The sequence below is a fragment of the Papaver somniferum genome, chromosome 3 (genome assembly GCF_003573695.1).
Source record: "Papaver somniferum cultivar HN1 chromosome 3, ASM357369v1, whole genome shotgun sequence".
NCBI classification, from domain to species: Eukaryota; Viridiplantae; Streptophyta; class Magnoliopsida; order Ranunculales; family Papaveraceae; genus Papaver; species Papaver somniferum.
This window is the reverse complement of record NC_039360.1, coordinates 33,341,188-33,403,103: the sequence shown is the minus strand read 5'-3', so window position 1 is coordinate 33,403,103 and position 61,916 is coordinate 33,341,188. Positions and strand designations below refer to the sequence as shown.

Genomic DNA, 61,916 nt, shown 5'->3' with positions numbered 1-61,916 from the left:
AGGATCGACAAACCGAACTGCTTATTCTCTGTAATCGTTTTCCATTTCGTTTACCTGTAAAGTCATGTTTACACATCTCTTCATTTTTCATTTTCTAAGTTGCTTAGGCTTAGCTAGTTAGGATAACTTACATATTTTTCTACAAAATTAGATGTGAACTGATGAGGCTAACTTACATATTCTTTTTCCTCTTTATATTTATGGGTATCTATTCTAGTCTCTGTGTATGCATATGAGTATTACGTTCCAACTGGTCCAGCACATCTCGGCAGTCAAATAAGGCATCCAAAAAAAATTACCTATATGTGGGGCACCCCTATATGACAAACATCATGTAATCTGTAAATGCTGAAAATACAGAAAATAAAAGATCCATAATAAATACAGAAAATACTCACACACCAATCAGTATTCGCCATCATTTGGAGCGTACAAATAAATTCTCCGTGTAATGATCTGTACAAGAAGAAGATTGCATGGTCAATCGTTTTTGTATTAGTTTAATAGAAACGAGTAATTCTCGACAATACCATCGTCCCCTTGAATTGCAATCTTGTTTGGGTCTAAACTTCTCCAAATTTATAGTGTAATAAAGGTGTGAGAATATATATAATACGAGGGAGTTATATGATTATTGAGCTCTTATATTTGATAAGGGCAGATATGCTATAGTTTACTTTAGGGTGTGCCGCTCACTATAAATAAGATAGCTAGAGTAGATCTATGAGAGTGTTCCAATAAACTCGAGCATAGATTGAAATGTAATATTCTCAAATGACCAACTATATATGATATATTTAACGACATAAATGATATTATAAACCAACAATAAAAATAACCTTTTAAAAATTATATAATTAGCACATGAAAATCAACCCAAATTTCAATTGATCTTGTCCAACTATTTCTTAAAATTTCCTCGTCAAACTTTTAAAAGAAAACTATAACTTTCATCAACAAGCCTAAAACTATGTGACATTATTTATTTATTTGTGTAACAACAAAAATTGCATTTTTATACTAAAGTTATAGTATTATAGTCAAGAAATATATTAAGATATTATGACCACATTATCGGGTTGACATAATCTGTTTTTATAAAATATTTTTTTAATATATATATATAAAGAATATATATCATAGTTTAACTAACTTAAGCATGGATGGAGATTTTTACCCAATGGGCGTCAAGTGAGAAACCGAGTAATGAGTACCGTGTATATCGATGGTGTGGAGATAGAAAAAATCTCTCAAAAAGGACATTGCCTAGCAAACTTTCTTGTAGCTGCAACTTGTAGCAATAGGGGATCCAATATGGCTTTCAAAGGACGACTGGAAGATAAGATAGAAACATTTGTCTTGGCAGCTGGGGTAAGGCCATCTATTACAAGACTAACTAACATGTGTATAGATGAAATGGAATAATTGAGTCCACTGTATGAGAATCCATGGAGACCACTTACATCTCGGTTTTTGTTGGCTATGGTTGACATGGGATCTCTTAGGGCCAGAGAAGTAAGATTGGATGGTACCATAATTGATATAACTGTTGGTCAAACTAATTTCATAGGAGTGATCTCCTATGATCTTGAAAAGGATTTGAGGGGAATAATGATAGATGAGATATTTTCAATGAGAGTTTCCACTAGGCGAACCGAAATTGTGAAGATAACTGATGTGTTTGTCGGTGGATGGATGGAAATGATCATTGTCCAACGTTTTGATTCGCTGAGTAATGTTACACAAATAGACCAACATCCCTTTAAAGTGTTCGAAACATGATGGACCCTTCCGGACAGTCGAATTTTTAGGCACGGATTCATTCACCGAATAGATTATTCTGCATGTCTTCCTTAGCAATAGATTGGGTGATGTGAAGCGAACCGGGCTTTTATTTTCTAGCTCGCATTTGCATAATAATACATTTTGTATTTGTTCAATTTTAGCTTAAATTTGTAATGTTATCTTCATTTCTCAAATAAAAACGGAAACAGAAGCACAACATTACTTAAATAAAAAGAATAAAACTAACCTATTTAAAAATTCAAATTTAACCTCAATAATGAAAACTAACAAACTTTTAATTAGAACTGTTACGGGTTTTCTTGTAATGAAGATGATGATAGGGGAGGTTCATGCCTACCAATATGCTCAGCCAAAATGACTTTTTGTCTTAGATCAAAGTATAGTCTTTCATTTAGAGCCAACATACTGAGATCCATTTGCATTATTTTCCTTTCATCCGTGTCTTGAATATGTGCAATTTGTTATTGTGTTGTCTCTAGCAACCTTTTCATAATTTTATTTTATCATTGGTGATGAGGTGCGATTGTCAGTCGAGATTCTTTTAGATAATCAACAACATTAGTGCATGCATTACTCATTTTGGAACCTTGCTATGAGGGTGTAGCGGGTGTTCTTAGTTGATGGGCATTTTTACTGGATGTATTCTTTCTAAGGAAACCTTTTGGCTTGTGTTTATCAAGTCCGGTATTATCAATGCTAAATCCACCAAACACGATCCATGTATTGTAGTTTGGTTGTACTTGGAGGGTATATTTGTTGAAAAGTGATACCGTAAGGGACATAAAAGGGTTTAGAAATTGATTTTCAATTGGAGTTTCAGCAAATCGGCTTGAAGATGGATTTTAAGCAGTTGGGATTGACTAGAAAACATTTTTGGGGTATTACTAGGATATTTACTTAACAAAGGAAACGCATCATGATCCATATCTTCATCTTCATCATGTACTACATTTGTAATATCTTTAAGCATCTCAAATTCATCATTACGAGTAAAGGTTTTTTTGTATATATTGTAATATTATGTTCTCGCCATTATAACGTACGTCAATGTAAACGAAGCATACGATACTTTGATTATTTTACAAACAAAAAAATATAACAAGTGTTGTTAACATGTTTAAATAACATTACCGGTTATTAGAATCCAAGTCCCGATTATTTGCATTAAATCTTGCAACACATTCGGAAAAATTTATCCACTTATGTCTTGATTGTGCTAAACCTAATACAAATTACTTGTACGGTACGATAATATGGATTTCCACCACAAGCTTGTACAAATCTTTCGAAAAGTTTTTCATAAAATTTATTCTTATCCGGACAACTCCCTTCATTCTCTAGAGCACAATACATAGTAACAATATCCTTGTCTTTCAGAACAGTGAATCTCTTTCTCAGTTTAGATTTCTCCGTTTGAGATTACGACGTTGTAGTTTACAAACATAAGAGACGAACAAGAAAAAATAAAGAAACTTTTAAATTTAAGAAGATAATTTGAGAGATTTGAGTGGAACAATAAGTTTGTATTTATAGACATTTTTGACAAATTTTGGAAAAAATATCTGTTGGGATCCAACGGTAGAGAAAATAGAGTCATTGAGAATGATGAATGGTTACGATCAGGTGTGAGAGGAGTGTAACAAAATAAAAAGGCCAAACAAATATTATTTATGAAACGAAAACTGAATTTCCATGCAATTTTCAACGAAAAGTAAGTATATGTTTTACCTGAAAACATAAACTGAGTTTCCGTAAGGTGAGTTTTTCAACGGAAACTGATAAAGCCAACATCAGATCTGATCAACTTTTTAGAGTAACTAATGGATTTCACTACATTAAAGCGATACGGAATACCACATTAGTTGGATTCACTACAGTTAAGCTATAGCGAAGTGAAATCGCTTACAAATGTGCTTGGCCTTAAAGTTATTTCTCACCTATACAATTTTTAAGCTACCATTTGCTGGTGTTTATGATGAATTAGTAAACTTGGAAAAATTATAATCCTATGCTAAAGTTGAGAAAGTAAAGAACAATTGAAAATTTTGATTCCAATATCGAAGATGATGGTTTTTGTCTGAATTTTTATTTCCACCCATATTGACCAAAATTTGACATTGTTTGACCATAATTAGTTTCTCAAAAATTGTTTTGGCTTTCTCTATAGTTTTTTTTTTTTATTTCTCTACATTATCTTGGCTCTCTCTATAAAAATAATCAACTTGTTAGTGATCGCATTAAGCCTTTTAATTAGTTATTCCTCAAATACCAAAATTTAAAACCAATAAAAATACATTATTATATAAGTATTAATCCAAATAAATTAATTCAATTTGTAATAATTTGAACCGGATAAACCCTGATTGATAAAAAGATCGACAAAAACATCTGAATAGATTATATTGTTGGTTGGGAAAAACGAGTATGCTTTAATTGAGTTCTGAGAGAGCTTAATTTAGTCCCTAATACATAGGTGGAGAAGATGAAATCTCTTAGATTAAGGAATTATATGGTCTTTTATAAACTTCCATGTTTTTTCTGTTTTACCCTTTGTCTTAATCTCAATACAATCTCCATACAACATAAATAAGGGTATATATGTCAAAAAGTATCTTGGAATTAAAATTCCGCATATTTTTATGGGACTAAAAAAATCCAATATTCCGCCTATATAATAGGGATGGAGGGTGTATTAATGTTTCCCGCAATCCCATTGATATTAACATGTTTTTGCTTATAAATTCTACTTACACTGAGAAAATAGTAGTACTCCCAAACCCCTAATTTTATTCAAGTTTTACTTCGATAGAGCTCAAAGCTCAAAAGTCTTCACTGTATGACAAATAAAGTGTCGTATGCTTCTGGAAGGCGTTTTTTCTATGGGCTTCTAAGTGATTTACACTTATAATTTGCACTATACCAAGTGTCTGTCGGCGCCCAGATGATTCATATTTCTAATCCACACCAAGTAAAAGGAATATTATGTTCTATAGTCACTGCCCTTACAATTCGAGTTCATCTCTTGCCATGAAATTTATTTAGAAAAAAAATATTTTGATAATTTGAAAATCTAGTATCCATTGATTCGTACTTTTACAAGTTCGTGCAACACATCCCTTACTAATTTTCTACCGTGTCTTAAAAATATAAGCTTATTTACGTGTAATTTGTAAATGAAACAAACTTGTCTTTTTGAAACGGAGGTAGTATTTTTCTTTCTTTTCTTTTTTCTAATAGGAAAATATTAACCAACAAATATAGTACAAAAGATTTACAAAATCATTTTTATCAAAAACATTAGAATCTATGCTAGGTGTATGAACTTTCTGGTGCAGGCTATCCGACATGTACTGTAGCTTTTTAATCCTTGCCTCCTTGGCAATGTAGTTCGCTACTGAGTTATTCTTCCTCTTAATATATTTCACTTTAGCTTGAGGTAGATCGCTCAAGATTAACCTTATTTCTTGCAAGGTGTTTTCCGCTGTCCACGAAGAATTTGAGATTACCTTGTTTATATTGTCTGCCAGCGCTTTGCAGTCAGTTACTATGAAAACGCTTGATAAAATATTTTCTTTTAACCACGTAACTGCCTTTAGTAAAGCTTTTGCTTATGCGTGGAAAGCTGACGTAGCCCACTCCGAACCCGCCGATAGGTGCATGAAAGTCTCTTCATCTGCTGAATATAAAATGAAATTAAGCATATCCCATCGACAAATCCTCTTTCTTAAAGGAAACATCAATGAAAATTATACAATCTGAGTTTAGGTTGGACCAAGAGTAATTGGCTGAGATTTTCTTTTGAGTTTTCATATCACTTTGAAGGGTATTTGACGAGGAGGATTGTAAGAAACTATTGATTTTCCATATTAAGTTGATTGGGTCTGGGTTTATTTTCTCAAAGACTACCGAGCATCTATATTTCCAGATGAACCAGAATATGGTGGATATTTTTACTTGAAGACGACTCCAGTTAGTTTCTGTAATCCACCATTTAATCCGGGAAAAAATTGGCGTAGAATTGTAACTTGAGATTATATTATTGAGAGAGAGGCCAAACCAAACTGCTCTTGCAAACGGACACTCGCAGAAGAGATGAGATTCTGTTTCTTGCACTTGATTGTTACATAACTGGCACATCGAGTCGATATCTGGATTATGAGCACCTAGTCTAGCACATGTTGGAAGTACTTTTTGTGATAGTTTCCAGATGTAAAAGTCTTATTCTTGGAATTGCTTGAATTCTCCAAATCTTATTCCAGAGGAAATATACGCTGTCGTTATTGTCTTGATCCTGATTGGCTAGAAAGTTATAAATATTCTTGGCCGTGAATTTTCCTGAGTGATGATTCCTCCATCTAATGATGCTTTGCTCTTTCTTCCTTGGATTTATAGCTTGAATTTTTTCCCTATCTTCTGGATAAAAATATTGGTTTAGCTTTTCTTGATCCCACTTATTCTGATCTGTTATTAGCTCTTGAACTCTGGTTGGTGTCTGATCTTGAGAGTTGGGGACTTTATGGACTATATCCGCGTTAGGAATCCATCTGTCTTCCCAAATTTTTACCGACGCTCCGTTTTTGACTTGCCAAACAAAATTTCTTTTTATTAGCTCTAAACCTTTTTGTATGTTGGTCCAAATCCAAGACAAATTCGATGTTCTGGAGCCTTCTAGTGGGTGCGAGTTTGAGAAGTATTTTGCTTTTAGGAGTCTGACCCATAATTGGTCTTGTTCGGTTACCAATCTACTGGCCAGTTTAGTGAGAAGAGCTATATTGAAATGATGTGGGTTTTTAATTCCTAAACCACCCTGGGAAATGGGCTTGCATATAGTTTTCCAAGCTTTTATAAATCCTCATTTTCTTTTCTGCCCATTTTTTTCCACCAGAAATTTCTCTGAATCCGGTCGAGTTGATCAAGAGTATCTTTTGACGGAACAAGAACTTGCATTTGATAAATTGGGTAAGATTGAAGAATAGATTTAATCAAAACAATCCTACCCGCTTGAGATAACAGTTTTGATTTAAGATAGAATAATTAGGTACCAGTACTTTTGTTAGATCGTTACTATTCTACTACGGCCGATCCTTGGGTTCAATGAGAATGTTAATCCAGAAAAGCTTAAAGATTCGTGCATCAGAGATCGAAGTCTTTAGACAACGTGGCAAGCATGTAAACATGTGCCTCGGCTCAGATAAGTGTGTGGCTGCACAGGAAACCCATCTTGGGTAAGTACTCACAGAACACTAGGAGAATAACTGACGTGGGCCCACCATAAATCACCCAAAAGAGACTGCTTCATTCCCCCGTTTTCTCGGTATCTACATCCAGAACTTTCGCACTTTCCATAGATAGATAAGAAGCATCGACTTTTGAGCAGCCTCCCCGGTAATGTCAACAACGCCATCTCGCCGGCTCCATGGATAGAAGAAGAAGATATGAATCGCTTCTGCCGCAGTTTGCTATACGCCACTCCTAGTACCTCTTGCAGCAGAGACAATACCAACATATCGGACTCGGTGGCCAAAAAAAAAAAAAAAAAGACAGATTAAATTAAATGTAGAATGGCTTAAAAAATAAAATAAGAGACACGGACAAACAGTGTAAACAATTCTGATACGTCAGACAATCGGCTTAACTGTGAACAAGTACACAACCACAAAAACGATGCATCGCTTAGCCAACACCACACGATCGTCTCGAAATCCTTTCCTAGTAGGCCCGCTTTCTTTTTAAGCAATAAAATAAAGCCACCTAGACGCTGTAAAGGTAGCTGTAACAAAACAGCTTCATACCGAACATAATCTCAAGCACAAGAGTCTTCCTTAGAAATAATCCCTACTTCAGAAGAGGATAGAAAGAAGCAGAGTGAAGGCAACCCATTCCTACCTCTGAACCCTGAACACCATAACTTGTTCTTCTCTGTCTCTCAATTTTACTCTAATCTCTCTAGAATCTCTGTTGAATTTCTTGTATAATCATGGCTATTACAACACCATTATCACAATCGAATCTCTGTTCAACCAACAATACAATCATCAAAACACCAAGAATGATTCATCAAATTCAATCCAATTCAATTTCCTTGAATTTGAGGAACCCAAGTTTCCAAAACAAGTTATGGGGGAATAGGAATTGTTGTCTTGTTCAGAGGAGAGGAGAAGGGGGTTTGAGAACATCTGTAATTACAGCAACTGCTGCTGCTGAGAAACAGAAGAAGAGGTATCCTGGTGAAGGGAAAGGGTTTGTGGAAGAAATGAGATTTGTAGCTATGAAATTACATACAAAAGATCAAGCTAAAGAAGGTGAGAAAGAATCTCAAGCACAGCCTCTGGGGAGATGGGAACCTTCTATTGATGGGTATATTCAATTTCTGGTTGATAGCAAGTGTGTTTATGATACTCTTGAGAGTATTGTTGATAAAGCTGCTGTTCCTTCATGTAAGTTGTTAAACTTTTTTTTACTGCTATCTGTTGTTAATTTGTGTTTATTAGAATTAGGGGTTGTTTATTGTTTATAAAGGATGAGTTTTTCTATAGATTTTGCGAAGAACTATTGAGGTTCAGTGATTATAAAGCAATTTGTTTGAAATTTGATAGTTGTGATATATTGTAATTGTGATTGAATTTGGTTTTGTGGTTATCCAAAGCAGCATGCCTCTTGTGTGACATACACTGTTTTTTTGATATTTTGCAATTGGTTATGTAGTAGCTACTCTTGTGTACATTTAGAAATAGGCCTGTATTTTGTTCACGAGCATGCTACAGTTAATTGTAGTCTGCCTTGCACCTTTAAAATATAAGACGAAATGAGCATAAAATAATGTCGGTCATGTGGAGGAGAGGACTGCTAAGGTTCACTGCTCTGTTGGCTTGTGCCAGAATGCAAATTAGCGTCAAATATTAGCATAACTCCCATAAGTTAAGGCGTTTTTCTCTTTGGAATTGTGCAGATTTTCCACCTAGCACGGTAGAATGTAAGTAGTTAATGTTGAGAACCTAAAACACTCCTAAACAAGGTAATGGTGTTCACTCATGTGAGATACAGAAAGACCTATCCATTATGTGCCTAATTAACCTGAACTTTCTAGGAAACCTAATAGATTACTGTGATGTTTGTACATTTATGAGCTGTGTCAGCATGCCACATGTTTAGCTGATCTTCTTTATGTGGTGGGGTTCGAATTCTACAATGTGCAGGATTATTTGTATATCATGTTACCATTCACATGGAGTTTTCCTTTGAGTCTTCATTTTATTTTCTGCATCAGTTCTATTTGTTTCTGAATACGTAGACAGGTAGTAGCTTCTTGGAACATCTGGTGTATTGACTTATACATAGTATAACTTCATTTCTTCATCTTATTTCATCTAATTTCGCTGAACTTTATTTTGTTCAGTTATTCTGTCTTTGTTCAGTTATTCTTCCTTAGTTATTAATGATATCGAACGACTGGGAGTACTAACAATAGCTAGTCAACTTAGCCTACTTGAACCTTAATTACGAAGGAAGTTTCGTCTTCTTAAGACTTCTAGATTTGGTGCCTTTTGGATGTATTTTTGAGAACAGCTTATTTTCGTGTAGTGCACATATGGTGTTTCATGAGGAAAAAAAGTTCATTCAATTGTGCGAGGACTAAATGACCTTCTCTGAAGATAAAATTTCCCTATCGCTTAAATTGCTGTCATAACCAGTAAAGGATACTAACAACAGTTCTGGAAACAATTAAAATCAGAATTATAATGACCTTCAGCTAGAACCTAATTGGGTAAAGCATTTGTAAATAGATATGCCACACATCTTCTTCTTTTTTTCATTTGGTATGATCACTCTTGATCCTGCACGTTGAACTCCCATATGTCAAAGCTGTTATGAAGTCATAACCCTTGCTGGATTTCTTACTCTAATGTGGATCACTAGATACTGATGAATAAAGTAACCTATCTGTGCCCTAGATTATTTGAAGACTCTTGCAGGGAGATCCCATTTTTAGAATTTTCCAGCATAGGCAATCAAAGAAATGTTTTCGAAATTTCAATGTAAGAAATATTGGGCATATATTGAGTTGTGGAAAATAGTACCATAACCCACTAACTGTGTCATTAAGGTTTACCAGTACGTAGTGGATTTGATGTAATAGTTATTGCAGAATAGGATATTTTGAAAGTCTGTGACTGTTGTTACAGATTCACAGCAGGTTTTTGAGGTTTAACTAACTACGAGTCCGAAAAAGTACAGTTTAAAGCTTTGGATGTGTAAGAGTGACTGTTTTTCATGCGTGCTTTGAAGTCTCCCATGAGGGCTGATATTGTGCAGACTTACGATTTGTTCCGTTATAGTTGGTTTACATGTCGATCTGATCTTGATAATCTCTGGTTGCAGATGCTGAGTTCAGAAATACAGGATTGGAAAGGGCAGGAGCATTGGCTAAAGATTTGGAGTGGTTTAAAGAGAGAGGCCATGCTATTCCAGAACCCTCAAATTCTGGCCTATCTTATTCTCAGTACCTTGAAGACTTATCTGTGAAGGATCCTCAAGCCTTCCTCTGTCATTTCTACAATGTATACTTTGCTCACACTGCAGGGGGTCGGATGATTGGTAAAAAGGTAATTGACATTATTTTTCAGGTTGGAGTCGTTAACTATGGTACTAATCATGTACTCACGAGAACTGCTTATTACTTGGGAGAGTCTAAGTTTTAGTACATGATACATTATTATCACAACTTATTTCCTTAACTATCTTAACATGTCGTAGTTAGACTTTACATAATCTTTGTTGCGTCTCCTTTTCAGGTGGCTGAGATGATACTGGAAAAGAAGGAGCTGGAATTCTATAAATGGGATGGTGACCTTAAGCAACTGCTGCAGAATGTGAGAGATAAACTCAACGTAGTTGCTGAAGTAAGTTTCAGAATTGAGCTTTCCTATTCTCCCATTAATCTCTTCCTGATCCATGTGTTCGTTATTGAAAGTCCACAAGGTACCATTGATATCTTCTAAAATTCTTTGATAGTCTGATATGGTATTATTTTTTCGCAGAGCTGGTCTAGAGAAGAGAAAAATCACTGTTTGGAGGAAACTGAAAAATCATTCAAGTACTCAGGGGAGCTCTTGCGATTGATATTAACGTAAAGATATTGCAAACTATATCAGTTCTGTAAATATCTTTAAAACAACTGAACCAAGTACTTCATCTTTTCAGCTCAAGCTACTTTAATCACCATTTCGTCTGCTTTTCTGTAGCCATGTTTATATTTCCTGCAATAATAATCTGTTCTTGTTATTATTGAATGGATATTGGTGTAGACTTTTGAAAGAATTTCATTGCTTATTTTCATTCCTTTGTTTCTTTTTATCAACTTTAGTTTCCTGAATTTATAATGAGAATGTTTCTTTATGTAATGGGGAGCATTTACACAACAAGATCAGTCATTTGATCTTTCACAAGTGAGCTGCAGAGGAGACATGGAGAAGACACACTGATTCATGGAGGATACAGCTGATAGACCTAGCAATATATAGCATGTGATCATGTTTGCTACTTGCAGCATACAAAAATGAAAGAGAAATCCTGAGATTTAACATCTCCTGTGGCAATATCCGGCAGTTGGCTGTGAAAACCTGACTGTACTGAGATATGGTTTTCACATCCAACTTTTTCTTTTCGACTTGCAAGGTTAAAATTCATTGATCATGAAAAAGAAAAAAGAACAAGGAAAAGAACGCCTAAGCGAGTCCAAGAGGAAGGCAAATGCAGGGAGCCACAAAAAGGCAAACAACCCATACTCTTAGATACACAGGAAGTTATGAACGACTCTTCCTTCCTTGAGATCTATGACCTCTCCCCAAATTCTCTTGTTTATCATTCTTTCCCAGGTTTGTACAAAATCTGCAGAAACAAGCACCTCAAAGTTGCTAATATGATTACTTCAGATGGCAGCTGGGTGTTTGATTTCAAAAGAACTTTATCAAACAGCGAAACCATAGATTTTGCTTCTTACTGCTGGTAATTGGTGATACTCCGCCGGTGCTTGATTCTCTACCGGATACAAGACGTTGGATTCCTCACAACTCAGGTATTTTCACTGTAAAATCTCTCTATTCTAAGTTGATAGCAACTGATGGTTTAGATGAATTTCCGGCATCTTTCATCTGGAAAGCTGAAATACCACCAAAGGTTAAGTTTCTAGTTTGGTGTCTTATTCATGGGAAGTTAAATACGATTGATACTTTGAACAACAAGGGAATGATGCTCTATAATTCATGCATATTATGCGGCAATACTGAAGAGTCCCAGGAACATTTGTTTATCCTCCGCAAAATTGCACAGAAGATTTGGTACTCTCTTTTCCCTGGCGGCAGTTGGACTTGGGTTTTTCCAAACTCACTGTATTCTTTAGCTAATGGATGGAACCACAAGTTGTTCTCCAGTTCTGGTAACCTGGTTTGGGGTTTAATCCCAGCTGCAATCATCTGGGTGATTTGGCGAGAACGCAATTGTAGAACCTTTGAGAAAGACTACACCTTCAAAACAGATTTAGATTTGATCATTGGTGCTTAGTTGGACTGCAGCAGCAGGCAAAAGGGTTCATCTGAACTTTGCGGGTTTAGTTCATAACAACTGGGAAGAAATTTTTGTGTGATCTTCTTTGTTTGATCATCTGAACTTTGCAGGTTCAATACTTTTTCTTTTTTCAGCTACTACTGGTAGCTTTTCTGTATATTCTTCTTTCTAATAATATCTTCTCTTTCAATTAAAAAAAAAGCTGTCATTGTTTCCATTCCAGTTAAGCCTGCCAAGCTCTCTGTCTTTTCACATCCAACTTGAAGCCTAGTCCCAGGCTCCCAAAAACCAAAATTGAGACATGATTTTCAATCACAACTTGATGTCAAGTCCCATCTCCCGGAAAAAAAAACTCCAACTTCCTAGTTCAGCTGGTTTTTATGTAGTTCTAACCAGAAAGAACTTGCTGGAGAGGCCGGAGTTCCGATTTGGTTTTAAAATGGAACAAAAACCAACCAGTAATGGGGGAGGCCCGAGTTCATTTGGGGACAGCAAATTTTCTCTTTGGTTTGTTTGGCTGATAGCCCATGTCGGACTATTAGGTGGGCATCCAAACCACGACTGATTGGCGATTCATAAGGCAATCCTAATTGCATATACTGAAGATCCTTGGAATCTCTTGGTCCAATGTGGGACTATTTGTTAATATTTAAGATTAGCTTGTAACGGTCTACTGCAAATCCTTTTGTTTACTAATGAACACATAAGCATTCACAAAACGACCACCAGTTGCCTGGAAATCGTAAGACGGTGTGCAAACTACCTACCAAATTTGTGATATTATCAATTTACACGGTAATATATTTATGACCATCTCAAAAATATGAGTTTCGTTCTTCGCTCTTGCCGTAAAGATATTGCAAACTATATCAGTTATGTAAATATCTTTAAGATAACCGAGAGAAGTACTTCGTCATCTCTTCAGCTCGAGCAACTTTAATCACCATTTCGTTGTTGTAAGCCATGTTTATATTCCCTGCATATAAAATCTATTCTTGCTATTATGGAATGAATGTATGGTGTCGACTTTTGAGAGAATTCCATTGCTTATTTACATCTAGATGCATTCGAACTTCATTCTTTTGTTTCTGCTAATCATCTACTTTCCTGAGTCTATAAAGGAGGACACAGCTGATGGACCTAGCAAGATAAGCCATGTGGTCATGTTTCAGAGGTTTTTCTGATACACCGAAGGAAGTTGTTTATTATTGTGGTCTTAGGTTGTTCCAAGATATTTGCATTTTATGAGACACAACTGGTTGTCTTAACAGCATATACCATTTGAAGGCTATTTCTTCATAAGTTTTGGTCTTCAACATATAAATGAGAGCGAAATTATGTGGGAAATGTGGCAGATGCCTATGAATATCCGACATTATTAAGATATGGTTTTCACAACCAGAAGCTAAAATAATATTAAGACATGGGCTTTCACCACCAATTTGAAGCTCACGAGAAGGAAAAAGAAATACTGAAAATTCCTTCCCTAGTGAGTGTAGAAAACTATCGTGGCATAAGCTGCACGAAAAAGAACAACTGGAGTAGTTGCTGGCGCCACAGGCCCAATAGCCAGGGGCAGAGCTGACTTCTGAGGGTTGGCTAACCCTGGCTCTAGCCTCTCAAAAGTTTTAAAATCCAGATTTAGCCCCTGGGTTTTTAAATTTTTTATATTATCCTCTAATATTTAGAATTTAGTCCACAGTTTATAAATTCTTATAATTTAATTCTCATAATTTGTAAACATCGTTTTTAGACCCCCTCAAGCTTAATAGCCGGCTCTGACAGACTGATGCCCATAGTCGCCACAGCAAAGTAAAAAACATGGTCAGTGTTAAGAATCATGTTGTCATTCTAGAGTAATGTGCATATATTTGCACATTTACTCTAGGGTATACTGATGATATTCAGTATATATTAGTTTCTTAGTTTTCTTCATATTCTGTAATATACTTGTTTCCCATTTTAGTATCATAGAGCCTGTATATAAGAAGCAGTGCTTCATTGTAATTGATACACCATTAACACGTAGAAATCTCGATTCCATGACTACTCTTTTCATGGCATCAGAGCCAAACAAGATCCAACCTTCCGCTGCAAACAACCAATAGATCCAACCTCTCGTATCCTTGATCTTTTTTCTACCCGTAATATCCTTTTCATCTACTCTTGTCTTGAGAAGACTCTCAACCTATCACCACCAAGTTTGATGGACCAAACTATAATCTCCAGAAAAACTCATCAATATCACAAGTCGTGTCTCCGTATCAATGTAACTACTGCAAGGAGTTTGGACATACTGTGAACAACTGCACATCACCAACATCCAGAAACATGCGTGAAAAAAGGAGGAACTTCAATACAAATACACCAACAAGATTCACTACAGCACGTATCTCAGCTAAGATAAACAAGAAACATGAACCGTCTCTAGCTGATATTTAGGTGATGATCAAACAAGCTATATCAATTGGTATTAATCCCACAACAACTTCTACATTTGAAATTCCTATAGGTATCTTCTCAACTGCATGGTTTCTCGACTCAGGTGCTTCCAACCATATGACGTTTAATCCTCAATTCTTTGAGAGTTTGCATCCAATAATAACTCCTAAAATTCATATTGTTGATGGGTCTGAATTAACTGCAATTCATATTGGACTGGTTAAATCTTCCAAAAAATTGTGTATCCCTGATGTACTTCTAGTTCCTAAGATTACCATGAATCTTATCTCTATTGGTCAACTATGTGATCAAGGGTTTAAAATTAACTTCTTTCCTTCTGGCTGTGTTATACAGGATCCAAGGACGGAGAATCTAGTTAGGATAGGCCGTAGAGTGGGTCGATTATACCTCCTAGAGATGCTCATTATCCCTCCACAATCCAAAAACCAAGTTGCTGCTGTTTCAGCCTCTACACCACCATCCACCACTTCCCTATTTATGTCTTGGCATTCTAGGTTAGGTCATATTTCATTCCATCATCTTAGATATATGATTAATAAAGGTCTGTTAGGATCAACCCAACTAGATAAAGAACCTTGCTGCATTACTTATAAGCTAGCTAAACAACCGGCACTACCTTTTAATAGCAGTACAACTTTTTCCACTGCACCATTTGATCTTGTTCATTCCGATGTTTGGGGAAAAGCACCTATTGTTTCCAAAGGAGGGGCTTTATATTATGTGATATTTATCGATGACTACACAAGGTATACATGGATATATCTGTTCAGTTCAAGGTCAGATTTCTTGAAAATATATACTGAGTTCTCTAGCATGGTCAAAACCCAGTTTATAAAAACTATTGAAACCTTCCCCGCTGATCGGGGGGGGGGGGGGGATATATATCCATTTAAAGAATTTCTCAAGTCTGAGGGTACCCTTATTCAATTGTCTTGCACAGAAACCCCTGAACAAAACGGTGTTGCAGAATGTAAACATCGTCACATAGTAGAAACTGCTAGAACCAAGTTACTTTCTGCATCAATTCCCTCTAATTTTTAGGAGGAGTCTGTCCTTACTGTCGTATACACAATAAATCGTATCCCAACAACTGTTATAGGTGGTATATCTCCGTATGAACGTTTTTATGGAGAAATACCTAACTATTCAGAGCTTCGTGTTTTTGGTTCAACCTGTTTTTTTCTTCTTCCAGAACGAGAACGTAACAAACTCAGTAAAAAGAACTCAATATGTGTATTTCTAGGATATAGGATAGAACAGAAAGGGTATCGTTGTTATGATCCAGCAAGTCAAAGACTTCGTGTATTTCGTCATGTAACATTTTGGAGGAAATACCATACTTTTCCCTTCCAAGAAGTAAGTCATCTGAAATTTTTTCGTATCAAGATCTTTTTGATGTTGAGTCTCTTCCGTTAGAACCCATCTCTGACACCCATATTCCCGAGACCAGTATACAACCAGAAATTCACCAATCCTCCTCCCGATACTGTAGATGTGCCTGAATCTTCTTCGAATCACTCTATGCCTCATCCTAACATTCCTTCTCCAGAACAGGATCCTGCACCTGAAGATATTACTTTAGCTCCTCGAGAAAGGCGTCCACCAGCTAAGTATTCTGATTATCATCGCTATCTCTCAACTATTTTACCCTTGTATGAACCTAAGAGTTAAAGGGAAGCATCAACAATTCTAGAATGGCAACACTCAATGAAGGAAGAATTAATTACTCTTGACGAGGCTGGAATATTTGACATGGTAGATTTACCACCGGGAAAATCTGTAGTAGGATGCAGATGGGTTTATAATATTAAGACAAGAGCTGATGGATCAATCGAACGCTATTAATCTCGCCTTGCTGCTAAAGGTTATACTCAGGAACATGGTATTGATTATGAGGAAACATTTACACTAGTAGCTCGTATGATAACAGTTCGTACTCTTCTTGTTGTTGCTGTTGCTCGTGGATGGGATCTTCACCAAATGGATTTTACAAATGCCTTCCTCACGGAGACCTTGAAGAATAAGTATACATGCATCCACCTCCAGGATTGCCTCATTCCCTGAATCAAGTCTGTAATCTTCGTCGAGCGTTATATGGTCTCAAACAAGAACCTCGTGCTTGGTTTGAGAAGTTCGGCAGTGCTGTTACTCAATATGGATTTACTCAAAGTGCATATGACTCTGCCATGTTCCTTAAAAGGTCACATAAAGGGATTTTTCTTCTTCTTCTCTACGTTGATGACATGGTTATCACTGGGAGTGATTTGGAAGGAATCACTGCTCTGAAATCACAGTTAAGTATGTCTTTTCAAATGAAAGATCTTGGCCATCTAAGATATTTTCTCGGTATTGAAGTTGATCGATCATCTAAAGGATATTTTGTATCTCAAGTGAAGTATGCTACTGACATTACTCATCGTGCAGGATTGACTGATAATAAAACAATCGATACTTCTCTTGAGGTAAACGTGAAGTATAATCCTACATATAGGAAAATTTTATCTAATCCTACGTTGTATTCACAACTAGTGGGTAGTCTTAATTATTTGACTATCACACGTCCAGATATTAGCCATGCAATACATGTCGTGAGTCAATTTATGTCAGCTCCATGTTCGACACATTATGCAGCTGTTCTTCGAATCCTGCTTTATCTCAAAGGTACGTTAGATCAAGGACTACATTTTTCTTCAACGTCCGATTTAAAACTGAAGGCATATTTCGATTCTGATTGGGATGGTGATGTAACTGATCGTGGATCAACTACTGGATATTTTATGTTCGTTGGTAATTCTCTAATTTCCTGGCGTAGTAAGAAACAATCTGTTGTTTCTCGTTCAAGTGCTGAGGCAGAATATCGAGCTTTAGCTCATACTACATCAGAGATTGTCTGGCTATGTTGGCTTCTTGGTGACATAGGAGTTCATCTTTCAGGGCCTACTCCATTATTTTGTGATAACAAGGCTGTTATTCATATAACATACAATGATGTCTTTCATGAACGAACAAAACGCATTGAAATTGATTGTCACTTTGTTAGACATCATTACAAGACACAGACTATTGGGTTGCATTATGCTACTTCAGAATTACAGATTTTTTGATTTGTTCAGGAAAACACATCCCTCTAAACGACTTCAGTTTCTAAGTTCCAAACTCAATATGTGATCTATTGTTTAGTCTCCAAGCAGCTACTTTTTTTTTTTTTTTTGAAGCATACAAACAGTTACTATTATGGGGCAATAAGAGTGGGAGCTACCTGCAGCATGACTATTTTTAACATTATGGGGTCTTATAACCTTTACATTCTTCAACCTGTAAGCTTCCTATATATCAAAGATCTGCAGCCTCCTATATTGCTGAGTACCTGCCATTCTAGGAGGGCCTGTAATCACAAACAATATCATTTACCAATTGCCCGGAAATCATAAGGTGGTGTGCAAACTTGTTATATTATGATTTCCTGTAATCTCTCACGAGTAGTTAAATTATTACAGACCTAATTTGTGCAAACTACCTACCGAATTTGTGGCATTAGCAATTTAAACTGTAATTTGTTCATGACCATCTCACAAATATGGGTTTCCTTCTTGCTCTTGCAATCGGTATTATATCAGTTGTATAAGAACAACCGAACCAAATACTTCGTCGTCTCTTCAACTTGAGCAACGTTAATCACCATCTCGTTGCTGCATGTAACCCTTGTTTATATTTCCTGCATGAAAATCTGTTCTTGCTATTATTGAATGGATGGATGGTGTAGACTTTTGAAAGAGTTTCATTGCTTTTCTGATGCCTAGATGGATTCGAAGTTCATGCTTTTGTTTCTGTTAATCATCTACTTTCCTGAGTGCATAATATGACATGACTTTCACAACCAATTTGAAGCTCCCGAGAAGAACAAAAAAAATGAAACTTCTCTTGACGAGTGTAGGAATTTTTTGCGGCATATGGTACCTGAAAAAGAACAAGTGGAGTTGGTGGCGCCACAGGGCGCCCCATAGTTGCCACAACTAAGTCAAAAACTTGTTCAGCTGGTAATACTAACCAGAAAAATTTTCGCCTAGAGTTAATTAGCGACGTTATGCCCATACGTCTTTAATACAAAGGTCACATTCTCAATTCTCAAAAGAACTTTCTTTGTCCCTCAACTTAATATTCAAATTTCCCCAACGTTACGTTCAAAGTTGGACGAAGTCGTATAATTGGTTTTCTTCTGGACCAAGTCGGGAGGGTTGTTTTCAGGTTAAAAGAACTTCGGTCGTGAATGAAGTCATCATGTCGCATTCCCCATCTAATATATATTCCTCCTCATCTCTCAGTAGTCTTATGCCATCACAAATATTTTACAACCCAATAACATTTAACAAAATATATAACCAATGGTTGTTAGGTAACCAGATAAACCTCCACTTTGACCTTTTAAGGCATCTTCTTAGTCTTATTTTGACCAGTCCTAGGAAACATTTTCTAATGGAGATGCAGATTTGTCTCAAGAAATGTGGAATCAAGTACATGTCTAAATAGATATGCCTCTTGCAAAGTTTGGATGGACTTGCACCATGGGGTATCCATATATGCACACTATAACATCGCTACTGAATCAAAAGCGAAATCAGACTGCAAGCACTAAAAACTGAATCGTCCACACGAAAATCATGGCACCACCATAAAAGCGTCTCATTTGAATGGCAGTTTCGAAAAGTCTTTTTTTTGGCGGTTCAACAAGATTTTTTTTGCTGCTTGCTTCAAGAAAAAAAAATTGTTGAAAAAGTTAAAGATTGATCAAGAGAGAGAAGAGCATAAACGCAGAAGCATAAAACGTCTACATTGATAATAATTTTGTGTATTAATTCTCATGGCTTAACAGCCTATTTATATTGTTCACAAACTTGAAGATCACTCAAAGTACTAACCTAATAAAATCAAACTCTAAATAAAGACACTTTCCTAACATAACACAAAGTACTAACCTAATAAAATCAAACTCTAAATAAAGACACTTTCCTAACATAACACAAAGTACTAACCTAATAAAATCAAACTCTAAATAAAGATACTTTCCTAACATAACACAAACTCTAAAGGGAAACCGTGTGCTATGTGTCACGCGGTTTGTATGCCTTAACACCCTCCCTCAATCTCATAGGGATTGGAAAAACCGCATGAGATTGGCCATGAAAGTTGTTGATGAAGTGCGGTGCCAATAAACGCCCGAGAAGTATAAGAAGAAGCGCGCCTGTGCGTGAGTTGTAAGGCTGAGACGATGCTGGGCCGAGAAGAGAGGACTAGAAGCATCTGGACGAGCTGGGCTTGACAGGGAAATTGCTGGGCTAAAGATGGACTGGACCGAGTAGAAGGACGTGAAAAATTGGAAGCAGCTGGACGAGAGAAGCTGGAAGCAGCTGAACAAGTTGGGCTTGGTGGTCTTGGTGGGTAATGGGCTTAGACTAATGGTGATGAAGAGAGATAAGTGGGCTTAGGAAACAAAGATGAGAAGAAGCTCGATGATGAGATGGGAAGAACATGGATGAGTTTATGGAAAGTGGAACATAGAGATAAGGATGACGTCCAAATTAAAGATCGATCATGTGGTAAGTTGATTATGACAGAGATGGAGGACTGTGTTGGAGTTGTCGAATGAGAACAGAGAACGGAAAGCTAAGCAATAGTGAGAGACGAATACGACCGCAGAGAAAATGAGTATACTGGTATGAGGGACGTGGCAAAGCCATTATTGATCATTGAGCCTGGCAGGGATAATGATGCTGCTGCTTTTGATTGATGGAGAATAATTTGAGAACATAACAGAGAAGTTAAGAAGAAGAGATGTGACGATGGAACTTGGAAACTAAAGAGAACGCGAGGGGCATATGTTTGTTGTGAACTGATGGAGACCAGAAGAATAATATTTGCACGATGGGACAAGTTGTCGAGGAGATGAGAAAAGAGAACCAAAAGTCAAGGAGGAGTTCGAGTAGAGTTGAGTGCATGGAGATATAGAAGATAAAGATCGATGAAGATTGGCTGTGGATTTAATGGGATGGTGGGCTTACAATGTTGTTGACGACTAATGAAGAGAATGAAGGTTTGTTGCTGATCAAAATATGGTGATGGACTTGAGCTCGAGTTGGACAGCAAAGGGACAATGGAGCTGACTGTTGTTCACGATGAGAAGAACACGAGCAGGCAAGAATGGGAGGAGATGGAACCTTATCGAGATGGAGGATTCTGGTGATTATTGACGTTCTTTTTTTTTTTTTTTTGAAGAACGAGAAGGAAGTGTCACTGTTGAAAAGAAAACGAGGTTGAGAGAAAATGGAGGAAAGAATAGAGGATGTAAAGATAGCGGAAGACATGAGGATCAACCGCTCTGATACCAAGTTAAAGATCGATCAAGAGAGAGAGAGAGAAGAGCATAAACGCAGAAGCATAAAACGTCTACATTGATAATAATTTTGTGTATTAATTCTCATGGCTTAACAGCCTATTTATATTGTTCACAAACTTGAAGATCACTCAAAGTACTAACCTAATAAAATCAAACTCTAAATAAAGACACTTTCCTAACATAACACAAAGTACTAACCTAATAAAATCAAACTCTAAATAAAGACACTTTCCTAACATAACACAAAGTACTAACCTAATAAAATCAAACTCTAAATAAAGATACTTTCCTAACATAACACAAATTCTAAAGAGAAACCGTGTGCTATGTGTCACACGGTTTGTATGCCTTAACAGAAAAATCATAATACGTGCATGCAATACCATTATGGTTTGGTTTTGAATTATAGACGCAAGAAAGAAAGGCCGAAAGGAGACGTATAAGTTTATAACAACCATAGGTTTAGTAGGTTAACAAAACACGCTATTGCGACCATATAATTGACCCAAACTCACTTTTTTTCCTGGTGATTGAATAAATAAAAAAAATACTTACCTCTCTCTGCCACGTCAGCATCGCAATCAGATATCAAGAAGCTGTTCAAGTAGCAAAATCGTTCCAGATCATTGGGAATTACTCAGGACCGTTCTTAAAAGAGAAATCTTAATGCAACCGAAGATTCCAATCCTAAGGTTCTTACCACGTTTGTTGTAGTGGCTTTATTAAACAAAACATATAACCAAAAGTTACTACTTTTCAACAACAAAGAAGAAAGAAACAGAAACCCTCGAGTCATCCCCCCACATCGCACTCCAAAGCATAGTCTTTCAACCTGCGCTTCTTCTTAGAAACAAATAATCTCCGGCCTTTACTAAAAGTCAATAAGAAAGAACTCTTTCGAATTCCAAGTATATATTTAAGACAAACTTATAAAAACCACTCAAAACCTCTCTGAATTCTCAATCAACTTTTCATTTCAGAAAAAAGAGAAAGAAAGAAGATAAACTCTCGATCAGAGACTATGAGAACTTGTATTCTTCTGTTTGTATTACTAATATCTCTTTCAACAAATCCAATCAGTGGTTTTAGATTTCCAGACCCTGATCATGATGTGTCAAACCATCTTCCGAATTTCACTTCTTATACTTCTCCTTGGGATTACTTCAAGAACTTTACTGGGTGTCAGATGGGTGAAGAAAGAAATGGATTAGCTAAACTAAAACAATATTTTCATCATTTTGGTTATATTCAGGATATACCAATATCAAACTTCACTGATAATTTTGATGATTCATTTGAGAAAGCTCTCAAAACTTATCAAAAGAATTTTAATTTAAATCAAACAGGAATTCTTGATGATCAAACCTTACAGCAGATTCAACGCCCAAGGTGTGGTGTTGCTGATATAATCAACGGTGCAAGTTCGATGAATTCCGGTAAAACAACTTCCGATTCTCATGTTCATGGTGATGGTACTCTTAAATTCCATTCAGTTGCTCATTACACGTTTTTTCCTGGAAAACCAAGATGGAGAAACCGGAGACTCACTTACGCTTTTCTACCGAATAATAACTTGCCGGATAATGTGAAGTTAATCTTTGCAAATGCTTTCAAACGTTGGGCAGAAGTAATCCCACTAAGTTTCGTTGAAATAGATTCTTATCGTGCTGCCAATATCAGAATAGCTTTTGCCACCGGTGATCATGGTGATGGAGAACCGTTTGATGGGACTTTAGGCACGTTAGCACATGCATTTTCACCACCAAATGGTAGATTCCATTTAGATGGTGCTGAAGATTGGATTATTGATGGTGATGCGAGTACAGAAACTATAAAATCAGCTGTTGATTTAGAATCAGTTGCTGTTCATGAGATTGGTCATTTACTTGGATTAGGACATTCATCGGTTGAAGAATCAATTATGTATCCTACGATTTCATCTAGGAAGAAAAAAGTTGTTCTTCGTGATGATGATATTCAAGGGATTCAAGTGTTATACGGTGGTAATCCTAATTATAATGGGACGTCGTTGATTCCTTCTTCAACGACGACAGAATCTCATCAAGAAAGGGAGGAAAGTAGTAACGGAGGAGTTCAAAATTTGAATATAAGAAGTTATTGGTGGGCTTACTCTGTTTTTGTGGTCCTCAGTTACAGTAGATTACTCATGTAGAGCTAGATAGAGAACCAAAAAGAAAGGACACAGAAAAATTACTTTTTTTTTTAGCTTCTTTGTATAGATTTTAAATTATTTTAATCCAAATATTAGGAATTTGGGTTTTTAATTTTTGTTGAACAGTGGCTATAGAGTTACGGTGTAAATACTATTTTTATAAAATCTTAATACTATGTGATTTTATTTATTTTTTTAAGCAGTGAAGCCTTCCGTTGATGGGTATTTAAGTTGATTTTTATGTTTTAGTCTATAAAGAATTTTTAACTGACAATTTTTTTTATTTTTTTGTGAACTCGGAAAGAGTTGAGGTTATAAAAAAAGTAGAGCCATCTAATATGAGATTCAAGGGATTTTCAATATTAAATTTATCTACTAAGAGTTGTTTAGTATTACAAGCAGGAGGGAATATTCCCCATTCAACAGGTGAGTTCACATTTCTAATAAACTTAGCTAAGTTATCCGCCACTTGATTTCCTAGTCTAGGAACAAAAACAAAACCCAAAAAATTGGTACAGAGTTGCGCTAATCTGTATGCTTCCTTCGTATATGCTTTAGCTTGCCAATAGATGTCTGCATTGTGACCATTGATGTAACCGAAAAGGCTTTCACAATCTCCTTCAATACTTAAATTTTGAATCTATTTCTCCTTGTCCCAAACAGTTGTCTGCAAGATTCCTATAGCCTCTGCATCTTGTGGGTCGAGACCTGCTGCATTGTCTTGCTCTTCCTCCTTCACAATCTCCTGTTTCATTTCTCAAGATAAAAGCATAAGTAGATGGTAAAGATTCTGATATCCAAGAAGCATCCACATCAAACTTTAGAGTACCAGAACTTGGAGCTTTCCATTTATATTGGTTTTCTTTTTTTGTTTAAGTCTAGTAGGTTTGCCTATTTTGTAGACTAGAATTCAGTATGTTTCTGAATTTCCAGTGTTAAAACAGTGTTATCCTTAGTTTTGTTTTTAAAGATTCTATCACATCTTTCCTTCAAAATGAACCAAATTTTGGTAAGTAAGAGTTCTAATGAAATGTCATTCCTAGGATTGGTCATCCAAACTTTACAAAGATCTAGAATTGTGCTTGAGATGTCTAGGTTTAAAGAGACGGGATTAGGAGCAGAGTTCCAAATAGATAGAGCATAAGAGCAATGAAAAAGAAGATGTTTTGTTGTTTCAATTTCACTCCTACACATTGTACAGAGAGGTGATACATCCTTAACTTTACCATAGAGTTTAGCATTAGTGAGAAGAGCATTTTGTAAACATTTCCATAAGAAGAGTTTAATTCTTTCAAAGATATTTAGTCTCCATAAGGATTTCCAACAAGACTCTGGTAATGATAAACTGACAATATCTAGACCATTTTCATTCAATTTTTCATACGTAGACTTAACAGTGAAATCACCTGATTTGATAAGATTCCATCTCAGTTGGTCTTTCCTAAGGTTTTGGTTATTATCTTTAAATAGGTATATTTGACTAATTTTGTTAGCAATGTCAATTGGGAAAACTGAGGAAAGTAGGGGATAGGTCCATATGCCAGTTTCAGTGTTGATCAAATCTGATACCCAAACTAAATTGTTGTTACCAGAATTATTTAGGTGTTGAATGTTTTGAGTTAATCCAGGAATCCAATTATCTTTCCAAATATTGATATCCTGACCATTTCCTACTTCCCATATACTATATTTTTGCACTAAATCTAGCCCTTGCTTTATACATTTCCATGTGCAGGAGCCTTTCACAGAAGTTTTGGTCCTAAAAGGGGATTTGTTTCTAAAGTATTTGGAACCCATTGTTTTAACCCATAAAGCATTATGTTCTCCAAGAAACTTTCGCTAACTTAGCAAGGTTGAACTTGCGAGCATGTCTAAAGCCTAAACCTGATCTAAGGATTGGTTTACAAAGATTTGACCAGGATTTATGGTAAAAACCTCTACCTCCAGCATCCTTACACCACCAAAAATCTCTTTGTATGAAATTTATTTTACTTGTTATTTTCTTTGGTAAAAGAAAGCATCCCATTAGATAAGTTGGTATACTAGAGAGAACATCTCTGTTTAGAACAGATCTACAAGTTTGAGCAAATATTAAGCTTTTCCATCCTTTAGATTTGGATTTCGTTCTTTCCAGAATGGGAGTAAAGGTCTTTATTTTTGATCTCTCTATAAAAAAAGGTGCTCCTAAATATGTGTCTTTAAGGTTTATATGCTTAATTTTTAATAATTTGGACATCATCCTTTGATGTTTTGGTTCAACTTTCTTACTAAAGAATACACCTGATTTTTCAAAGTTTATTAATTGTCCAGAAGCCTTGCTAAAGGTTGTCATTGTGTCTAATATATATCTACATTCTAAAAGGTCAGCTTTCACAAAAAGCAAGCAATCATCAGCAAAAAATAGATGAGAAATAGGTTCACTTTTAGGAGTTATCTTAACTCCACGAAGGATCTTATTTTGTTCCTGCATAAGAAGAAGTATGGAAAAGATTTCCATACTAATGATGAAAAGAATAGTAGAAAGTGGGTCTCCTTGACATATCCTCTAGTAGGTTTAAAGATTTTTCCAGGTCTTCCATTTAGTAATAAAGCTACGGATGTGGTTGAAATGTATTATTCTATAAGTTTGCAAACACTATCATTGAAGTCAAATGTTTTTAAGGCATTTAAAAGAAAGCTCCAATTAACTCTATAAAAGGCTTTGGACATGTCTATTTTGATTCCTAAGCCTCATGTCCTAACTTTTTTCTTCGTAAAAGAATGGATGATCTCATGAGCCACAATAATGTAATCAGAAATTTTTCTAGAAGATAAAAAAAAGCTGATTGAAAAGGAGATATGAGTTTTTCTAAAGTTGGTTTAATTCTGTTTGCTAAAAGTTTAGCAATGGATTTGTGAACAGTATTACAAAGTCCTATAGTTCTGAAGTGACCAGGATTTTTGGAGTGTTTTAGCTTAGGAATTAGGAAAAGATGAGTTGTGTTTAAGTCTGGGTTCAAAAATTTTTCTTTAAAAAAATTATGAATTGTATCAGTTACCTCAGTTCCTATGAAATTCCAGTTATGGATAAAAAAACTAACTGGGAAGCCATCCGGTCCTGGGAATTTATTCGGTTTCATATTCTTTAGAACCAGAAAGATTTCTTCCATAGAGGGGATATCTAGAATCCTAGAGTTATCAGAATTAGAAATGATAGATGGAATGTCTTTAAAAACAGGATTAGATAGATCAGTTTCAAGGGAAGTTTCAGAAAAAAGAGATTTAAAGTAAGATGTTAGGATAGTATGAATTTCCTTTCTATCCTTAGTTATAAGATTTTGTTCATTGGTTATACTTTGTATTGTATTCCATTTTCTTCTTCTCAAGGTAATAGTATGGAAGTACTTAGTATTCATTTCTCCTAAGTTTATTATGTTATCTCTTGATTGTTGTTTAGTTATAGCTTCTTGTATATCATAAAGGGTTTCTAATTCTTTTAGCTTTTCCTTTATTTTGTTCTGTTGGTGTATAGTTACTCTTTGGGATTGTAATCTTTCTATATATTTCTTTAAGAAGTCTATTAATCTTTTTGACAGGAAGGCCAAAAATATTCTTTTTCCAGCCAAATAACTTCACACCAACCTGTTTAAGGTTTTGGACAAAACTAGTTGATGCTTCCATCTCAGAGGAAGTATTCCAAGATCCTTGAATTACTTGAATACAAGAGAGATCTTTCAACCAGGTGTCATAGAATTTAAAAATACATTCAGATTTAGATAGTTGAGTATCTAAAGTCAGCAGAATTGGACTGTGGTCAGAGCCTACTGCAACTAAGTGGGAAAGAGAAGCATTTGGAAATTGTATGTTCCACTCAGCATTTATCACTGCTTTATCTAGTCTTTCCTGAATATTTTGTTTTCCTTCTCTATGATTGTACCAAGTATAATCATTACCTATATAGCCTAAGTCATATAAGCCTGATCTTTCTAGAATATTTGCATATATAGCAATCACTATTGGCTTTGTTGAAAGGTAGTCCTCCTAATTTTTCTGATTGGTTGAAAACCATATTAAAGTCTCCTATAACTATCCATGCATAAGTCTTTGGGATACTTGTTGGCTGATTTCTTCTAAGAAATCTCAGGCCACATTTCTGTTAGTTGGGTAAGGACTACCATAGAAACATGTTAAAACCCACTGTTTGGTATCAAAAGAAGTGTTAACAATAATATTTATCATGTTTATGTTCCATTGAAAAATTTCAAAATGGATCCCATCAATCCAGGCTACTGTTAATCCTCCTGCTGATCATATAGGGTCTACTATGTGATAATTAGGAAAATAGGAGACCAATTTTTTAACTAAGGGTCTTTGGTTTTTGGTTTCAGATAAAAATAAAAATAAAATTTCAGGTTTTTCTTTGTTAAGGAGGTTTATCAAGTGATTATGAGTTAAGGGATTCATGCACCTTTGCACATTCCATACTAAGATTTTCATAGTACTAGGGAAACAAATAAGGATAAAACTGAGAGAAAGCAGGTAAGAATGAAAAGAAAATATGCAATGAATGAGGATTATCACATTTGCCAGGGTTTATCTACGAATATACTAAGTCTAATTTCAAATAAATTGGTTTGCATACAATCAATAGCAAGAAAAATTAAATTAAATCAAATTGTTTAAGAAATTTAGAAAGGGTTATTAGAAAAGTACCCGTGTCTCGTCCTGTTGCTTTGAAGGAATAAGTTTAGGGAAAGGAATTGGATGATAAGTGCTTGAGTGAGCTTGTTGTTAAGTAATGTTTGACCCATATTGATCAATTTTGAAAAAATTTCCATCTTTTGAGGGAATAGAACAAAGTTTTTCAGAAGATGAAGATGAAAGAAAATCAGAAACCGAAATTTTGAATGCAGATTTTGGACAAGTTAATGGGGTTTGAAAAGATGATGTTGTTATCATGAATTTGGGGCGATTGAATCAAAGAGACCTCAGGAAAATATTGAGAAGTTAGGGATTCGAAGGAATCCCTCTCATTATCAGATGAAGAAAAAGAAATCCTTCTATTCACCACAGTTAAATTTTCACTAATTGGTCTAGCAGGAGAACTAGGAAGCTGAACCGGGTTAGAGATATCTTGTACCAGACTAGCCTCAAGTTGGATAACCGATTCCGGCACAGAATCAACCATAACTCGGAATGTTTCCGAGTTAGTGGATCCAAACGAGCCATCTTCAGAAGAAAGTAAATGTATAAAGTTCTCGGGATAATTGAATGGGAAGGTTCTTTTTCCTAAAACTGATGATGATGCTAGTGGCATATCGTCATCATATGACAAATTTTCAGTGATGACAAAAGGTCCTAGTACTTCATAAGAATTAAATGGGTTTTGTTGAAATCTAGCCTGGTTATCTTGCCTGCTACTTTGGAGTGCAGGCTCTTCAGCTACATAAGTTCTGAAGATATCATGGAATGTTTCACTCACTCCGGGTTGGTTTAAATATGCTTGCAGAGGTACTGACACACCAGTATGGTCAAAGTTGTCTTTTGGATTCCATACATGAACTAGAACATTATTTAACCAATTCATGTCATCATCAGGAGAAGGAGATTTAACAGAGATATCATAAATGTCTTCTAGGGGTCTTCCATGAAGGACAACACATCTACCTACTTTGTGTCCTAACCTCAAACAACGAGAGTAGAATTTCGAGGGTAGGTTTAGGTAGTTGAAATAAATAGAAGTAACATATGATATCTTCATACTTTAACTAACAGATGATGAATTAAGGGTTTTTCTATATTTATCCAAACTAGAACTTTTCGCATACAGTCCGGAGTCTCTGATCCTTTACAGACTCTAGAAACTTGTCCTATCTTGCTCGCGATCAAGCCTAACATTTCCTCGCTTTTGTGTTCACATTTTGCATTTGAGATATTATCCAATATAAGAATCTCTCTTACCTTTTCTGTAGAAATACTCATTCCTTGATAAGCAGTTGTAGCTGCTAGAAAATTTCCAAAAGGATACCATGGTCCATTTGTAGATATCCAATGAAAGACAGCTTCAGTTCTAAACGTGATTATGAATAAATTTGGATCCACCTTCCTTATTTGAAAACCTAGATGTACTCCCCAAAAGTTGTGAAGTGCACCTCTAACCTCCGATTGCTTTAAGATTTTTGTGGAGAAAACTCTAACTAAAATACTATGAGGTTTTATACCAAAGTATCTAATGAAAGAAGGAGGGGTAGGTAGATGACCGATGTTACTATGATTTGCTAAGCATTGGGCTAAAGAGAGACCACTCAGGTGTTTGTAGAGATTAAAAGGTTCCCCCTGCAAGAGAAAGAAAAGAAGACAGAAGAAGAAAGCAAGGAAGGTGAGAAAAAACTATGGTTAGCTATAGGAAAATTTATAGTGAAAGAAGGAACCAAAAGAAGAGTTCTAGCGGTTAAAATATTTGGAGGCTAATTCCAGGACCCGTGAATGATACTGATATCGAAAAAATGTTAACCTAATCCTTAGCCTATCAACAGTCGACAACGTTTAAAATTTAAATCTTAAATCCAAACAACACGGTACGATGAAGACAGCTTGAGAGGAAAACCTTTGACTAACAATTATTTGGGGAGTGCGTTATCCTAAAAACACATACAGAACCGAACAAGAAAGGAGCAAGATATGGGAGGGTCAGCTGGAAATATATCTAAACCCTAAATCATACTACGATACTGGATACCAAAGACAAGATAAGACCCCTCAGAATTCTTAAATTTTAAAAACTACTTATACTATCTTATTATATATAAAGATCTAGGTTCTCGTTTTAACCTAATGTTTTAAAATTACTAAAAATATAGACATTATAAGGAACATATAAGAAATTATGTAAATTATATAATTCATATGAGAAAACATACATACGTTATTTAAAAATTGGCAGATACCCTAAAGAGCAAATAAAGGGGAAGAGATATATCAAAAAGGGGAAGGAAATAACGTATCAAAGACTTATGCTTATTTTAACCTCGCGTTTTTAGGGGTCACTCAAAAGAATTTAGGGGCCATCAATTTATACTCATCCAAAGACTCTAGTTAAGGGGTACCCTATATGATATTGAAGTTACATAAATGCCCTTCTGGTAAAACCGTATAAAAACCAAAGCAAAAAAAATTCTACTCATTTCAACTCTTCTTCTTCCAGTTTCATATCTTCCGATTGTGTAAGAAAAAAAACTTTCCCTCGTTCAACCGAAACATCGCCGCGAATCGTAAAATCAAAACATCGTCGATTCGTTTATAAAACAATGGATAAGGGAAATGAAACCCACATACCTAGAACCAAAAATGTTGCTCGGGGTATCGATCCAAAGATTGGGATTTTAGCAAGAAGTAAAGAAATTCTTGCTGCAAATGAAGAAGAACGCGAAGAACGCGAAGAAGAAGTACCCGGCAATGTAGTCGGTGGTGGCGATTCCGATAGTCAAACACTTCGTCAACTTCAAATGACCTCAATTAGGTAAGAACCTATCATTTTTGGTGTTTATTTCGCTTTAATTCGACGAATCGAGAATTTTTTTTTTAGGGTTTTTGGTTTTTTATCCAGATTCGGGCGATATTCTTGCTTATTTACTTCCGAATGTAGTCGTGTTCTTCGTTTCTCAAGAACATCGACAGTATTCGGGAGATATATTTGTTGGTTATCTGCCGAATATTGTTGGCCATATCTTCCTGGATACAAACTGGTAATAATCGACAGTTTGATGAATTTTTTGGCTTCCTAATATATTTAAGTAGACACACAGTATTCGGAAATAACACTAACTAGCGAATATATATATTGAAAAAATCTCAAAATTTCTGATATAGGAAAAATCCCATTTTGGGGCCAGTATTTATTCGGAAGACAATATAATGTTTTATACCTCCGATTGTGTAGGATAAAATTTTAGAGTTTCTGAACTCCAGTTGATGAATATTCGGTTGTAAACATGTTTAGTTATATTCTGATTGTTTTTTATTCGGGAAAAATATGTGTCTTCTTACTTCCGAATTTGTTCACTCGGGTTATAGTTGTGTAATTTGTCTTCCGATTGTGTAGGATGAAAAATTTAGAGCTTCTAAACTCCAATTGATGCATATTCGGTTGTAAATATGTTTAGTTAGCTTTCGATTATTTTGTATTCGGGAATAGTATGTGTCTTCTTACGTCCGAATGTGTACATTCGGGTTATATTTCCATACTTTGTCTTCCGATTGTATAGTTTGTAAATATTTTTTCTTTCTTTGTTGTTTAGACAAAGTCGAGAAAGGAGGAAGAAAGTGACAGCTAGTGCTAGGAGGGAAAGGAGTGCCAAAGAAAGCAGTCAACAAGGAGTGCAACCAAGTGCTGAACAAAGTGTAGAACAACAAGGCAGTGAACAAGGGGTGCAACCAAGTGTTGAACAAGCCGCTCAACAAAGTGCAGAACCAAGTGTTGAACCAGTTGATCCAGTGCCAAGAGTAGAAGAAGAAGGACAACCAAGTGGTACCCAAAAAGCCAAAAAAAGGAAAAGATGGTGTAAAGAAGGATATTGCTAAGAAAGCATCACATCTTGTCCCTCAGCACTTGAAGAAGAAGGGTATTCCAGCAGGCACAATCCTTGAGCTACCGGCGGATGGAGGAAAATTGCTATTTGGATACAAAGACTCATGGGCCAGAGAAATATACGAAACCGAGGTAATAAAATTACTATTTTTTATTAATGTATTGTCTATGTGTTATATCGTAATATTTGTATTAAGGATATTTTTATGTACTTTAATAGGATCATCAAGATGCGGTCCGTCTACTCAAACCTACCGCCGCACCAACAAAAATGCTTGCGTGGCCTTTATCCGGTGAATGTGAAAGGTTCAAGTCAATTGTTGCCAACTCGGGGTTAGCTAATGCCGCCGAGAATTCATTGTTGGAACATGATCGTGTGCCATAGGGCGTTCGTGGAGAGAATGTATCCTGAGACCGATACTTTCCATATGCCGTTTGGGGAGATGACGATACCCGGATGATGTTGTGCAGATTCTTAACCTTCCCGACCAAGGCACAGCTGTGAAGTTTAACTACACAAAGCAGTTAAGTTGGGCACAACTTTTCTCTAACTAAAAGTGCTTAGGTTGGGATGAAGAGACAACAACAGCAGAGTTTAGGAGGCATGCAAGTTACAGAACAAGACAGATCAACATTACAGCTTTGATGAATATGTTCCGAGGCACCTTGGAGAAGGAAAAGAATGGAACGTTAACTGATGAGCAAGTGAACCACGCTGCCACCGCATATCTCCTTTGTGTATTGGGATGTGTCATATTCCCCAATACTTCTGGCAACCGGATCGACGCCAACCTTATACAACTTTTGGATCCTCTCCATGAAGTCGGTGACTATTCTTGGGGCACGGCATGCCTAGCATTCTTGATGGAAGAGTTGAGAAAGGCTTCGAGGCTAGGAACCTGCCAAGTTGCCGGGAACGTGGCTCTATTGCAGGTTTTTTCTTTAACTCTATAACTCACTCTATAGTTAGAATATACAGAGAAACTATGTTACAACTCCAAATGACGCATATTCGGTAGGAAATGATCCATCTCTTTTTCCGAATGTTGGTTATTCGGTGGTTAGGTACTTATTTGTTTTCCGATTATATACAATCGGAAATATTCTTTTGATATTAGAACCGAATATACAGGCCAGAAAAGCTATAGGTTACTGAACTCCAAATGACGCATATTCGGTAGGAATTGATCCATCTTTTTTCCGAATGTTGGTTATTCGGTGGCTAGGTACTTTGTTTTCCGATTATATACAATCGGAAATATTCTTTTGATATTAGAACCGAATATACAGGCCAGAAAAACTATAGGTTACTGAACTCCAAATGACGCATATTCGGTAGGAAATGATCCATCTCTACGAATGTTGGTATTCGGTGGATAGGTACTCAGTTTTATTTCCGATTATATATAATCGGAAATATGTTTGGAAATTACTACCGAATATACACAATCTATTTACTAAAACTTGGTTTCTTATGTATATAGGCATGGATCTATGACCACTTCCCTATCCTGAAGTTGGCCGGAGAGAACCCGGGGTGGTGCAAAGGTACTCCTAGAGGAACAAAGTATATATTTGAAGACAACCGTTCTAGGACAAAAGAGCAGCAGTTGATTCGCATGAGGGAGATTTTGGACCAATTGAAGGCCTCGGACGTATGCTTTGATCCATACAAGGAAGATCGAGCCAGTGGGCATATAAATGTTCGGTCGGACTTGTCCCTTTATTTTGGACCATTGTGGCACCCCACAGGATATGTGATGTATAACCCCTCTAGGGTGATGCGACAACACGGGTATATACAACATCAACCCTGGAGAAAATGGGGGATTACTACAAATTGGAGTTGGAGTTGTGCTCTTCTAGTGGTGATAATCTCACGATTGTTCACACAGGCCCACCTACTGTTCTTGATAACTGGGATAAGAGGAATGACTTCATTATCGACACTGGTAGACGAACCACCCGAGGTGATGAAAATTCTCCAGACTATATGAGTTGGTATAACAAGGTATCACATCCTTTGGTTATCCGTGAAATCAAATCCAACACTACTGCGGCGGGTTCAAGTTATAATTGTATCATCAAAGACAAACCAGCTGGTTATGATAGACTGGTGTGTCTTATATTTTTGTTCATTTTATATTATTCCTATAAATCTTAGGTAATTACCGTTTGATGTTATGTCATTACGTATAAAAAACAGGTGAATAGGTTCAAGCGTGTTTCCAAAATGTTAACTGCATGCTGAAGAGCGGAGATCCCATGCCAGCTGAGAAGATCAAAGAGGCTAGAGATCTAGTTGATAATATGGATAACGAAGATTATGCTGCCCAGTTTGGGGAGAAAGTCACGAAGAGGCATCAGCCCAAGGTGGCAGTATCAAAGACGGGTAAAAGAACTCGAGCTTCATCGAGCGCTGAAGCTGCTCCAACTGAAGCTGCTCCAACTGAAGGTGCTCAAACCCGTGGTCGTGCAGGACTGGGAGGTAGTCACGGTCGTAAAGTAAAGAAGAGCAGATAAATGACAATGATTTTTGTTGTACATTCGGAAAGTTTGGGTAACTAAGTTAGACAAGTTCAAATGACAATGATTTGTGTGGTACATTCGGAATTTTGGTAACTAAATTTAACTTCCGATTATTTCAAGTTCAAAATTTGAAAAGTATCAGTTTTTCCAAATTCTGATTTTTGGGCCATCGTACATTCGGAACTTTACAAAAAAATTATCCTCCGAATATACAAGTTCAAAACAAACCATGCCATGGCTCAGGTGGTTCCAAGGGCCAATATGAAGGTTAGACACCCATATTCGGAAGTTTTGGTAACTAATTTAACTTCCGATTATTTCAAGACAAAATTTGAAAAGTATCAGTTTTTCCAAATTCTGATTTTTGGGCCATCGTACATTCGGAACTTTACAAAAAAATTATCCTCCGAATATACAAGTTCAAAACAAACCACGCCATGGCTAGGTGGTTCCAAGGGCCAATATGAAGGTTAGACACCCATATTCGGAAGTTTTGGTAACTAATTTAACTTCCGATTATTTCAAGTTCAAAATTTGAAAAGTATCAGTTTTTCCAAATTCTGATTTTTGGGCCATCGTACATTCGGAACTTTACAAAAAAATTATCCTCCGAATATACAAGTTCAAAACAAACCACGCCATGGCTAGGTGGTTCCAAGGGCCAATAGAAGGTTAGACACCCATATTCGGAAGTTTGGTAACTTTAACTTCCGATTATTTCAAGACAAAATTTGAAAAGTATCAGTTTTTCCAAATTCTGATTTTTGGGCCATCGTACATTCGGAACTTTACAAAAAAATTATCCTCCGAATATACAAGTTCAAAACAAACCACGCCATGGCTCAGGTGGTTCCAAGGGCCAATATGAAGGTTAGACACCCATATTCGGAAGTTTTGGTAACTAATTTAACTTCCGATTATTTCAAGTTCAAAATTTGAAAAGTATCAGTTTTTCCCAAATTCTGATTTTTGGGCCATCGTACATTCGGAACTTTACAAAAAAATTATCCTCCGAATATTACAAGTTCAAAACAAACCACCATGGCTCCAGGTGGTTCCAAGGGCCAATATGAAGGTTAGACACCCATATTCGGAAGTTTTGGTAACTAATTTAACTTCCGATTATTTCAAGTTCAAAATTTGAAAAGTATCAGTTTTTCCAAATTCTGATTTTTGGGCCATCGTACATTCGGAACTTTACAAAAAAATTATCCTCCGAATTACAAGTTCAAAACAAACCATGCCATGGCTCTAGGTGGTTTATCCTCTCCATGAAGTCGGTGACTATTCTTGTGGGTGCAAACGTCATGCTAAGTCCATACATAGGAGGAACAAAGAAATGTACCACGCAATTCAAAACGTCTGCTAGGAGATATCCAAATTTAGGCATTGTCATCCAATACTTGGATCCAATTGTCTTCAATCCCTTTCGGCACTTCACACGCGCAACTAAGTCTTTGAACTCTTGTTCTTTGTCGTATCTATCTCCTCGCCTCATCATCTCCATATAAAAACCCTTGTCCTTCACTAGTTGTACCACCATCTTATTTCTTAAATATTGGCATTGGGTGACATCTTCGATATCTGCCTCTCTAAAGTAACCCATTTGTTCCGTAGCAACGTGAAACCCACGATTTCCATCCCCATCAACCTCGTCGGTCGACAAAACAAATGGAATGATAAGTGGAGGGAGTTGTTCCAAATACTACCAATTAGTATTTTCTTTAGTCGACCATGAGACCCCTCCGCAATGTTTATCGCCTCGTTCTTGAAGTTACGATATTCATATGTCCATGCAAACACAAACCTCTCCTTAATCGTTAACCATTGTTTTTTACAATACTCAACCGGTTTTGGGTAGTCCGTGCCGTATTCATCCTCAAATTTCTTCAAGTTACATTCGTAAATTTCCTCGGTCATCGACCAAACTATTTGGTCCCGTGCTTTCATGAACATTTTCCAAATAATTCCATCCTCCTTCCACTTTTCTTCAAATAGCCTATCCTCTTCCTTACGTTCTTCCACGGTTAATTTACTAATGCGCTCATCCTCTTCCTTTGACCTCTTGGTACCCTTCCTTGGTCTTTTAGCTTAGAAATGATGATGTCAATTGGTTTTGAGATTGCATTGAATGTGCCACGTACATTGCAAGTTTTGGGCTTCCGGAAACACTACAGCTATTGCATGCATTAGGGCTTTATCGTTATCCGTTACAATAACCCTTGGAAAATTATCACTGTTATAAATGGATCTCAACGTCTCCAACATCCAAATGAAACTCAATTGTTCTCATGATCCATTAAATCCCATGCAATCGTAAACGTGTTTTTGTCCGAAGTATGGCAAGCAATGTTCAACAACGACATGTTATACTTGTTTGTCTTATAAGTAGCATCTATCAACAAAATTTGATGAAAGCATTGAGCCAATTGGATCATTTCGGGATGTGCCAAGAAAATACGAACCACTATACCATCCTTTTCTTCCCCTTTCAAGGTGTAGCCGCGTAACTCCGCTAACCACTCCGATTGTTGCATGACCGTTCTACCATCCCATTTAATCCTTTTGATCGTAGCTAGGACCGACTTAATTGTAGACAAAGAAGACAAGTTGTCGGGGTCGTCCGCCTTTATTTTACTTAAGATCGCACTCGCTTTTTGGATCCGCATAGACCTCACCGTCTGCATTTGATGTGGTTTTAACTTGGCAACCATTACATGTCCAATTAAATCCAACGGATCATCATGGTTGTGACAACCGTTATCAACTTTATACATTTTATACTCTTTACCTTTAATACCATCGGGCTTATAGAAGACAATCTTAAATGGGCATCCTATCTTCTCGGTATTGCTTCGGTATTTCCTATTCGTCTTCCGTACGTACTTACTATTCTTTCCCTCGTGACTCTTTCGCGTCCCACCTCGCTCGCAAATCATTTCAAATCGAGTGTCACTAACATGATTATTTTGAACTACCACGCACATGTTATCTTTTGCCTTGTTCATAAGCCATTCCTTTGCCTCCTTCTTACTTCCAAATGTCTAAACGTGCATAAAACAAAACAAATCTAATAAGAATAACCATTTAACATATAAATTTTGAAAAAAAAAAGAAAAGTAATAATGAGTATACCAAATCGTTTGCATAGTATAGGGAAGTGTCGGGCCTCAAATAGAAATCATCAACAAACTCTTCAACGGCCTGCATATGAAAGCAACAAATTATTATACAATGATCGGAGATTATTAAATAAGTAAAACTCCCGAATACACTATATTCGGAATCCTATCGGTTACCCAAAACACCCGATTTATGCAAATGAATGTACACAGTTTACTGAGTGCAAAAAATGATATAATCGGAAGCTAAAATATATAGTAAAACAGCCGAATATAAATAACCGGGAGATAACTTTAATCGATAAACATCCGATTTTCAAGTTTTCGGAAATTTTATTTTGAGGCCACTGTTATATTCGGCAGTCAAATAATGTTAAACTATTACCGATTGTAAAGGATAACATTTTGTTCTTCGCCATGATTCTCACCTTCTTCTTCATATCCATCCATTTTTGTAGTGATAAAATGGGTTTTCCCTTTTTTCCTTCACCTTCTTCTCTATAACTCTAACAACTCAAAAATGAAAAAGAAATGGAAAAAATGAAACATAAATCATTCTAATACTGCACCGACTACAATCAGAAGTCTGGGTAATATTTTGGCTTCCGATTGCAATCGGAGGATAAAAATGTTATCATATCCTCCGAATATATAAGGATAATTTTGCCATTACGAATTACGCGAGATAAGGGCTGGCTACATTTTCCCTTTGGGTGATCTTTTTTGTTTTATTGTTGGCCCCTAAAAACGCGAGGTATTTTAACTAATAACCACTCTACAAATTTTAAAGGTTTCTCAGAAGATACTTAGTACCTTCTCAGGGTATAAACCAGCACAAGTTGAAAGAAAGATAAAGACTATCACTAAATTTATGCCTGCAGCAATGCATTTAATGCTCACTACTTTTGATATCTATAAACTGCCGGATAAAAACCACTGCAATAAGTCTTGCATGTACCCATGTTGGAAAGGTACCTACGTTCAATAGGTTTCACTCTTCTCAATTATGTACCTAGATTATATTAATAGAAAGATTATTTATCAACATCATGAGTCTAGGCGTGCAGCAGAACTTAAGATATTTTGATTCAATTAAGATAGCAGGGAAATTAAAGATGAGAAGACTTGATAGAAGACATTCAACAGAGGAGAGAAGAAGGAAAATTATATGCAACATTAATGGTGAATATCCTAAAACTAGTATAAAAGACAGATAAGCCTAGAGAGATTCATAAAAACATAGAAAACAGTTGTAGCAGAAAAGCATTGATCTAGGACTATGGCTTGCAATCATGATGTTGTTCCTGAAGGTGCTCCAGTTTCATTAACCAGCGCTATGCGATGCAGGGAGAACCATCTTCACAGGGTACATTATTATTTTTGTTATTTTTGCGGTAATGATAGGTTTATGGATGCAGAGCAGAGACAAAGTATCTAGCTTATTGCAATATGAAAACAGAAGAAAATGAGAATTTGGATGGACAAACTAGAGCTGAGACTCAGTTTAATATTGAGCATGGTCTTCCAATTGATGCCACTATATTGTATAGTGAAATGCCTCTTGTATTTGATTATGGGTATGTTAGGAAAATGGAGACAAGGTATAATTGGAACAAGGGTAAGGGAAACTTTGAGGCTACAGAACAGGCAGACGCAAGAGGAGAAATTGCATACTTCTTAATCATATAGGTTTATGAGTTTCTCTTATGTTTCTATTTCTATATTTAAGTTATTAGTATGAAGTGTTCTGCTATTTCTATTGAAGTTATGTATCAACATATTTCTTAATCATATAAGTTCTAGCTTTTTATCTCCTACTGAAAGAGAAACAGAATCACTTTCAAACACCTTAACTGGGATTGTGAATTGGCCAATTTTAACTATGACTTGTGCTATTAAAAGATACAAGTCAAGATTTGAAAACATAAACGTAGTTTCTAAATATCAAGAACACAGAGGCAATATAGATAAAAGATTCTCTAAAATTACACTAAATTATAAGAATCGCATAATTAGATAGTCAAGAGGAAGTGATAGTGTCAAAGAAAAATTGGCAGAAAAGATAAGAATGCCATTAATAGACTTTAAGAAGGCAGTTTAGAAACGATTAAATATCACTCCTCTAACGCTTATGAGAAGAAGCCCAAGAGAGTATCAGAATATAGGAAGAGATTTAGATTTAGAGACTTATTAATCTTTAGCAAGCTATCATATAAAAATGAATTGTGATCGCAAAAAAATTCTAAAAATATGTTGGTTTCCTCCACTAAAGTCATGCGTTGTAGCGATAATCATCTACATGGCATTCAGTACTATCGATGTTATAAATGTTCAAAAGAAGTTTTTCTACATCCTAACTAGGCTCAGTATCTGGCTTATTGCAATCTAAGAAGAGAAGAGAAGGAAAAACTGTGTCCTTGTGCTAAAAGGATTATACAGTTCAAGATTGAAAAAGGGTTATCTCTAGATGCTAAGATTTATCTCGAAGAAATGCCTTATGGATCTGACTACCTATATGCTCCAAAAAGGGAGACCCGGTACCTTAGGAAGAGAGGTAAGGATCATTATGAAGAAATGGAGCAAAGGAATGCAGAAGAAGGTATAGAATTCTAGTGTTTGTTCTGGTTATCTATGGGTTGCAAACTAGTTGGATTGGAAACTATCTAGTCTTTTCAAGTTCTTGTGCTGTTTTCTATTATTGTCTCTGTTATGTATTATAAGCTATCTCAATCCTAGTATGTTCCTATTAACAGCTTTGTAAATCTGTCAAAATCTAAATGAAGAAACAAAGTTATCATAATTGCTCCCAAAATAAAAACACTTCTCAGTGGTGTAAACATAATTATATACTTGAAATTAAACATGAGAACGCATATGAGTTGTAAACATTCTTTTTTGATGCAGCCAAAATTGATTTAGTTAGAAAAACAGTTATTTAAAACCTTTTATTAAGGGACAAATCGAAATTAAGTTGAAAAAATTGGGTCATTACTGAGATCAATATGGCACTTATCATTTCCTACCATCACCAGTACCTCCTAGCTTAGGAATCGACACAAGCAGGAAAGACTACTCGCAGTTCATTGCTCATAATGCAGGAAAAATTCTGAAAAAAGAAAGAATGAAGATGAAGGAAAATAGCCGTTGCAATAGGAGAGAGAAGAGAGCTCTTGTAACTGACAAATTATAAATCGGAAATACTATTCTGCACTCCGTTCATAGTACTACTTACCACTCAAATCCACATGTCCCAACATTACTGGCTAAGGATGTTCAGCCATCCACTCACCAAAAGGGTTTCTTACTCCCAAAATCTAGGGTCGGGATATGGGTGAGTGGTAAGTAGTGCTCTGATTAGAAAGTGGAACAGCAGCACCGATTATAAATTCAGGTTATATTTTTATGGATATCGAGTGTGTTTATGATGCTTTTGGGATTATTGTTGATAAAGTTATGATCCCTTCACTTAACCTGTTAATTTTTAGATTATTTGATTTTAGTATCCAATTTTATGACTTTTAACCTCTAAAAGACTGTGAAAAAAAAGAAATATATTTAACTTTAATCGGACATTTGATTTATTTATTACTAATGATATCCTTTTCTTCCTTTTATGTGCTCTTTTCTAACCAATTACCACCATCATCATCAACTACTATTTATCACCACCATTCAATAATACAAACGATAAACCACAATGTCAAAAATATTATGCAATAAAGCGAGTCATAAATAGAAATTAATTAACTTTAATCGAACATTTGATTTATTTACCAATTATACTCTTGTCTTTTCCCTTTTACGCTCTCTTTTCTAACTAATTACCACCACCATCATCAACTACCATTTACCACCACCATTCAATAATACAAATGGTAAACCACAATGTCAAAAATATTATGCAATGAAGCGAGCCATAGAACAAAGTTATAGAACAATGTATATCAGCGTATCTCAATTAGGTTGAAAATATAGACTGATGAAAAAAGTTAACATGTTTAAGATTAGTTAACATTATATGAAACAAACCAATCAAGATAGCAATAATCTAGTAAATAGTTGCATTTAGCAGCCATACATTAAAGGTGAATTCCCATTTTAAGGCGTACAAAAATCTTTTAGGCCTACAAAATAGTTTTTCCATCTAGAGTGTGTTTATAAGGGGTGTTTAATGGGTATGCAATAACCTATATGCCGTTACAAGGTTTGTATTACTAAATTTCCCTTACCCTTAATTCAAAAGCAAAATAATCATAATCAGTTTTGAACTTAAACATTTTCGTTTCTTCTCCAGCCAATCCTCTCTCTCAAAGATTTTTTTTATTCTAAAGAATAATCATTGATTCATGAAACTTCGATCGCCGATCAAACAACACAATAAAACGACCCGCATAACAAAACTTGCAGTTTATCGTCACTCTAAACCTTCTTCTAATCCGTCAATTGAAGAAAAATAAGAAGTTGAAGGATTTGAAATAGAAATAGAAATTCAAGAAAACATTCAACCGAGTGAAGAACCAAATCCTAAAATGGGAATTAAAATATATTTCTTATAAACCCATCTCTAGTTTATTGTGATTGATTGATTGAATATGATTAATTCAGGAAAAAACCAGTGTTATTTGCGGTTACAGAATGAAGTTTGGTTGATAAGTGAGGAGAATTTTAATCCGAATTGTTCATTGTTCTTAGTTCTGAAAGTGTTTATAAACAATTTGGTAGATAATTCATTTATAAACGATAGACGAACTTGTAGTTTTATATAAAATTTTGTTTGTATCGTTAATAAATTGATGGAGAGCCCATTTAGCCCGTGAAAGAAGATTCTGGAAGTCTTGTGGCACAAATTGCTTACATATCAAGTTTATATCAGAATTAGGATTACATAACTATATAAATACATGTATCCTAAACCCTAAGAATCCATGAAATTGTAGGTTAGCTAACCAAGTTATTGTAATCAAATATCAATACAATAACTCCCATATGGGATTCCTATGTGGACGTAAGCACAACTTGCCGAACCACGTTATATTCCTTGTCTCTTCTATTTTTTTGATATGTTTTACAACCCTAGCTAGTTTCACATCGTCATCATCAAATAATCATGTTTAGTGCCTAAAAGAAATTTTGGGTACAGACATTGGCGCCGATTAAGGGGATTCATGTTAAACAATCGTGTTTTTCCATTGAAAAAGGTGCTGAACAAATTGCGCACGAGTTCCATCCAAAAATCAGCACAAAAAAAAAAGAGGAAGAAGTTAGGGTTGGAAAAACCGTTGTGAGGTTGAAGAAACCGTTACGAAGATTGAAGAAATTGTTGCGAGGTTGAAGAAACTGTTACAAATAGTTGAAGAAAGCTTTACGAAAAATGAAGAAATTATTGCGTAAACAGCAGCAGAAACAGTAGCAGAAAGCAACGGAAATATGTGTCGCGGACGTGACAAAAACACCTTCTCCCAAGCCAAGCATCTCCAAGCCGAGCCGCTCCAAGATGAGCCAAGCCATCTCTACGAGCCAAAGCTTTCCAAGCTGAGTTGTTCGACCCGTCTAAGAAACCCAAGCCGAGCCCTGAGCCAAGCCGAACCAACTTGGATGTTTCAGCCCCAAATGCAGACACCTTCGGATTTTTCCTCCCCACTGTTTGGGCTTGGGCTTCAATTTTGTTTCCTTGATATCTCCTTCGTTTGATATGCGAATTGGGTGAATTTTGGATCGTCTCGATCATCTTTCAGTTCCCTACAACATTGAAGCAAAAATTCTTGGGTTAAAGAAACTTTTATATGCACTCGCCGTAGCAACATGATCGAGTTCGAGGTTCGTGGATAGCCACATGATCGAGTTCAAGGTTCGTGGATATCGACATGATCGATTTCGAGATGAGGATTGCTTAGTGATTAAAGATTTAATGGGGGTTGTAGTAGTAGTGGTAAGGATGGTTCGAACTCTAAGACTTGTGAAGGTGAAGGATTTTTAGATTTATAAAACTTATATATACAAAAATATTAAGAATGGTGAGAGGTACTGGGACTAATGATTCGGCCAATCTTCATAACATAAGGCTCAATGATTTATTCTCAACAATAATCGCTCAAAACATATATGGACTCTTATTTTGCCAAAGTAGATTCTCAAAAAATTGATTGTAAATGTTAAGCATGGAACATCAAATCACCTAAGCTAAGCATGACCCATCTAATCAAATAACACCCAATTTAATCAAATCATATTTCAATTAATTTTTAATGCAAAAGTCTTAAAAAGAATTAATAAAATTACCTATGTATGAAGCTCGGCCTCCTGCGTCGTCCCAGTGTTGGGGTTTAACTCATCATAGTAAAAATGCTCTCAAAATAATTTATTATGGCTCAAAAATGGTTTAAAAATGATGAGAATATGAGAAATACAATAAAACCAGAGAACTACGACCCTCAGTGACAAAATAAGACTGCTGAAGCCCTGTCGCAAACGCTGTGGAAAATAAGACTGCCTGATTACGACCCACAGGTGTTAGTCGTTACTACTGTAGGAAAACGACTGCTGTTGCAGGTCCGTTCTTCGCGTTCTTCATGTTCATCATCATCAGCAGCAGCAGCTGAAACCGAGTTTGGGAAAACTCGAATTTCTTCTCTGGCTCTCCTCAGCCCCCCAGACTCTCGACCACCTTTCTCTGACCTCCAAGGACTCTATTTAAACCCGAAGCATGCATCGAATCTCCTCCAAAACTCCACAAATCCTCGGCAGTGAAAGAAAACATTTTCGGATATTTTCTTTCCTGTTTTAGCTTTTCACGCGTTTTCTCTGGTCCAGCACGCTCCAATTCGACTTATTCACGCCTCAACAATCTTCCAACGCCAGCAGAACTCCCCATGCACACAAGAACTTCAATTTTGCTCATGTTACAATACACGTGCTCTGTTTTGGGTGTGTGAATCATACTGAAAATTCCAGCCAAATTTGATTGATCATGTCACCCATACTATGTTCCTTAACCTATATCACATCTCTATACCAAATTTCATCCATTGAACCGACCCATAACCCCTTCATTTTGACGATCGAAATTCTGCCAGAACTGTTTAGAAATTTCTCGCCAAAATCGTTTCAAATGGGGAAGAAACTGGTATCCCCTATCCAGAGTAGGGGTGCGAATAGCAGCTGCCTTGGGGGTGACCTGGGGGTGCCCGTTAGTAATTAGGTTACCCCTTATCCAAAAGCGAGAGTCCGAATAACACTTGTCCTCCGGGTGCCAAAATCAACTTTTCGAGCCGAATTTTCCAAAAATATTTATTTCCTAAAAATACATAAAAACATAATATTAGTACAAAAATAGAGTTCCAACAATACGGACATTGAGGACAAATTAGACACAAAAATGTGTCTATCACTTAGACCCTTCAATATTTAGCCTTGCATCACATCGCAAGCACCTAAAGAATCACCTTGCACGTGAGCACTTAAGTCTTGATTTTATTACAGGCATAAAATATCATCTTGCACGCGAGTAGGAAAGACTTGCACCTTGGAAAGCACAAAGTATCGTCTCGACCACAAGCCAAATGCCCGATATTGGTCCAAACTCGTACTTAACACAAGAAACAACCAGCCTTCCCGAGAAGCAAACGTTATAGCCTTGTTACGTTGCAAGAAAAAATTGTTCCCCCCTGCCGTAAGAACGTACACTACATTCATCTCAGGACTCGAATAGCTCTCAAGCATCAAGTCCACCATGTGGAAAAAATTCTCGCCTAACATGTGAACAAATTTCATTGCAGGTTGTCACAGTTGGGGGCGTCTTTGTAATGTCTCTACTCATGATTGGGGGCGAGTTACGTCATCAAGAAACGACGCGAAATAAAAAACAAATTTCTTAACCCCCAACATGTTGGAGGTTAAGAGGGGACGATGTTTGTACCATTAATAAATTGACGGAGAGCCCGTTTACCCCGTGAAATAAAATTCCAGAAGTCTTGTTGCCCAAGTTTCTTGCGTATCAAGTTTATATCTGAATTAAAGTTACAAAACTATATAAATACATGTATCCTAAACCCTAAGAGGCCATGGAATTGTAGGTTAGCTAACAAAATTATTGTAATCACATATCAATACAATAATTCCCCTATGGGATTCCTCCGTGGACGTAGGCACAACTTTCCGAACCACGTTAAATTCCTTGTCTCTTCTATTTTTTTGACATGCTTTCTAACCCTAATTTCACATCATCATCATCAACTCATCGTGTTTAGTGCTTAAAAGTAATTTTGATTACAAACAAATTTATTAAATTTGTGAATTTCGGCTGTTTCTGAAGTTGAGTTATTAGCCGAACCTAACACTACTTAACTAGGTTCTATAAATAAGTCAGCTTCGGATAATTCGATATTTATTTTCATAACCCGAACTTGTAATTCAAAATGGTTCGACTAGTTCGTTATAAGCCGAACCTATATCTTGCTTTTTCTTCTCAAAATTGATGTGTGACATGTTAGGGCTTTGGATGTCTTTTTTGTAATATTGAAGATAATATGAATGGTAGGGTTTAAAATCCTCTCGGGGCCATGTTTGCTTGAGATAAGAGTCAATCTCGCGTCCAAATATGTCCCAGAACAGTCAGGTTCTGCTAATACCTTGCCAACCTTTTCGGACCGAAACTGACAAGTAAAAATTTCCCCAGGTGGATGTCAGGTTCGGATGACTTCATTAAATAACTTTTAAGCGGAACATCTCCCTTTCTAGGCTCCAGGTTCGGCTGAACCTTGGCATGAAGTTATCAGTTGAATATCTTTGTAACTTCATTTCTTTTCATCTTGTTTTGGCCATAACTTCTTCGTCCGATGTCAAAATGACCTCATTCTTTTTGCATTGTCTTTGTATTTTCCTTATCTTGAAGATGATGATAATAACTCCTTTATTTGAATGAGTTGAATTTGGAACTTGGTATCCTTCATCAGTAGACTTCACTTTCTTAATACTTTTATAGCAATTTCCACTTATTTGATTGATTCATCCTAACAAAAATTGCACAATAAAAAAAATGTAATAAAAAGTAATACACAAAAGTAATATCTAAAATAAGTATTTAGTTGGTACTCTAAAAATGTATATTATGCACTTATCAAAAATTCAGAAGCATGTTTGGCTGATTAAGAGAACACATTCATTAGCCAAACTTTTAACTTGTAAATTGGTGCGAAATATACAAAACAGAAGTTCGGCCAACAAGAATTATATTTCGAATGATCCGAACTGTTTATCTTTGTATCGTACCAATTAGGTTTGGCTAGTAGGTAGTCTAATTGTTCATGACAAACAGGTTCGGCTGATAATTGTAAGACGAACCCAACACTGGACAACTAAACTTCTTGTAAAAATTCAATTTTCCGAATAATTCTACCTAAAAAATGGACATTAAACATCATCTAGAAGTATACATATGTACTATTAGCATAAGGTTCCTCATCGATGTATTCATTTTTGGGATTTGATTCATAAAACTCATCATTTTGTGTCTGAGGTTTAATATGAGATTGAGTTTGGGTCATAATCCAAATAATCAGCCATATCTGGATATATTGTAATTGATGTATATTTTTTTGAGCTTTAGGAGATGAAGATCGACCTTTTTCATTCATTTTGATAACTTGAAACAAGTCTTTTATGTACTTCTCCTTCCCAAAAGACCCAACTTTTTTCTTTTCTTCTCCCTAATTTCTTAACATAGAGTTTTATAATTTAATTATCATTAATCACTAATCAAAATTATTAATCACTAATTATAAAAGGATACTTCTCCCATTATAAAAATATTTGGTTAAAGGACGTTTAGAATTACTATCTAATGACCCTGTTTTGTGTTTATTTGATAACTCCTAAAGTTTATTCGGACTTGTCACTCCTCCGGGTTCATCTGAATTTATGTTTTATCAGTTGCACTCCTACTAATATCAAGTGTCCTAACCACGTAAAATATCATTGTTTTTTCACATATGAGCCGGTGTCGACAAGGTGTAAAGGTTTCACAAATAACGAAAGATTGTAGTCCAAGAAAAATTCCCTTTCCGGTTTTTTTTCTTACTCTACAAGTATTTCAAAGCATTTAAAATAGTTTTGCAAGACGAATTAAACATTACAGAAAAAAAATAATTAGGGCAAAACTGAACCATCAAGAATTAGCTAGGGTAAAAGATGTCTGACGATGATATCAGAAATCTGTTGTACCTCGAAGATGCTCGCCAGAAAGCGGAAGAAAAATACGATTCTAATCCTAAAGATGCAGATGTAAGCATAAATAACTCATCCAAAAAAAAAAATTCATACATTTTTTTACTGTTATCTTTTGTTGTTTATGTCTTATGATTTTGCCAAATTTGTTTTTGCTCTCTAGAACCTCACTAGATGGGGAGGAGTATTACTGGAGCTATGCCAATTCCAATCCGACTCTGAGACCATGCTATTAGGTATAACTTGCTTATACTTTATTTTATTTTTGAATTTGAATTTGATGGAATTACAAGCACGACACTGTCTCAGCATTGAAATTTTGTAACATGAATTCCAAGTCAAACGTTTTTTTTGGGTAAAAAATTTGGTGTTGGCGAGTTTCGATATCATCACCACCGCTACTGTGCTACAGTGATATCAGCTAGGAGTCAAAATTGTTTGTATGGGTGTTTTTTTTACGTTGTTTGATTCTATAATTATGATTTTGTCGATGCTATATCCAAACTTGAGGAAGCGTTGTTAATTGATCCGCTTAAGCACGAAGCAATGTGGTGTTTGGGAAACGCGCATATGGCGCATGGATTAATTACTCCCGACTACAATGTAGCTAGGAATTATATTGCTAGAGCAGCAAAGTTTTATCAACAAGCAGTCGAGGAGGTATTTGTTTATCTTATCCGGACGTTTTTGTTAGATTTGTAGATGTTTTTAATTTTTAGGAGGTAATTGAGTTTTTCGTATTTTTATTTTGTAGGATCCAACCAATGAACGGTATCCCAGGTCTTTGGAATCAATTGATCAGGTAACGATATGTTTCTGTGTTCCTGCTGCGCCTGTTGGTTTGCATTCGCATTACCTCTGACTCGTTGTTGATTTCGCATTGAATTTATCAGTTTAAAGTGATTTGTTAATCTTTTCGTTCAGGCTCCACAACTCCATAACCAGATTCATAAACAACGTGTAGCCCAACAGGCAGCAGCAGTAGCAAGATGTTCTACTTCACATGCAAAGGTAGGATGCATGCTCTAACTTTTTCCCACAGCTTCAGTAATTCAGCAGGAAGGCCTTAAAATCCTCAGAAACTTTTAAACTATAAACTATAGCTAGCATACCTGTTTACCGGATTGCATCTGTTTTCAATATTATTAGTGCACCTGCGGCACTGAACTTCACATTCCCCCATGCGCATTCAGCTCTTACTATGATTTCTGGCCCATATTGCCTAGAGCTTTGATCACTTGCAATAATTTTGATTCTTCTCTTTCAGGGCACGAAGAAAGGATGGAACTTTGATCTCATATTTGATATTTTTGGATGGGTTGTTCTTGGAATTGGTATCGGTGCATGGATTGGATTTTCAAGAGCTCAGGTTCATCCATCCCCAAGATACTGATTTGCAAGGTCAGATTATAGGTGTTAGCAATACTGAGACTCTGAGAGGTGGTTCTTGCAGCGGAGTTATACAATGTGATTAGTTACTCGGTGTAGTATTCAATTTTATATTTTCTAGTAAATTATACTCGTTTTTTTTTTCACCACTTGCACAAGGTGCGTATATGATACGCGCTAATTTTGTTGAACTAAAATTAAATAATTAAGAACAATTATATGGTACAATAACTCTGAGTCGAGACCCCTTGTGGGTCTTTTCTGGTCGAACTGCTGCAAAAAAAAGTTCAGAATCCCATGGAAATAATCTAAAGGAGGCTTCATGTTGAAATGGAAAGGATAATTGGCAAAAGGGAGTAGATTTGTTTATAGGTGTAAAACGTGCCGGTCCGGCACAGCCCAGCACACGAAGTCACGTGCTTAGCGTGCTGTGTTGGGCTATGCCAGAGATTCAGACGTGTTGTGCTTTGCTAAATGGCGTGTTGTGCTGTGTTAGCACACTTGTTTTATGTTTTCCAAAATAAATATTTTTGAGATATTTTAGTTAGTACATGTATTATTACACAAATAAATTAGTATAACGAAAATAAAATGTTAGAAACTGGCTAAAACAATGATCCTTTTGTGAAATATGCATCAAATGTGATGTATTGTGTAATATTTTACGGATGACGTGGCGTGCTTTCTTCGCGTGTCGTGCTGCGATGTGCAGCGTGCTAACACGTGTCACATGCTATGCTGGGCCGCTGTGCCTATTTTTCTGGCACAACACAAAATTTTAACGTCCTGTTGTGTTGTGCCATAAACGTGCTGGCCCGTCCCCATTTACACCTCTAAATTTATTGGTGTGGAGACACTATTCATGTGCCTCATGCTAAACACGAGTGTAGCGCTATAAAATTATGAGTGCGATACCACCCTGGCAGCGTAGATTTGGAACAAATTATGATTATGGCACGTTGTAGTTATGCTGGAATACCCATAAATTTTCTATGCTCCCTCTGGACCCTGTAGGCAATTAGTTAAACATTTCCCTTAAAATGGGTTATAACGAAAACTATATTATATCCTACTGAACAATCCACGAGCTACATATTCTATGGAAATGTTTTACACGTCTGGTATAGAAAATTTATAGACATGCGGCTTCCTACGCTAACTTCATGTATATATAGTGATCGATCTTTGTTGGGGAGCTATTAAGCAAAAATTTCCACTCTTTCTTTTCCTTCATTTTCTTCGCAAATTTCCATTAATATTAAGTATCTCTCTCTCTGTAAGATTAAGTATGTCATGGTATAGAGATCCTCAGTTGTTCATAGTTTATTCGTGTGAGATGTTCCATGTGGTGAGGATTAAAAGAACATTTGGCACTCCATTACGGTATGGAGATTTCATCGCTGATGGACATTTAAGTATCTCGAATCATCTGTGTTTCGGTAACAACACAGAAATGGATTTCGAGGATTTCTTATCTTACCTATCTCAATGTTCACAGTTCAAGTATATAAACTGTCAAGGAATAGTTGTCAGCTATCCAACCGGCAGTAATTTATTCGCACCGTTTACGTGGTCCAGGGAGGTACGTACCTCGCCCTACTATAATTTACCTGGCATCGTTATTCCTCCTGAAACAGTATTGGAGGAGAAAGAAGTTCTTATGAAAACAATTTCGGTTTAGAAGAAAGTGATTCCAGTCACACTGTTATCCTGGCTAAATGTTACTCCGTATTATTTGTGTAATGGAGTAATTGTTACAATCATAAAAATAAGATTTATGTCATGGTATCACAGAGTTTGTTTCGCGTCTTTTGATAAGGAAATTTTCTTCATTTTCTTAGCACAAAACTTTCATCAAATGTCTTCGGAAAATTTGATCAGGTTTCTGCTACATTTGCTATTGATTTATAGCTCTCAAAACCTTGTTCATATACGGTTCTTTTTGTCCAGACATGATTTTATTTTCAAGCCTTCTTCTTAACCTGAATCCCCAGTTCCATTGTGTGAATTCTCCAGTCTAGGTCCTCTTACAATTTAACAGTTGATGAAGTTATACGGAGCTTTCAGCTAGTCCTTGAGAAGTATATTAAAATTTAGTCAAGGTCGTCTTTGTTTTGACATGATCCGGGTCGTACAGTTTGGAAAATACTATAGGAGAGCCAAAGTTTGTTGCCATCTACATCAAAAATTTAAGATACTCGTACTGTACGTCAATGTCACTGTAAAGGCACTATTGAAAGAAAATGCTCGGATCGAAATCGAGAACATAATTAGCAAAAGAAGTAGGTTTGCTCTTGTGGAGGCACTATTCATGACTTATACTAGGCACGGTGTATAACGCTGGAAAATTCTATGTCTACGCAATACCATCCTGGCAGCGCAGACTTGACACTAATTATGAATACATTGTATATCGTGTCTCTGGATCTGTAGGCAATAAATTAAACATTTCCCTAAAATTCGCTTTATATCGAAACTATATTATGTCCTACTGAACAACCCACGAGCAATATGTTTTATTTATGAGAAAAGAGTTTTGGAGGTTCCTAAAGATTCAAATATCATATAATGAAGATAAGGGGACCTAATTTATAAGAAAAATACAAAAATACTCTTAACCTATTAAATATTGAAACCTAAAACTAATTTGTTTGCATTCCTCTCCTTTTAATTCTTCCATTTTCTTTTTCCCCATCACCTATTTTAGATGAATCAGCAATTCTCAAAATAATTCATTATCGGTTAACACCACTTAATCCACCCGCAATGACTTTAATAAAGTAAAAATCAAAAAACCCATCTTATTTCATTAGCTTTAATGCATGGATAGGAGGAGTCGATCAAATTAGGTTTTTGAAAAAACAATTTCAGAACTGTCTACGGTTGGTTTTCCCAACCGTAAGTCATCTACAGTTTGGAGTTCGTATATTCTGGGTTCAAAAATCTTACGGTTTGAAAGAATCATACTTCCATACCGTAACTTGTACTTACGGTTGGGAAGTATGAATTTTCCCAACCGTGGTTAGCTTATAGTTCGAATTTGGGGTTTTCAAAAGCAAAAATAAGTGATAGGTTTTTTTTTTTTTTTGTGATCGTATTCTTCATCGCGGCGGAGAATAAGAAGAGAGAAAGAAGAAGAATATGGTATTTTTATGATCTTCATCTTCATCTTCATCATGATTTATGAATGAAAAGAGAAGGAGAAAATAATAGATTTTCATCTTCATCATGATGAAATTATAATCATCATCATGATTTATGAATGAAAAGAGAAGGAGAAGGTAATAAATTTAATTTCATAATTCATGGAGGGTAATTTAGCCACTACAAAAAATAGTTGGATATGGGATTTTGTTGATTACTATTTCATAACTCGATTTTGTCATCTTGTGAACCTCAAAACCCAATGTTTAGAGACCCTATAATAGATTTATTATTTATATATATGTGGATTCCTTTGCTAACTTCTCTTATATATAGTGGAGGGAGGATCTCTTTGCATACTTAGGTTTACACTATCTCACATTTTTGGATATATTTTTTTTTGATAAAATTTAATTAGTAGAGTGTTTAAAGTAAATATTTTGGAAATATGTTCGTGTAATAAATTTTTACATACCCATAGAAAATGAGCACATTTCGAAATACTAAACTTCACCATCTACCGATCTTAATTTTACCGTTAAAAATTTGCTAATTTTGGACGGTTGATTTTCAAAGTAGTAGATAATGGAGTTATACATTTCGGAAAGCGCTCATTTTTTGTGGTTGTGTAGAGCTTTGCAAGACAAACAAATCTCCAAAATGTTAGCTTCAAATACGTTACCGTTTAGTTTTTGTACGAAAAAACAATGTCAAAAGTGTGAGATAATATGAATATTGAAGTGTGAGGGGACCCTCCCTCTATATAGTGACCGATTTTTGTTAAGGAGCAAACTAGGCAAAAGTTTCCACTCAATCTTTTCCTATATTTTCTTCACAAGTTTCCATTTTAATTATCTCTGTATAAGTATATAATCACCACTTAACACGTGTCCGAAAAAAATGGGCAAATTATAAATACATAATCACCATCCTATACGTGTCTAAGAAGCCTAACACATGGGGAGCATACAACTCAGGAACATCAAGCCAGGGCACGTGCGTAACACTTAATTGTACCAGGGTCCCAGACTAATGACATACACGTGGCAATCAAGACATGGATCTAACAGTTATACTGATAAGGAGTATCGAAGAGAGGAACGTGTGCGAAGCAAAGGAACATTTCCAGGTCTCACTTTATCACATCTCGAGATATATTCCAATTCAACGTCCCAGATTGGTCCAACTAACACTGGAAAGACTAAACGGCAGTGCAGCAGTGGGGCTAAACTATAGATGGACCGACATTATAAGAAGGACCCGCTGGAGTAGCTTCGGTTAAACACAACGAGTACCATCGTAGTGGGCACACAGACCAAGGAAGTGGGCAACAACTATGACAAGAGGGACCCAAAAGAACACCCTATAAATACCCAACTCGACCAAAGAAAAACGGGTTAGTAATTTGTGGGAACTAAATTAATACCTCTTGTTTTGATGGGCTTCAAAAATGCCCTTGTCATACAATAAATATGCCCTCATGCATTCATAAGTCCGTTTGGGTCCATTGGTACAGTTTCCTTCTTTCCATGTTTACCCTTTCTCCTGTAATGTTAGATCGAACCAGTTCCTGAAAATTTTAGTTTTAATTTGTTCTTCTGTCTCTCTTTCTCTTTCAACCACCACCAGCACTTATGCACTACTACCAGCAGCTCCGCCACCACCACCATCACGTCCTCTGTTATTATCAGCGAATCTATTAATATGTTTGTGTTCGATTTCAACTCATTTGAACCTGTTATTTATTGTTCTTCATCTTCTTATGTGAAACATTGGTATTCCAGATTCAGAGATCGACAGGTCTTTGATTTTTGATTTCATATTTTTGTCGCTATTTTTGTGCTCGATTTCAACCTATTTCAACTTCTTATAAATTGTTCTTCATCTTTCTAGGTTAAAAACTGAATAATTTTAATGAGCTGTTTATGAATTGATCGAATACTTATTGAATATCATTAATTGATGAGATTCAATTTAATTCGAAGTATTCATTTTCAATAACGATTGAACTGAATGTTTCAATTGAAGGTCGTTCACCGGTAGTGTTGGTGTTGTTGCAGCGGTGATGGTGGTGGCGGAGGATTTCAACTCTTTGATCATTTTGTAGATGATGATGGTAGTGGTAGTGGTGGCGGTGGTTGAGGAGGATATCAAACTTATGTTTTATTAGTTGATGGTGGTGGCGGTGGTGGAGGAGAAAAAAATTAGTGAAGATGTACTAATGCATCATGTCCATGGGGTTGATGCTAATAGAGATGATCTTCATATCAGGTATGCATTTTGATTTTGATTTTAATTTAATGATAATTGCCAATTTTATGATATTTGTAGAGTTTGTCCAACACAAGCTTATATACAGAATCATTTTTTGTTGATTGTATATAAATTTGAATTAAAGTATTAAACTAGGCCATGCAGACACGATATGTCCAAAACTAGCACATATACAACTAAATCATTGTATACAATATCCTAAATCAAGCAACTAGAGTAATATATAAGTGAACTAGGAAACGCGAACAGTCTTACAAAAATAGGTTCATAGACTAGTAAGACGCAGCACCACAGTATCACCAGTTAAACATCTGGAGAATGTAACTATGCGGATTTGATGAGCTTTTTATAAGGCCACATTTTGCAACATATCAGACCCACATGGGATGATCCAGTTGAAGGTCTTTTGGTAAAATGACTTGCTGTTAGGGGTGAGCAACGGACGGACGGTTGCGGATTAGGGGTCACCCGCAACCAAACCGTCAAAGTTGCGGATTTGGGAATTCAAACCGTGACCGACCCAATCACCCGCGAATTTTCCCTCTGCGGATCAGCAGATTTTACGGGCCGGTTACGGATTAACCGCGGATTTGATCACAAGACATCAAAAAAAAAACTAAGTACAGAAAGTTACAAACTAGAGTACAGACATAAGATAGTTAACAGTTACATTGGTTCCTAATTCAAAAGTTACAAACTGCTGTTTGTGACATTGGTTCCTTCGGCTTATGATATATCAGATCAAATTAGGAACTTATGATCAGAATGTGCCTAAATTTAGTGTAGTTAGGACACCTTCTTTGCTTTATATGGTTGTTCATGTTTGTTGTTCCATGAGAGTTAGAACCCCCTATATCGTCTTTACCCCATGAAAACTTCCTTTTACAATGCTTGCACTGAACTTTAGGTGGCTTAAGATCAAGACGCTTATCAAAATGTTGCCAGCAGTCTGATTGCTTCTTACCAGAAGCTTTCGGTTGGCTTTGAAACTTCAACCAGAGATGATGATGTAGCTGTAGATATGCTCTCGACGGTTGACGGGTTAACTGTAGCCATGCTCTCATCAGGATCGTCAACAGGAATAGAAGGTCCCTCAGTACTTGAAGCCATCTGCAAACAAATTTAACACATTAGGTAAATGAACACAACAAGGAAAACACATTCTAAGAGATTAAGTCAATTGATCTGTATATATAATCACACAATGCGAAGCAGATTTAAGATGATACACTATGAATTTCTTAGTATTGAAACAGATTACATAACTATTGAACACTGTCTTGCTTTAACGCTTCTATAAATCATCATTAGACTTGAGAAAAAAGAGAAATTTAGAAAGAGTGAGACGGGGTAAGAGTGTTCTGACAGTAGATATTGCAACATCATTATCGGTACAGTCACAAACTTTACTTTTAGTATAACCTAAAAACATGGTTATTAGCGACAATACTTGTTAAAACTGCACCAGAACTGACAATATACATAAAATGTACAAGAAGCATCATATTTTCATTCCTAGTATACCAGAATTGGCAATATACTTTTAGTATAACCCTAATTAGATACTTCTTCTCATCAACAAAGCCAACTAATTTAGCACAATAACAACAATAACTTGTCATTATATTAAACACACAGTCACAAACAAAATTCATTTTCAAACCAAAAAACAATAACTTGTCATTATATTAAACACACAGTCATTAATTAGATCAACTAACACAATTAATTCAAATAACAAACCCTAATCTCCATTCAAATAACAAAATTCATTTTCAAACCAAAAATTAGTAAACAGAAACTGAATTTTCATTAGTAAACAAGGGTTGTGTTTCATTACCTCACTTGTTTATCAATCAAGTCAACTGCAACTAAATCTCGTTGAAGGTATATTCTTCACTTCACCATTTTCTGAAACTAAATCTCTGCAACATGAAAGAGACATTGAAAGTTAATACCGAAGAACCAATGACGAAGAAATTGATTGAATCCTAACATGCAATCGATTTGGGGAAAAAATCAAAAAACATAATTTCTCTGTAATCAAAACTGAAGTTAATACTGAAGTTAATCGTTACTTACTTCTCTGCAAATCGATAAAGATGTTATAGAAAATTCCGGATTAATTAAACCTAATTGAAGAAGAATCGAAGATAGGAAGGAGAGGAGACTAAGAGGTCTGTTCGGTTCCTCTCGAAGAAAACAATATCCATTAGGGTTTACAAATGTAAAGATGTTTATATATAAACATACAACTTCCAATAGTATCCTTAATACATTTACTAAATTCCCTAATTGTCCTACGGTGCGGTTAATCCGCGGATTTGAGATTGCACCCGCAACCGTAACCGCACCGCGTGCGGATTTGAGATTGCACCCGTGCCCGGTCCATAACTCTAGCGGATTGGTTTTCACCCTCAAATTTGCGGACGGATACGGATAAAAACCGCGGTTACGGTTTTTATGCTCATCCCTACTTGCTATCTTTATTACTCTCAAGAAAAAGATGTCTATTCTTGACCCACATTCTTAAATTTGTCTCCTTAGAAATTGACCTTAGTTTAGGGAGTCAACAACCAATATTTGTGTATCAACAATAGAAAAATGGAATCAACAACCAATATTTGTGTATCAACAATAGAAATTAATCTTAGTGTAAGGAGTCAACAACAAATATTTGTGTATCAACAATAAAAATTGACCTTAGTTTAGGGAGTCAACAACCAATGCTTGTGTATCAACAATGGAAAAATGGAATCAACAACCAATATTTGTGTATCAAAAATAGAAATTGATCTTAGTGTAAGGAGTCAACAACAAATATTTGTGTATCAATAATAGAAATTGACCTTAGTTTAGGAAGTCAACAACCAATGTTTGTGTATCAACAATAGAAAAATGGAATCAACAACCAATATTTGTGTATCAATAATAGAAATTGATCTTAGTGTAAGGAGTCACCACCAAATATTTGTGTATCAACAATAGAAATTGACCTTAGTTTAGGGAGTCAACAACCAATGTTTGTGTATCAACAATGGAAAAATGGAATCAACAACTAATATTTGTGTATCAACAATACAAATTGATCTTAGTGTAAGGAGTCAACAACAAATATTTGTGTATCAACAATAGAAATTGACCTTAGTTTAGGGAGTCAACAACCAATGTTTGTGTATCAACAATAGAAAAATGGAATCAACAACCAATATTTGTGTATAAACAATAGAAATTGACCTTAGTGTAAGGAGTTAACACCAAATATTTGTGTATTAACAATAGAAATTGACCTTAGTTTAGGGAGTCAACAACCAATGTTTATGTATCAACAATGGAAAAATGGAATCAACAACCAATATTTGTGTACCAACAATAGAAATTGATCTTAGTGTAAGGAGTCAACAACAAATATTTGTGTATCAACAATAGAAATTGACTTTATTTTAGGGAGTCAACAACCAATGTTTGTGTATCAACAATAGAAAAATGGAATCAACAACCAAATTTGACAAATATTTTTGAACTTTTCATTTTTTGGATCAACTTCAGTTGTTGACACCTAATATTGATGGCGGCGGTAGCGGCGGCGGCGGCAACAACAACAATGGTGATGGTGTGTGGCGGTGGTGGAATATTATTGGTGGTTGTATTTAGTAAGTGGTGGTGGCGGCGGCGGTGCTGTTGGTGGTGGTGAAATGGTGCTGCTGGTGGATGTGAAATAATAGAAAAATCTATTTTTTAATGGATAAAATTTTAAATGGAAAATAACATTGTAAGTGAGGGTATCAAGGTAATTTATTTTTTAATGGATAAGATATTTAAATGATAGGGGTATTTATATTGTTGTATAAGGGTATATTTATTGGGAGTCAAAACTAAGAGTATTTAATAAATTTACCCTAATAATTTTGGACTTGGAAGAGGTATTCTAAGAGAGATAGAGTAAGTATTAGATGTTAGCAGAGAAACTATCATGTAATCTTACCTTTTCCCTTCCACTTAAAGGTATGCGACTAAATTGTGTAATTATATTAAACTCACAGTGAAAACCTCGCAATATGCCTGTGGATATAGGCCTTGGTGCTGAGCCACGGAAATCATGGTGTTATCTATATTCCTACACTTTGTTTATATTTGTTATGTCTTACAGTTTTTTTATATCCATGAAGAATATGGGCGTGTGAGTATACATCGCCGTCACCGTATATTTACTTATTTTTCTATGCATTTATCATTATCGTTACGATTTATTAACATCACGAATATTGATTGTGACACGTAGATACCCTCCGTGATCTTGGTGTTATAGTTTGGTGCTACAATGCAGGAAAGGTTAGGTAGAATAGCCAAACGGAATGCGCAGCTAGAGCAATTCAACATCGTACATGAAATCCAAATCGCACGCAAAAGGCTTACCCGGAACAAATAAGGATGGAAAAGACCCAGCGAACGTGCTCACCCTATCTAACCAAAGAAGATGGGCGGTCTTCATCGATGATTCAAGAAACAAAGAAGGTGCAGGGGTCGGGATCGTTATCACCACACCCATCGGCAATCGCATGGTATATGCACTAAGGTTGGAATTCAAAGAGCACACCAATAACGAGGTACAATACGAATATGTCATTCATGCCTTGCGCCTCATCATAGAATTAATAATAACAAATGTCTGTTTCACAAGTGATTCCCAACCAGTCATTCGTCAGGTTAAGCTATAATATGACACATACACACGATGAAGTTTTCACAGAATATATGATGATGGCACGGAACCTTGCATCACCAATAAGTAACATCATATTCAGACACTTAACCACCATGCAAAAAAAATGGCGTACCTCATGAAAATGTGGGGATACCAAAGCACACCACCAACTTTTTTTAAGCAACCTGTATGGATTAAACCTAAATATAATTCTGAGAGTTACAACTCAATGAATCTTAATCAGGAGTAATATATTCAGATTTTATATCTCTTTCTCTCACAATCAAAATGTAAACAGAAACTAGTCCGTGAACCTGATTATATGTCAGAGTACTTGGACGATTCCAAATTTCAATATCCAAGTATCAATCAATTCGTATCCAATCAATTAAGATGTACGTATCTACTTTGATTGATTTATGTTCAACCTGTGATATTTCAATTATAAAGATAAAAAATATAACGTGAAAAAGAAATAACACAAACCCCAGAAATTTTGTTAACAAGGAAACCGCAAATGCAAAAAATCCACGGGACCTAGTCCAGATTTGAACACCAAATTGTATTAAGCCGCTACATACTCTAGCCTACTATAAATACTTTGGACTGGAATGTGGTTGAGACCAGATTAAATCTCACAACGATTCATTTATAGTCGTTCTCCTTACTTATCTTGAATCCCAGCAGGGCTCTACGCAATTGATTCCCTTAACTGGCGTCCTTTACATCCTAAGTATTTCTTCAACTCTGTTAGAGCATAGCTCGGTTGAACCCACCAAGCGTTGGTATGTCAAGTTTGGTTGTCATATTTTAGTGAATCAAAACTCATGTTAAGAGTCGCTTGATTATGTACTAGAGTCAACTTCGTATAGGTTAGCTTGAAAGTATTAGGATATAAGACATTACAAGTATTGCGAAGAATTGAATATGTGGAGAATCAAGGAGATACAACGACAACATCATCCTTCCACTTGAGGTTAGTGATATTTTAATTGAAGTGTTTCATTCCCTAACGTATCTTTCAAGTCGTGCATATTGAAAAAAAAAACTGCGAAGCATGATTGAACTCTAGATAGACATAGTATTAAGGAATATAATACGAGGTTTATTGCTTAACCATTAAACTTTGTAGATAAGATATCGACATAATCGTTTAAATGCTATTGTGATTATGTATGGGTATTAGGTGAGGACTTCATCCTAGGGAACAATGTTTTACATGTGTTCTAAGGAAGTAAATTCATGAACTTGGTTTGTGAATCGAAAAGGAAATCGCCAGGTGTTATTGGTATTGTTATTCATTGCATATATTGTGAAAAACCAATATGTGTGATTAGTATAACCATTCATGACATGTTTTTGTTCTTTGTAAAACTATTCACAAAGGCCTGATTTATGTATTGGTATGACTTTTATTAGTGAAACCGATCTTAAGTAATCACCTGAGATGGTACGATCGAGTTTGTGATTTTATGTCTGACCAAATATGGGTAAAGGGGAACCGATCCTAGTCAGAGGTGCAGTACATCACAAAGGGGAATCGATCCTTGTATGAGGTGCAACAAGTTTATAGCAGAAAGGGGAACCGAGCCTATGGACATGTGTAACACGTTTTTAGGCAAAGGGGAATCGACCTTGTGGACATGTGCACCACATATAAGTTAGATACCAGATATATCTGGGGAACCGTTCCTAGTACCTAGTCAATCGAATTTTGGAAAGCTAGTGTGACTAATCATAGTACTCACATGGAGGAAAAACCGAAACTTGTTTTGATAGAACCGTTACACCCATGATTTGTGATTGAATGTTCTTTGATCAATCACATAGTTCTTGAAAGTCAGATGAACCAATTCTAAACTTGTTTAGAAGTGTGGCAAATCGATTTCAAGTTTGTAAGTATGAAAGAGGATTTACAAACTAAGGATGTCGACATACTTTGAACAGGTGCTGTGAATGTTAATCTTTTAATTGTTCAAATTTATTTCTTAATAGCTAAGAGAAGAGAATCCCATTATCGAAACATAAATAAGTTAAGAATCTTCTAATTAAGTTTATTAATTTCATTTTTATGAAAATAAGAATTAATAATGTGCATTTACTAATTAGAGATTTCCAAGAGATTTCGATCATTATTTTTGTATAGAGCATTTCCATGAATTATGGAAACCGAATTTGTGCTTTAATGAATATCTTGAGAATATTTTCGGTTTTGGAAATTCCTTGGTGTCCAAACTTCCTAGTCTATAAATATTGAAGTTTACATTCCTAGCAAACTAATCGTTCGTAACAACAAACTACCTCTTGTTATGTTGTTACTGGTGAAGCCGCCTATTCGGAGAGGAGAGTAACCTAATTAGGAGAAATTTCTTGCGACCTCTCGTTTTAAAGTATTTTTTGGGATCGAGAAGCTCTATTAGTACCGTTGGTGGGAAACTAGATAATTGTGGTTTATCTTTTGTTTTCGATTGATTTGATTGACTAACAGTGGTTGAACTTTGATTTCACCTAGTTTGTTTATGATTGAGGATCTTCTCTTCTGATATAAGATTCACTCAAACTAGTTCAGA

At 35.9% G+C, this 61,916-nt stretch overlaps 4 protein-coding genes and 1 long non-coding RNA gene across 5 annotated transcripts; all 5 read left to right on the top strand.

Moving 5' to 3' along the window:
• The first annotated feature begins 7,651 nt into the window (after positions 1 to 7,651).
• Positions 7,652 to 11,205, top strand: LOC113355788 (heme oxygenase 1, chloroplastic-like). Its single transcript, XM_026598735.1, has 4 exons — positions 7,652 to 8,243; positions 10,186 to 10,409; positions 10,599 to 10,706; positions 10,845 to 11,205. Exons 1-4 carry the CDS (start codon positions 7,784 to 7,786, stop codon positions 10,935 to 10,937), a joined length of 885 nt encoding a protein of 294 aa, XP_026454520.1. The 5' UTR covers positions 7,652 to 7,783; the 3' UTR covers positions 10,938 to 11,205.
• A 5,657-nt stretch (positions 11,206 to 16,862) lies between these two features.
• On the top strand, positions 16,863 to 17,936 carry LOC113359262 (uncharacterized mitochondrial protein AtMg00810-like). The gene has a single exon (XM_026602928.1). The coding sequence runs from the start codon at positions 16,863 to 16,865 to the stop codon at positions 17,934 to 17,936; it is 1,074 nt and encodes a 357-aa protein (XP_026458713.1).
• Positions 17,937 to 21,920: 3,984 nt separating this feature from the next.
• LOC113355787 (metalloendoproteinase 3-MMP-like) lies at positions 21,921 to 23,598 on the top strand. Its single transcript, XM_026598734.1, has one exon. It carries the CDS (start codon positions 22,245 to 22,247, stop codon positions 23,394 to 23,396), a length of 1,152 nt encoding a protein of 383 aa, XP_026454519.1. The 5' UTR covers positions 21,921 to 22,244; the 3' UTR covers positions 23,397 to 23,598.
• A 24,806-nt stretch (positions 23,599 to 48,404) lies between these two features.
• Positions 48,405 to 49,227, top strand: LOC113359261 (mitochondrial import receptor subunit TOM20-like). The gene is made up of 4 exons (XM_026602927.1): positions 48,405 to 48,494; positions 48,589 to 48,669; positions 48,759 to 48,845; positions 49,102 to 49,227. The coding sequence occupies exons 1-4, from the start codon at positions 48,405 to 48,407 to the stop codon at positions 49,225 to 49,227; spliced, it is 384 nt and encodes a 127-aa protein (XP_026458712.1).
• A 4,563-nt stretch (positions 49,228 to 53,790) lies between these two features.
• LOC113361120 lies at positions 53,791 to 58,663 on the top strand. The gene is made up of 2 exons (XR_003364954.1): positions 53,791 to 54,638; positions 58,191 to 58,663. It is a non-coding gene; the product is annotated as an uncharacterized LOC113361120 (long non-coding RNA).
• The last annotated feature ends 3,253 nt before the right edge of the window (positions 58,664 to 61,916 follow it).

What these genes read in the sequence shown, in the direction of transcription:
- LOC113359261 (XM_026602927.1), top strand. Translation starts at nt 48,405, where the DNA reads ATGGCGCATGGATTAATTACTCCCGACTACAATGTAGCTAGGAATTAT. An exon ending in ATCAACAAGCAGTCGAGGAG is followed by an intron (nt 48,495 to 48,588) that starts GTATTTGTTTAT and finishes TTTATTTTGTAG; the next exon opens with GATCCAACCAATGAACGGTA. An exon ending in GTTCTACTTCACATGCAAAG is followed by an intron (nt 48,846 to 49,101) that starts GTAGGATGCATG and finishes CTTCTCTTTCAG; the next exon opens with GGCACGAAGAAAGGATGGAA.
- LOC113359262 (XM_026602928.1), top strand. Translation starts at nt 16,863, where the DNA reads ATGCATCCACCTCCAGGATTGCCTCATTCCCTGAATCAAGTCTGTAAT.
- LOC113355788 (XM_026598735.1), top strand. Translation starts at nt 7,784, where the DNA reads ATGGCTATTACAACACCATTATCACAATCGAATCTCTGTTCAACCAAC. An exon ending in GTCGGATGATTGGTAAAAAG is followed by an intron (nt 10,410 to 10,598) that starts GTAATTGACATT and finishes TCTCCTTTTCAG; the next exon opens with GTGGCTGAGATGATACTGGA. An exon ending in AACTCAACGTAGTTGCTGAA is followed by an intron (nt 10,707 to 10,844) that starts GTAAGTTTCAGA and finishes ATTTTTTCGCAG; the next exon opens with AGCTGGTCTAGAGAAGAGAA.
- LOC113355787 (XM_026598734.1), top strand. Translation starts at nt 22,245, where the DNA reads ATGAGAACTTGTATTCTTCTGTTTGTATTACTAATATCTCTTTCAACA.